Source organism: Syngnathus floridae, chromosome 15 (genome assembly GCF_059516105.1).
Source record: "Syngnathus floridae isolate MCC-2025c chromosome 15, RoL_Sflo_1.0, whole genome shotgun sequence".
NCBI lineage: Eukaryota > Metazoa > Chordata > Actinopteri > Syngnathiformes > Syngnathidae > Syngnathus > Syngnathus floridae.
In genome coordinates this window covers 2,485,126-2,557,214 of record NC_142427.1, presented here as the reverse complement: position 1 = coordinate 2,557,214, position 72,089 = coordinate 2,485,126, and positions in this window count along the sequence as shown.

Below are 72,089 nucleotides of genomic sequence, written 5' to 3'. Positions count from 1 at the left end.
GCAATAAAATTAAAAATGCACCTAAAACCTAAACCAAACGTTGCAGGTGGTTATTTCTTCATGCGCAGTGGTCAACGCGGCACTCCCTAGCTGCCAAGAGCACTTTTTACTGTGCGCACCCAACCAGAGAGACGGGAGGAGCACATTTCAGAAAACGTGCTCAGCTCGTCGAGAAAATGCGATTCAAGCAATAAAATTAAAAATGCACCTAAATCCTAAACCAAACGTTGCAGGTGCTTATTTCTTCATGCGCAGTGGTCAACGCGGCACTTTCTAGCTGCCAGGAGGACTTTTTACTACGCGCACCCAACTAGAGCGACGGGAGGAGCACTTTTCAGAAAACGCGCTCAGCTCGTCGAGAGAATGCGATTTAAGCAATAAAATTAAAAATGCACCTAAAACCTAAACCAAACGTTGCAGGTTCTTATTTCTACGTGCGCAGTGGTCAACGCGGCACTCCCTAGCTGCCAGGAGCTCTTTTTACTGTGCGCACCCAACCAGAGCGACGGGAGGAGCACATTTCAGAAAACGTGCTCAGCTCGTCGAGAAAATGCGATTTAAGCAATAAAATTAAAAATGCACCTAAAACTTAAACCAAACGTTGCAGGTGCTTATTTCTTCATGCGCAGTGGTCAACACGGCACTCTCTAGCTGCCAGGAGCACTTTTTACTACGCGCACCCAACCAGAGCGACGGGAGGAGCACATTTCAGAAAACGTGCTCAGCTCGTCGAGAGAATGCGATTTAAGCAATAAAATTAAAAATGCACCTAAAACCTAAACCAAACGTTGCAGGTGCTTATTTCTTCATGCGCAGTGGTCAACGCGGCACTCCCTAGCTGCCAGGAGCTCTTTTTACTGTGCGCACCCAACCAGAGCGACGGGAGGAGCACATTTCAGAAAACGTGCTCAGCTCGTCGAGAAAATGCGATTTAAGCAATAAAATTAAAAATGCACCTAAAACCTAAACCAAACGTTGCAGGTGCTTATTTCTTCGTGCGCAGTGCTCAACGCGGCACTCCCTAGCTGCCAGGAGCACTTTTTACTGTGCGCACCCAACCAGAGTGACGGGAGGAGCACATTTCAGAAAACGTGCTCAGCTCGTCGAGAAAATGCGATTTAAGCAATAAAATTAAAAATGCACCTAAAACCTAAACCAAACGTTGCAGGTGCTTATTTCTTCATGCGCAGTGGTCAACGTGGCACTCTTTAGCTGCCAAGAGCACTTTTTACTGTGCGCACCCAACCAGAGTGACGGGAGGAGCACATTTCAGAAAACGTGCTCAGCTCGTCGAGAAAATGCGATTGAAGCAATAAGATTAAAAATGCACCTAAAACCTAAATCAAACGTTGCAGGTGCTTATTTCTTCATGCGCAGTGGTCGACGCGGCACTCTCTAGCTGCCAGGAGCACTTTTTACTGTGCGCACCCAACCAGAGTGACGGGAGGAGCACATTTCAGAAAACGTGCTCAGCTCGTCGAGAAAATGCGATTTAAGCAATAAAATTAAAAATGCACCTAAAACCTAAACCAAACGTTGCAGGTGCTTATTTCTTCATGCGCAGTGGTCAACACGGCACTCTCTAGCTGCCAGGAGCACTTTGTACTATGCGCACCCAACCAGAATGACGGGAGGAGCACATTTCAGAAAACGTGCTCAGCTCGTCGAGAAAATGCGATTTAAGCAATAAAATAAAAAATGCACCTAAAACCTAAACCAAACGTTGCAGGTGCTTATTTCTTCGTGCGCAGTGGTCAACGCGGCACTCCCTAGCTGCCAGGAGCTCTTTTTACTGTGCGCACCCAACCAGAGCGACGGGAGGAGCACATTTCAGAAAACGTGCTCAGCTCGTCGAGAAAATGCGATTTAAGCAATAAAATTAAAAATGCACCTAAAACCTAAACAAAACGTTGCAGGTGCTTATTTCTTCATGCGCAGTGGTCAACGCGGCACTCCCTAGCTGCCAAGAGCACTTTTTACTGTGCGCACCCAACCAGAGAGACGGGAGGAGCACATTTCAGAAAACGTGCTCAGCTCGTCGAGAAAATGCGATTCAAGCAATAAAATTAAAAATGCACCTAAATCCTAAACCAAACGTTGCAGGTGCTTATTTCTTCATGCGCAGTGGTCAACGCGGCACTTTCTAGCTGCCAGGAGGACTTTTTACTACGCGCACCCAACTAGAGCGACGGGAGGAGCACTTTTCAGAAAACGCGCTCAGCTCGTCGAGAGAATGCGATTTAAGCAATAAAATTAAAAATGCACCTAAAACCTAAACCAAACGTTGCAGGTTCTTATTTCTACGTGCGCAGTGGTCAACGCGGCACTCCCTAGCTGCCAGGAGCTCTTTTTACTGTGCGCACCCAACCAGAGCGACGGGAGGAGCACATTTCAGAAAACGTGCTCAGCTCGTCGAGAAAATGCGATTTAAGCAATAAAATTAAAAATGCACCTAAAACTTAAACCAAACGTTGCAGGTGCTTATTTCTTCATGCGCAGTGGTCAACACGGCACTCTCTAGCTGCCAGGAGCACTTTTTACTACGCGCACCCAACCAGAGCGACGGGAGGAGCACATTTCAGAAAACGTGCTCAGCTCGTCGAGAGAATGCGATTTAAGCAATAAAATTAAAAATGCACCTAAAACCTAAACCAAACGTTGCAGGTGCTTATTTCTTCATGCGCAGTGGTCAACGCGGCACTCCCTAGCTGCCAGGAGCTCTTTTTACTGTGCGCACCCAACCAGAGCGACGGGAGGAGCACATTTCAGAAAACGTGCTCAGCTCGTCGAGAAAATGCGATTTAAGCAATAAAATTAAAAATGCACCTAAAACCTAAACCAAACGTTGCAGGTGCTTATTTCTTCGTGCGCAGTGCTCAACGCGGCACTCCCTAGCTGCCAGGAGCACTTTTTACTGTGCGCACCCAACCAGAGTGACGGGAGGAGCACATTTCAGAAAACGTGCTCAGCTCGTCGAGAAAATGCGATTTAAGCAATAAAATTAAAAATGCACCTAAAACCTAAACCAAACGTTGCAGGTGCTTATTTCTTCATGCGCAGTGGTCAACGCGGCACTCTTTAGCTGCCAAGAGCACTTTTTACTGTGCGCACCCAACCAGAGTGACGGGAGGAGCACATTTCAGAAAACGTGCTCAGCTCGTCGAGAAAATGCGATTGAAGCAATAAGATTAAAAATGCACCTAAAACCTAAATCAAACGTTGCAGGTGCTTATTTCTTCATGCGCAGTGGTCAACGCGGCACTCCCTAGCTGCCAGGAGCTCTTTTTACTGTGCGCACCCAACCAGAGCGACGGGAGGAGCACATTTCAGAAAACGTGCTCAGCTCGTCGAGAAAATGCGATTTAAGCAATAAAATTAAAAATGCACCTAAAACTTAAACCAAACGTTGCAGGTGCTTATTTCTTCATGCGCAGTGGTCAACACGGCACTCTCTAGCTGCCAGGAGCACTTTTTACTACGCGCACCCAACCAGAGCGACGGGAGGAGCACATTTCAGAAAACGTGCTCAGCTCGTCGAGAGAATGCGATTTAAGCAATAAAATTAAAAATGCACCTAAAACCTAAACCAAACGTTGCAGGTGCTTATTTCTTCATGCGCAGTGGTCAACGCGGCACTCCCTAGCTGCCAGGAGCTCTTTTTACTGTGCGCACCCAACCAGAGCGACGGGAGGAGCACATTTCAGAAAACGTGCTCAGCTCGTCGAGAAAATGCGATTTAAGCAATAAAATTAAAAATGCACCTAAAACCTAAACCAAACGTTGCAGGTGCTTATTTCTTCGTGCGCAGTGCTCAACGCGGCACTCCCTAGCTGCCAGGAGCACTTTTTACTACGCGCACCCAACCAGAGCGACGGGAGGAGCACATTTCAGAAAACGTGCTCAGCTCGTCGAGAGAATGCGATTTAAGCAATAAAATAAAAAAATGCACCTAAAACCTAAACCAAACGTTGCAGGTGCTTATTTCTTCGTGCGCAGTGGTCAACGCGGCACTCCCTAGCTGCCAGGAGCTCTTTTTACTGTGTGCACCCAACCAGAGCGACGGGAGGAGCACATTTCAGAAAACGTGCTCAGCTCGTCGAGAGAATGCGATTTAAGCAATAAAATAAAAAATGCACCTAAAACCTAAACCAAACGTTGCAGGTGCTTATTTCTTCGTGCGCAGTGGTCAACGCGGAACTCCCTAGCTGCCAGGAGCTCTTTTTACTGTGCGCACCCAACCAGAGCGACGGGAGGAGCCCATTTCAGAAAACGTGCTCAGCTCGTCGAGAAAATGCGATTTAAGCAATAAAATTAAAAATGCACCTAAAACCTAAACCAAACGTTGCAGGTGCTTATTTCTTCGTGCGCAGTGGTCAACGCGGAACTCCCTAGCTGCCAGGAGTACTTTTTACTGTGCGCACCCAACCAGAGTGACGGGAGGAGCACATTTCAGAAAACGTGCTCAGCTCGTCGAGAAAATGCGATTTAAGCAATAAGAATAAAAATGCACCTAAAACCTAAATCAAACGTTGCAGGTGCTTATTTCTTCATGCGCAGTGGTCGACGCGGCACTCTCTAGCTGCCAGGAGCACTTTTTACTGTGCGCACCCAACCAGAGCGACGGGAGGAGCACATTTCAGAAAACGTGCTCAGCTCGTCGAGAGAATGCGATTTAAGCAATAAAATAAAAAAATGCACCTAAAACCTAAACCAACCGTTGCAGGTGCTTATTTCTTCGTGCGCAGTGGTCAACGCGGCACTCCCTAGCTGCCAGGAGCTCTTTTTACTGTGCGCACCCAACCAGAGCGACGGGAGGAGCACATTTCAGAAAACGTGCTCAGCTCGTCGAGAAAATGCGATTTAAGCAATAAAATTAAAAATGCACCTAAAACCTAAACCAAACGTTGCAGGTGCTTATTTCTTCGTGCGCAGTGCTCAACGCGGCACTCCCTAGCTGCCAGGAGCACTTTTTACTATGCGCGCACAACCAGAGCGACGGGAGGAGCACATTTCAGAAAACGTGCTCAGCTCGTCGAGAAAATGTGATTTAAGCAATAAAATTTAAAATGCACCTAAAACCTAAACCAAACGTTGCAGGTGCTTATTTCTTTGTGCGCAGTGGTCAACGCGGCACTCTTTAGCTGCCAAGAGCACTTTTTACTATGCGCACCCAACCAGAGTGACGGGAGGAGCACATTTCAGAAAACGTGCTCAGCTCGTCGAGAAAATGCGATTTAAGCAATAAAATTAAAAATGCACCTAAAACCTAAACCAAACGTTGCAGGTGGTTATTTCTTCATGCGCAGTGGTCAACGCGGCACTCCCGAGCTGCCAAGAGCACTTTTTACTGTGCGCAACCAACCAGAGCGACGGGAGGAGCACATTTCAGAAAACGTGCTCAGCTCGTCGAGAGAATGCGATTTAAGCAATAAAATTAAAAATGCACCTAAAACCTAAACCAAACGTTGCAGGTGCTTATTTCTTCGTGCGCAGTGGTCAACGCGGAACTCCCTAGCTGCCAGGAGCTCTTTTTACTGTGCGCACCCAACCAGAGCGACGGGAGGAGCACATTTCAGAAAACGTGCTCAGCTCGTCGAGAAAATCCGATTTAAGCAATAAAATTAAAAATGCACCTAAAACCTAAACCAAACGTTGCAGGTGGTTATTTCTTCATGCGCAGTGGTCAACGCGGCACTCCCTAGCTGCCAAGAGCACTTTTTACTGTGCGCACCCAACCAGAGAGACGGGAGGAGCACATTTCAGAAAACGTGCTCAGCTCGTCGAGAAAATGCGATTCAAGCAATAAAATTAAAAATGCACCTAAATCCTAAACCAAACGTTGCAGGTGCTTATTTCTTCATGCGCAGTGGTCAACGCGGCACTTTCTAGCTGCCAGGAGGACTTTTTACTACGCGCACCCAACTAGAGCGACGGGAGGAGCACTTTTCAGAAAACGCGCTCAGCTCGTCGAGAGAATGCGATTTAAGCAATAAAATTAAAAATGCACCTAAAACCTAAACCAAACGTTGCAGGTTCTTATTTCTACGTGCGCAGTGGTCAACGCGGCACTCCCTAGCTGCCAGGAGCTCTTTTTACTGTGCGCACCCAACCAGAGCGACGGGAGGAGCACATTTCAGAAAACGTGCTCAGCTCGTCGAGAAAATGCGATTTAAGCAATAAAATTAAAAATGCACCTAAAACTTAAACCAAACGTTGCAGGTGCTTATTTCTTCATGCGCAGTGGTCAACACGGCACTCTCTAGCTGCCAGGAGCACTTTTTACTACGCGCACCCAACCAGAGCGACGGGAGGAGCACATTTCAGAAAACGTGCTCAGCTCGTCGAGAGAATGCGATTTAAGCAATAAAATTAAAAATGCACCTAAAACCTAAACCAAACGTTGCAGGTGCTTATTTCTTCATGCGCAGTGGTCAACGCGGCACTCCCTAGCTGCCAGGAGCTCTTTTTACTGTGCGCACCCAACCAGAGCGACGGGAGGAGCACATTTCAGAAAACGTGCTCAGCTCGTCGAGAAAATGCGATTTAAGCAATAAAATTAAAAATGCACCTAAAACCTAAACCAAACGTTGCAGGTGCTTATTTCTTCGTGCGCAGTGCTCAACGCGGCACTCCCTAGCTGCCAGGAGCACTTTTTACTGTGCGCACCCAACCAGAGTGACGGGAGGAGCACATTTCAGAAAACGTGCTCAGCTCGTCGAGAAAATGCGATTTAAGCAATAAAATTAAAAATGCACCTAAAACCTAAACCAAACGTTGCAGGTGCTTATTTCTTCATGCGCAGTGGTCAACGCGGCACTCCCTAGCTGCCAGGAGCTCTTTTTACTGTGCGCACCCAACCAGAGCGACGGGAGGAGCACATTTCAGAAAACGTGCTCAGCTCGTCGAGAAAATGCGATTTAAGCAATAAAATTAAAAATGCACCTAAAACCTAAACCAAACGTTGCAGGTGCTTATTTCTTCGTGCGCAGTGCTCAACGCGGCACTCTCTAGCTGCCAGGAGCACTTTTTACTGTGCGCACCCAACCAGAGTGACGGGAGGAGCACATTTCAGAAAACGTGCTCAGCTCGTCGAGAAAATGCGATTTAAGCAATAAAATTAAAAATGCACCTAAAACCTAAACCAAACGTTGCAGGTGCTTATTTCTTCATGCGCAGTGGTCAACACGGCACTCTCTAGCTGCCAGGAGCACTTTTTACTACGCGCACCCAACCAGAGCGACGGGAGGAGCACATTTCAGAAAACGTGCTCAGCTCGTCGAGAGAATGCGATTTAAGCAATAAAATAAAAAATGCACCTAAAACCTAAACCAAACGTTGCAGGTGCTTATTTCTTCGTGCGCAGTGGTCAACGCGGCACTCCCTAGCTGCCAGGAGCTCTTTTTACTGTGCGCACCCAACCAGAGCGACGGGAGGAGCACATTTCAGAAAACGTGCTCAGCTCGTCGAGAAAATGCGATTTAAGCAATAAAATTAAAAATGCACCTAAAACCTAAACAAAACGTTGCAGGTGCTTATTTCTTCATGCGCAGTGGTCAACGCGGCACTCTCTAGCTGCCAGGAGCACTTTTTACTACGCGCACCCAACAAGAGCGACGGGAGGAGCACATTTCAGAAAACGTGCTCAGCTCGTCGAGAAAATGCGATTTAAGCAATAAAATAAAAAATGCACCTGAAACCTAAACCAAACGTTGCAGGTGCTTATTTCTTCGTGCGCAGTGGTCAACGCGGCACTCCCTAGCTGCCAGGAGCTCTTTTTACTGTGTGCACCCAACCAGAGCGACGGGAGGAGCACATTTCAGAAAACGTGCTCAGCTCGTCGAGAAAATGCGATTTAAGCAATAAAATTAAAAATGCACCTAAAACCTAAACCAAACGTTGCAGGTGCTTATTTCTTCATGCGCAGTGGTCAACACGGCACTCTCTAGCTGCCAGGAGCACTTTTTACTACGCGCACCCAACCAGAGCGACGGGAGGAGCACATTTCAGAAAACGTGCTCAGCTCGTCGAGAGAATGCGATTTAAGCAATAAAATAAAAAATGCACCTAAAACCTAAACCAAACGTTGCAGGTGCTTATTTCTTTGTGCGCAGTGGTCAACGCGGCACTCTTTAGCTGCCAAGAGCACTTTGTACTATGCGCACCCAACCAGAATGACGGGAGGAGCACATTTCAGAAAACGTGCTCAGCTCGTCGAGAAAATGCGATTTAAGCAATAAAATTAAAAATGCACCTAAAACCTAAACCAAACGTTGCAGGTGCTTATTTCTTCGTGCGCAGTGGTCAACGCGGATCTCCCTAGCTGCCAGGAGCTCTTTTTACTGTGCGCACCCAACCAGAGCGACGGGAGGAGCACATTTCAGAAAACGTGCTCAGCTCGTCGAGAAAATCCGATTTAAGCAATAAAATTAAAAATGCACCTAAAACCTAAACCAAACGTTGCAGGTGGTTATTTCTTCATGCGCAGTGGTCAACGCGGCACTCCCTAGCTGCCAAGAGCACTTTTTACTGTGCGCACCCAACCAGAGAGACGGGAGGAGCACATTTCAGAAAACGTGCTCAGCTCGTCGAGAAAATGCGATTCAAGCAATAAAATTAAAAATGCACCTAAATCCTAAACCAAACGTTGCAGGTGCTTATTTCTTCATGCGCAGTGGTCAACGCGGCACTTTCTAGCTGCCAGGAGGACTTTTTACTACGCGCACCCAACTAGAGCGACGGGAGGAGCACTTTTCAGAAAACGCGCTCAGCTCGTCGAGAGAATGCGATTTAAGCAATAAAATTAAAAATGCACCTAAAACCTAAACCAAACGTTGCAGGTTCTTATTTCTACGTGCGCAGTGGTCAACGCGGCACTCCCTAGCTGCCAGGAGCTCTTTTTACTGTGCGCACCCAACCAGAGCGACGGGAGGAGCACATTTCAGAAAACGTGCTCAGCTCGTCGAGAAAATGCGATTTAAGCAATAAAATTAAAAATGCACCTAAAACTTAAACCAAACGTTGCAGGTGCTTATTTCTTCATGCGCAGTGGTCAACACGGCACTCTCTAGCTGCCAGGAGCACTTTTTACTACGCGCACCCAACCAGAGCGACGGGAGGAGCACATTTCAGAAAACGTGCTCAGCTCGTCGAGAGAATGCGATTTAAGCAATAAAATTAAAAATGCACCTAAAACCTAAACCAAACGTTGCAGGTGCTTATTTCTTCATGCGCAGTGGTCAACGCGGCACTCCCTAGCTGCCAGGAGCTCTTTTTACTGTGCGCACCCAACCAGAGCGACGGGAGGAGCACATTTCAGAAAACGTGCTCAGCTCGTCGAGAAAATGCGATTTAAGCAATAAAATTAAAAATGCACCTAAAACCTAAACCAAACGTTGCAGGTGCTTATTTCTTCGTGCGCAGTGCTCAACGCGGCACTCCCTAGCTGCCAGGAGCACTTTTTACTGTGCGCACCCAACCAGAGTGACGGGAGGAGCACATTTCAGAAAACGTGCTCAGCTCGTCGAGAAAATGCGATTTAAGCAATAAAATTAAAAATGCACCTAAAACCTAAACCAAACGTTGCAGGTGCTTATTTCTTCATGCGCAGTGGTCAACGCGGCACTCTTTAGCTGCCAAGAGCACTTTTTACTGTGCGCACCCAACCAGAGTGACGGGAGGAGCACATTTCAGAAAACGTGCTCAGCTCGTCGAGAAAATGCGATTGAAGCAATAAGATTAAAAATGCACCTAAAACCTAAATCAAACGTTGCAGGTGCTTATTTCTTCATGCGCAGTGGTCGACGCGGCACTCTCTAGCTGCCAGGAGCACTTTTTACTGTGCGCACCCAACCAGAGTGACGGGAGGAGCACATTTCAGAAAACGTGCTCAGCTCGTCGAGAAAATGCGATTTAAGCAATAAAATTAAAAATGCACCTAAAACCTAAACCAAACGTTGCAGGTGCTTATTTCTTCATGCGCAGTGGTCAACACGGCACTCTCTAGCTGCCAGGAGCACTTTTTACTACGCGCACCCAACCAGAGCGACGGGAGGAGCACATTTCAGAAAACGTGCTCAGCTCGTCGAGAGAATGCGATTTAAGCAATAAAATAAAAAATGCACCTAAAACCTAAACCAAACGTTGCAGGTGCTTATTTCTTCGTGCGCAGTGGTCAACGCGGCACTCCCTAGCTGCCAGGAGCTCTTTTTACTGTGCGCACCCAACCAGAGCGACGGGAGGAGCACATTTCAGAAAACGTGCTCAGCTCGTCGAGAAAATGCGATTTAAGCAATAAAATTAAAAATGCACCTAAAACCTAAACAAAACGTTGCAGGTGCTTATTTCTTCATGCGCAGTGGTCAACGCGGCACTCTCTAGCTGCCAGGAGCACTTTTTACTACGCGCACCCAACAAGAGCGACGGGAGGAGCACATTTCAGAAAACGTGCTCAGCTCGTCGAGAAAATGCGATTTAAGCAATAAAATAAAAAATGCACCTGAAACCTAAACCAAACGTTGCAGGTGCTTATTTCTTCGTGCGCAGTGGTCAACGCGGCACTCCCTAGCTGCCAGGAGCTCTTTTTACTGTGTGCACCCAACCAGAGCGACGGGAGGAGCACATTTCAGAAAACGTGCTCAGCTCGTCGAGAGAATGCGATTTAAGCAATAAAATAAAAAATGCACCCAAAACCTAAACCAAACGTTGCAGGTGCTTATTTCTTCGTGCGCAGTGGTCAACGCGGCACTCCTTAGCTGCCAGGAGCTCTTTTTACTGTGTGCACCCAACCAGAGCGACGGGAGGAGCACATTTCAGAAAACGTGCTCAGCTGGTCGAGAGAATGCGATTCAAGCAATAAAATAAAAAATGCACCTAAAACCTAAACCAAACGTTGCAGGTGCTTATTTCCTCGTGCGCAGTGGTCAACGCGGATCTCCCTAGCTGCCAGGAGCTCTTTTTACTGTGCGCACCCAACCAGAGCGACGGGAGGAGCACATTTCAGAAAACGTGCTCAGCTCGTCGAGAAAATGCGATTTAAACAATAAAATTAAAAATGCACCTAAAACCTAAACCAAACGTTGCAGGTGCTTATTTCTTCGTGCGCAGTGGTCAACGCGGCACTCTCTAGCTGCCAGGAGCACTTTTTACTGTGCGCACCCAACCAGAGTGACGGAAGGAGCACATTTCAGAAAACGTACTCAGCTCGTCGAGAAAATGCGATTTAAGTAATAAAATTAAAAATGCACCTAAACCCTAAACCAAACGTTGCAGGTGGTTATTTCTTCATGCGCAGTGGTCAACGCGGCACTCTCTAGCTGCCAAGAGCACTTTTTACTGTGCGCACCCAACCAGAGTGACGGGAGGAGCACATTTCAGAAAACGTGCTCAGCTCGTCGAGAAAATGCGATTTAAGCAATAAGAATAAAAATGCACCTAAAACCTAAACCAAACGTTGCAGGTGCTTATTTCTTCATGCGCAGTGGTCAACGCGGCACTCTCTAGCTGCCAGGAGCACTTTTTACTACGCGCACCCAACCAGAGCGACGGGAGGAGCACATTTCAGAAAACGTGCTCAGCTCGTCGAGAGAATGCGATTTAAGCAATAAAATAAAAAATGCACCTAAAACCTAAACCAACCGTTGCAGGTGCTTATTTCTTCGTGCGCAGTGGTCAACGCGGCACTCCCTAGCTGCCAGGAGCTCTTTTTACTGTGCGCACCCAACCAGAGCGACGGGAGGAGCACATTTCAGAAAACGTGCTCAGCTCGTCGAGAAAATGCGATTTAAGCAATAAAACTAAAAATGCACCTAAAACCTAAACCAAACGTTGCAGGTGCTTATTTCTTCATGCGCAGTGGTCAACGCGGCACTCTCTAGCTGCCAGGAGCACTTTTTACTACGCGCACCCAACCAGAGCGACGGGAGGAGCACATTTCAGAAAACGTGCTCAGCTCGTCGAGAGAATGCGATTTAAGCAATAAAATAAAAAAATGCACCTAAAACCTAAACCAAACGTTGCAGGTGCTTATTTCTTCGTGCGCAGTGGTCAACGCGGCACTCCCTAGCTGCCAGGAGCTCTTTTTACTGTGTGCACCCAACCAGAGCGACGGGAGGAGCACATTTCAGAAAACGTGCTCAGCTCGTCGAGAGAATGCGATTTAAGCAATAAAATAAAAAATGCACCTAAAACCTAAACCAAACGTTGCAGGTGCTTATTTCTTCGTGCGCAGTGGTCAACGCGGAACTCCCTAGCTGCCAGGAGCTCTTTTTACTGTGCGCACCCAACCAGAGCGACGGGAGGAGCCCATTTCAGAAAACGTGCTCAGCTCGTCGAGAAAATGCGATTTAAGCAATAAAATTAAAAATGCACCTAAAACCTAAACCAAACGTTGCAGGTGCTTATTTCTTCGTGCGCAGTGGTCAACGCGGAACTCCCTAGCTGCCAGGAGTACTTTTTACTGTGCGCACCCAACCAGAGTGACGGGAGGAGCACATTTCAGAAAACGTGCTCAGCTTGTCGAGAAAATGCGATTTAAGCAATAAGATTAAAAATGCACCTAAAACCTAAATCAAACGTTGCAGGTGCTTATTTCTTCATGCGCAGTGGTCGACGCGGCACTCTCTAGCTGCCAGGAGCACTTTTTACTGTGCGCACCCAACCAGAGTGACGGGAGGAGCACATTTCAGAAAACGTGCTCAGCTCGTCGAGAAAATGCGATTTAAGCAATAAAATTAAAAATGCACCTAAAACCTAAACCAAACGTTGCAGGTGCTTATTTCTTCATGCGCAGTGGTCAACGCGGCACTCTCTAGCTGCCAAGAGCACTTTTTACTGTGCGCACCCAACCAGAGTGACGGGAGGAGCACATTTCAGAAAACGTGCTCAGCTCGTCGAGAAAATGCGATTTAAGCAATAAAATAAAAAATGCACCTAAAACCTAAACCAAACGTTGCAGGTGCTTATTTCTTCATGCGCAGTGGTCAACGCGGCACTCTCTAGCTGCCAAGAGCACTTTTTACTGTGCGCACCCAACCAGAGTGACGGGAGGAGCACATTTCAGAAAACGTGCTCAGCTCGTCGAGAAAATGCGATTTAAGCAATAAAATTAAAAATGCACCTAAAACCTAAACCAAACGTTGCAGGTGCTTATTTCTTCGTGCGCAGTGCTCAACGCGGCACTCCCTAGCTGCCAGGAGCACTTTTTACTATGCGCGCACAACCAGAGCGACGGGAGGAGCACATTTCAGAAAACGTGCTCAGCTCGTCGAGAAAATGTGATTTAAGCAATAAAATTTAAAATGCACCTAAAACCTAAACCAAACGTTGCAGGTGCTTATTTCTTCGTGCGCAGTGCTCAACGCGGCACTCCCTAGCTGCCAGGAGCACTTTTTACTGTGCGCACCCAACCAGAGTGACGGGAGGAGCACATTTCAGAAAACGTGCTCAGCTCGTCGAGAAAATGCGATTTAAGCAATAAAATTAAAAATGCACCTAAAACCTAAACCAAACGTTGCAGGTGCTTATTTCTTCATGCGCAGTGGTCAACGCGGCACTCTTTAGCTGCCAAGAGCACTTTTTACTGTGCGCACCCAACCAGAGTGACGGGAGGAGCACATTTCAGAAAACGTGCTCAGCTCGTCGAGAAAATGCGATTGAAGCAATAAGATTAAAAATGCACCTAAAACCTAAATCAAACGTTGCAGGTGCTTATTTCTTCATGCGCAGTGGTCGACGCGGCACTCTCTAGCTGCCAGGAGCACTTTTTACTGTGCGCACCCAACCAGAGTGACGGGAGGAGCACATTTCAGAAAACGTGCTCAGCTCGTCGAGAAAATGCGATTTAAGCAATAAAATTAAAAATGCACCTAAAACCTAAACCAAACGTTGCAGGTGCTTATTTCTTCATGCGCAGTGGTCAACACGGCACTCTCTAGCTGCCAGGAGCACTTTTTACTACGCGCACCCAACCAGAGCGACGGGAGGAGCACATTTCAGAAAACGTGCTCAGCTCGTCGAGAGAATGCGATTTAAGCAATAAAATAAAAAATGCACCTAAAACCTAAACCAAACGTTGCAGGTGCTTATTTCTTCGTGCGCAGTGGTCAACGCGGCACTCCCTAGCTGCCAGGAGCTCTTTTTACTGTGCGCACCCAACCAGAGCGACGGGAGGAGCACATTTCAGAAAACGTGCTCAGCTCGTCGAGAAAATGCGATTTAAGCAATAAAATTAAAAATGCACCTAAAACCTAAACAAAACGTTGCAGGTGCTTATTTCTTCATGCGCAGTGGTCAACGCGGCACTCTCTAGCTGCCAGGAGCACTTTTTACTACGCGCACCCAACAAGAGCGACGGGAGGAGCACATTTCAGAAAACGTGCTCAGCTCGTCGAGAAAATGCGATTTAAGCAATAAAATAAAAAATGCACCTGAAACCTAAACCAAACGTTGCAGGTGCTTATTTCTTCGTGCGCAGTGGTCAACGCGGCACTCCCTAGCTGCCAGGAGCTCTTTTTACTGTGTGCACCCAACCAGAGCGACGGGAGGAGCACATTTCAGAAAACGTGCTCAGCTCGTCGAGAGAATGCGATTTAAGCAATAAAATAAAAAATGCACCCAAAACCTAAACCAAACGTTGCAGGTGCTTATTTCTTCGTGCGCAGTGGTCAACGCGGCACTCCTTAGCTGCCAGGAGCTCTTTTTACTGTGTGCACCCAACCAGAGCGACGGGAGGAGCACATTTCAGAAAACGTGCTCAGCTGGTCGAGAGAATGCGATTCAAGCAATAAAATAAAAAATGCACCTAAAACCTAAACCAAACGTTGCAGGTGCTTATTTCTTCATGCGCAGTGGTCAACGCTGCACTCTCTAGCTGCCAGGAGCTCTTTTTACTATGCGCGCCGAACCAGAGCGACGGGAGGAGCACATTTCAGAAAACGTGCTCAGCTCGTCGAGAAAATGCGATTTAAGCAATAAAATTAAAAATGCACCTAAAACCTAAACCAAACGTTGCAGGTGCTTATTTCTTCATGCGCAGTGGTCAACGCAGCACTCCCTAGCTGCCAGGAGCTCTTTTTACTGTGCACACCCAACCAGAGCGACGGGAGGAGCACATTTCATAAAACGTGCTCAGCTTGTCGAGAAAATGCGATTCAAGCAATAAGATTAAAAATGCACCTAAAACCTAAACCAAACGTTGCAGGTGCTTATTTCTTCATGCGCAGTGGTCAACGCGGCACTCTCTAGCTGCCAGGAGCACTTTTTACTGTGCGCACCCAACCAGAGTGACGGGAGGAGCACATTTCAGAAAACGTGCTCAGCTCGTCGAGAAAATGCGATTTAAGCAATTAAATTAAAAATGCACCTAAAACCTAAACCAAACGTTGCAGGTGCTTATTTCTTCATGCGCAGTGGTCAACGCGGCACTCCCGAGCTGCCAAGAGCACTTTTTACTGTGCGCACCCAACCATTGCGACGGGAGGAGCACATTTCAGAAAACGTGCTCAGCTCGTCGAGAGAATGCGATTTAAGCAATAAAATTAAAAATGCACCTAAAACCTAAACCAAACGTTGCAGGTGCTTATTTCTTCGTGCGCAGTGGTCAACGCGGAACTCCCTAGCTGCCAGGAGCTCTTTTTACTGTGCGCACCCAACCAGAGCGACGGGAGGAGCACATTTCAGAAAACGTGCTCAGCTCGTCGAGACAATGCGATTTAAGCAATAAAATTAAAAATGCACCTAAAACCTAAACCAAACGTTGCAGGTGCTTATTTCTTCGTGCGCAGTGCTCAACGCGGCACTCCCTAGCTGCCAGGAGCACTTTTTACTGTGCGCACCCAACCAGAGTGACGGGAGGAGCACATTTCAGAAAACGTGCTCAGCTCGTCGAGAAAATGCGATTTAAGCAATAAAATTAAAAATGCACCTAAAACCTAAACCAAACGTTGCAGGTGCTTATTTCTTCATGCGCAGTGGTCAACGCGGCACTCTCTAGCTGCCAAGAGCACTTTTTACTGTGCACACCCAACCAGAGTGACGGGAGGAGCACATTTCAGAAAACGTGCTCAGCTCGTCGAGAAAATGTGATTTAAGCAATAAAATTAAAAATGCACCTAAAACCTAACCCAAACATTGCAGGTGCTTATTTCTTCATGCGCAGTGGTCAACGCGGCACTCCCTAGCTGCCAAGAGCACTTTTTACTGTGCACACCCAACCAGAGAGACGGGAGGAGCACATTTCAGAAAACGTGCTCAGCTCGTCAAGAAAATGCGATTTAAGCAATAAAATTAAAATTGCACCTAAAACCTAAACCAAACGTTACAGGTGCTTATTTCTTCATGCGCAGTGGTCAACGCGGCACTCCCTAGCTGCCAAGAGCACCTTTTACTATGCGCACCCAACCAGAGTGACGGGAGGAGCACATTTCAGGAGACGTGCTCAGCTCGTCGAGAAAATGCGATTTAAGCAATAAAATTAAAAATGCACCCAAAACCTAAACCAAACGTTGCAGGTGGTTATTTCTTCAAGCGCAGTGGTCAACGCGGCACTCTCTAGCTGCCAAGAGCACTCTTTACTATGCGCATCCAACCAGAGTGACGGGAGGAGCATATTTCAGAAAACGTGCTCAGCTCGTCGAGAAAATGCGATTTAAGCAATAAAATTAAAAATGCACCTAAAACCTAAACCAAACGTTGCAGGTGCTTATATCTTCAAGCGCAGTGGTCAACGCTGCACTCTCTAGCTGCCAGGAGCACTTTTTACTATGCGCGCCGAACCAGAGCGACGGGAGGAGCACATTTCAGAAAACGTGCTCAGCTCGTCGAGAAAATGCGATTTAAGCAATAAAATTAAAAATGCACCTAAAACCTAAACCAAACGTTGCAGGTGCTTATTTCTTCATGCGCAGTGGTCAACGCGGCACTCTCTAGCTGCCAGGAGCACTTTTTACTACGCGCACCCAACCGGAGCGACGGGAGGAGCACATTTCAGAAAACGTGCTCAGCTCGTCGAGAGAATGCGATTTAAGCAATAAAATAAAAAATGCACCTAAAACCTAAACCAAACGTTGCAGGTGCTTATTTCTTCGTCGCAGTGGTCAACGCGGCACTCCCGAGCTGCCAAGAGCACTTTTTACTGTGCGCAACCAACCAGAGCGACGGGAGGAGCACATTTCAGAAAACGTGCTCAGCTCGTCGAGAGAATGCGATTTAAGCAATAAAATTAAAAATGCACCTAAAACCTAAACCAAACGTTGCAGGTGCTTATTTCTTCGTGCGCAGTGGTCAACGCGGAACTCCCTAGCTTCCAGGAGCTCTTTTTACTGTGCGCACCCAACCAGAGCGACGGGAGGAGCACATTTCAGAAAACGTGCTCAGCTCGTCGAGAAAATGCGATTTAAGCAATAAAATTAAAAATGCACCTAAAACCTAAACCAAACGTTGCAGGTGCTTATTTCTTCGTGCGCAGTGCTCAACGCGGCACTCCCTAGATGCCAGGAGCACCTTTTACTGTGCGCACCCAACCAGAGTGACGGGAGGAGCACATTTCAGAAAACGTGCTCAGCTCGTCGAGAAAATGCGATTTAAGCAATAAAATTAAAAATGCACCTAAAACCTAAACCAAACGTTGCAGGTGCTTATTTCTTCATGCGCAGTGGTCAACGCGGCACTCTCTAGCTGCCAAGAGCACTTTTTACTGTGCGCACCCAACCAGAGTGACGGGAGGAGCACATTTCAGAAAACGTGCTCAGCTCGTCGAGAAAATGCGATTTAAGCAATAGGATTAAAAATGCACCTAAAACCTAAACCAAACGTTGCAGGTGCTTATTTCTTCATGCGCAGTGGTCAACGCGGCACTCTCTAGCTGCCAGGAGCACTTTTTACTACGCGCACCAAACCAGAGCAACGGGAGGAGCACATTTCAGAAAACGCGCTCAGCTCGTCGAGAGAATGCGATTTAAGCAATAAAATTAAAAATGCACCTAAAACCTAAACCAAACGTTGCAGGTGCTTATTTCTTCGTGCGCAGTGGTCAACGCGGCACTCCCTAGCTGCCAGGAGCTCTTTTTACTGTGCGCACCCAACCAGAGCGACGGGAGGAGCACATTTCAGAAAACGTGCTCAGCTTGTCGAAAAAATGCGATTTAAGCAATAAAATTAAAAATGCACCTAAAACCTAAACCAAACGTTGCAGGTGCTTATTTCTTCATGCGCAGTGGTCAACGCGGCACTCTCTAGCTGCCAGGAGTAGTTTTTACTATGCGCGCCCAACCAGAGCGACGGGAGGAGCACATTTCAGAAAACGTGCTCAGCTCGTCGAGAAAATGCGATTAAGCAATAAAATTAAAAATGCACCTAAAACCTAAACCAAACTTTGCAGGTGCTTATTTCTTCATGCGCAGTGGTCAACGCGGCACTCCCGAGCTGCCAAGAGCACTTTTTACTGTGCACACCCAACCAGAGCGACGGGAGGAGCACATTTCAGAAAACGTGCTCAGCTCGTCGAGAGAATGCGATTTAAGCAATAAAATTAAAAATGCACCTAAAACCTAAACCAAACGTTGCAGGTGCTTATTTCTTCGTGCGCAGTGGTCAACGCGGAACTCCCTAGCTGCCAGGAGCTCTTTTTACTGTGCGCACCCAACCAGAGCGACGGGAGGAGCACATTTCAGAAAACGTGCTCAGCTCGTCGAGACAATGCGATTTAAGCAATAAAATTAAAAATGCACCTAAAACCTAAACCAAACGTTGCAGGTGCTTATTTCTTCGTGCGCAGTGCTCAACGCGGCACTCCCTAGCTGCCAGGAGCACTTTTTACTATGCGCGCACAACCAGAGCGACGGGAGGAGCATATTTCAGAAAACGTGCTCAGCTCGTCGAGAAAATGCGATTTAAGCAATAAAATTAAAAATGCACCTAAAACCTAAACCAAACGTTGCAGGTGCTTATTTCTTCGTGCGCAGTGCTCAACGCGGCACTCCCTAGCTGCCAGGAGCACTTTTTACTGTGCGCACCCAACCAGAGTGACGGGAGGAGCACATTTCAGAAAACGTGCTCAGCTCGTCGAGAGAATGCGATTTAAGCAATAAAATTAAAAATGCACCTAAAACCTAAACCAAACGTTGCAGGTGCTTATTTCTTCGTGCGCAGTGGTCAACGCGGAACTCCCTAGCTGCCAGGAGCTCTTTTTACTGTGCGCACCCAACCAGAGCGACGGGAGGAGCCCATTTCAGAAAACGTGCTCAGCTCGTCGAGAAAATGCGATTTAAGCAATAAAATTAAAAATGCACCTAAAACCTAAACCAAACGTTGCAGGTGCTTATTTCTTCGTGCGCAGTGCTCAACGCGGGACTCCCTAGCTGCCAGGAGCACTTTTTACTGTGCGCACCCAACCAGAGTGACGGGAGGAGCACATTTCAGAAAACGTGCTCAGCTCGTCGAGAAAATGCGATTTAAGCAATAAAATTAAAAATGCACCTAAAACCTAAACCAAACGTTGCAGGTGCTTATTTCTTCATGCGCAGTGGTCAACGCGGCACTCTCTAGCTGCCAAGAGCACTTTTTACTGTGCGCACCCAACCAGAGTGACGGGAGGAGCACATTTCAGAAAACGTGCTCAGCTCGTCGAGAAAATGCGATTTAAGCAATAAGATTAAAAAAGCACCTAAAACCTAAACCAAACGTTGCAGGTGCTTATTTCTTCATGCGCAGTGGTCAACGCGGCACTCTCTAGCTGCCAGGAGCACTTTTTACTACGCGCACCCAACCAGAGCGACGGGAGGAGCACATTTCAGAAAACGTGCTCAGCTCGTCGAGAGAATGCGATTTAAGCAATAAAATAAAAAATGCACCTAAAACCTAAACCAAACGTTGCAGGTGCTTATTTCTTCGTGCGCAGTGGTCAACGCGGCACTCCCTAGCTGCCAGGAGCTCTTTTTACTGTGTGCACCCAACCAGAGCGACGGGAGGAGCACATTTCAGAAAACGTGCTCAGCTCGTCGAGAGAATGCGATTTAAGCAATAAAATTAAAAATGCACCTAAAACCTAAACCAAACGTTGCAGGTGCTTATTTCTTCGTGCGCAGTGGTCAACGCGGAACTCCCTAGCTGCCAGGAGCTCTTTTTACTGTGCGCACCCAACCAGAGCGACGGGAGGAGCCCATTTCAGAAAACGTGCTCAGCTCGTCGAGAAAATGCGATTTAAGCAATAAAATTAAAAATGCACCTAAAACCTAAACCAAACGTTGCAGGTGCTTATTTCTTCGTGCGCAGTGCTCAACGCGGCACTCCCTAGCTGCCAGGAGCACTTTTTACTGTGCGCACCCAACCAGAGTGACGGGAGGAGCACATTTCAGAAAACGTGCTCAGCTCGTCGAGAAAATGCGATTTAAGCAATAAAATTAAAAATGCACCTAAAACCTAAACCAAACGTTGCAGGTGCTTATTTCTTCATGCGCAGTGGTCAACGCGGCACTCTCTAGCTGCCAAGAGCACTTTTTACTGTGCGCACCCAACCAGAGTGACGGGAGGAGCACATTTCAGAAAACGTGCTCAGCTCGTCGAGAAAATGCGATTTAAGCAATAAAATTAAAAATGCACCTAAAACCTAAACCAAACGTTGCAGGTGCTTATTTCTTCATGCGCAGTGGTCAACGCGGCACTCTCTAGCTGCCAGGAGCACTTTTTACTATGCGCGCACAACCAGAGCGACGGGAGGAGCATATTTCAGAAAACGTGCTCAGCTCGTCGAGAAAATGCGATTTAAGCAATAAAATTAAAAATGCACCTAAAACCTAAACCAAACGTTGCAGGTGCTTATTTCTTCGTGCGCAGTGCTCAACGCGGCACTCCCTAGCTGCCAGGAGCACTTTTTACTGTGCGCACCCAACCAGAGTGACGGGAGGAGCACATTTCAGAAAACGTGCTCAGCTCGTCGAGAAAATGCGATTTAAGCAATAAAATTAAAAATGCACCTAAAACCTAAACCAAACGTTGCAGGTGCTTATTTCTTCATGCGCAGTGGTCAACGCGGCACTCTCTAGCTGCCAAGAGCACTTTTTACAGTGCGCACCCAACCAGAGTGACGGGAGGAGCACATTTCAGAAAACGTGCTCAGCTCGTCGAGAAAATGCGATTTAAGCAATAAGATTAAAAATGCACCTAAAACCTAAATCAAACGTTGCAGGTGCTTATTTCTTCATGCGCAGTGGTCGACGCGGCACTCTCTAGCTGCCAGGAGCACTTTTTACTGTGCGCACCCAACCAGAGTGACGGGAGGAGCACATTTCAGAAAACGTGCTCAGCTCGTCGAGAAAATGCGATTTAAGCAATAAAATTAAAAATGCACCTAAAACCTAAACCAAACGTTGCAGGTGCTTATTTCTTCATGCGCAGTGGTCAACGCGGCACTCTCTAGCTGCCAAGAGCACTTTTTACTGTGCGCACCCAACCAGAGTGACGGGAGGAGCACATTTCAGAAAACGTGCTCAGCTCGTCGAGAAAATGCGATTCAAGCAATAAAATTTAAAATGCACCTAAAACCTAAACCAAACGTTGCAGGTGCTTATTTCTTTGTGCGCAGTGGTCAACGCGGCACTCTTTAGCTGCCAAGAGCACTTTTTACTATGCGCACCCAACCAGAGTGACGGGAGGAGCACATTTCAGAAAACGTGCTCAGCTCGTCGAGAAAATGCGATTTAAGCAATAAAATTAAAAATGCACCTAAAACCTAAACCAAACGTTGCAGGTGGTTATTTCTTCATGCGCAGTGGTCAACGCGGCACTCCCGAGCTGCCAAGAGCACTTTTTACTGTGCGCAACCAACCAGAGCGACGGGAGGAGCACATTTCAGAAAACGTGCTCAGCTCGTCGAGAGAATGCGATTTAAGCAATAAAATTAAAAATGCACCTAAAACCTAAACCAACCGTTGCAGGTGCTTATTTCTTCGTGCGCAGTGGTCAACGCGGAACTCCCTAGCTGCCAGGAGCTCTTTTTACTGTGCGCACCCAACCAGAGCGACGGGAGGAGCACATTTCAGAAAACGTGCTCAGCTCGTCGAGAGAATGCGATTTAAGCAATAAAATAAAAAATGCACCTAAAACCTAAACCAAACGTTGCAGGTGCTTATTTCTTCGTGCGCAGTGGTCAACGCGGCACTCCCTAGCTGCCAGGAGCTCTTTTTACTGTGCGCACCCAACCAGAGCGACGGGAGGAGCACATTTCAGAAAACGTGCTCAGCTCTTCGAGAAAATGCGATTTAAGCAATAAAATTAAAAATGCACCTAAAACCTAAACAAAACGTTGCAGGTGCTTATTTCTTCATGCGCAGTGGTCAACGCGGCACTCTCTAGCTGCCAGGAGCACTTTTTACTACGCGCACCCAACCAGAGCGACGGGAGGAGCACATTTCAGAAAACGTGCTCAGCTCGTCGAGAGAATGCAATTTAAGCAATAAAATAAAAAATGCACCTAAAACCTAAACCAAACGTTGCAGGTGCTTATTTCTCCATGTGCAGTGGTCAACGCGGCACTCTCTAGCTGCCAGGAGCACTTTTTACTATGCGCGCACAACCAGAGCGACGGGAGGAGCACATTTCAGAAAACGTGCTCAGCTCGTCGAGAAAATGCGATTTAAGCAATGAAATTAAAAATGCACCTAAAACCTAAACCAAACGTTGCAGGTGCTTATTTCTTCATGCGCAGTGGTCAACGCGGCACTCTCTAGCTGCCAAGAGCACTTTTTACTGTGCGCACCCAACCAGAGTGACGGGAGGAGCACATTTCAGAAAACGTGCTCAGCTCGTCGAGAAAATGCGATTCAAGCAATAAGATTAAAAATGCACCTAAAACCTTAACCAAACGTTGCAGGTGCTTATTTCTTCATGCGCAGTGGTCAACGCGGCACTCTCTAGCTGCCAGGAGCACTTTTTACTGTGCGCAGCCAACCAGAGTGACGGGAGGAGCACATTTCAGAAAACGTGCTCAGCTCGTCGAGAAAGTGCGATTTAAGCAATAAAATTAAAAATGCACCTAAAACCTAAACCAAACGTTGCAGGTGCTTATTTCTTCATGCGCAGTGGTCAACGCGGCACTCTCTAGCTGCCAAGAGCACTTTTTACTGTGCACACCCAACCAGAGTGACGGGAGGAGCACATTTCAGAAAACGTGCTCAGCTCGTCGAGAAAATGTGATTTAAGCAATAAGATTAAAAATGCACCTAAAACCTAAACCAAACGTTGCAGGTGCTTATTTCTTCGTGCGCAGTGGTCAACGCGGCACTCCCTAGCTGCCAGGAGCTCTTTTTACTGTGTGCACCCAACCAGAGCGACGGGAGGAGCACATTTCAGAAAACGTGCTCAGCTCGTCGAGAGAATGCGATTTAAGCAACAAAATAAAAAATGCACCTAAAACCTAAACCAAACGTGGCAGGTGCTTATTTATTCGTGCGCAGTGGTCAACGCGGAACTCCCTAGCTGCCAGGAGCTCTTTTTACTGTGCGCACCCAACCAGAGCGACGGGAGGAGCCCATTTCAGAAAACGTGCTCAGCTCGTCGAGAAATGCGATTTAAGCAATAAAATTAAAAATGCACCTAAAACCTAAACCAAACGTTGCAGGTGCTTATTTCTTCGTGCGCAGTGCTCAACGCGGCACTCCCTAGCTGCCAGGAGCACTTTTTACTGTGCGCACCCAACCAGAGCGACGGGAGGAGCACATTTCAGAAAACGTGCTCAGCTCTTCGAGAAAATGCGATTTAAGCAATAAAATTAAAAATGCACCTAAAACCTAAACCAAACGTTGCAGGTGCTTATTTCTTCATGCGCAGTGGTCAACGCGGCACTCTCTAGCTGCCAGGAGCACTTTTTACTACGCGCACCCAACCAGAGCGACGGGAGGAGCACATTTCAGAAAACGTGCTCAGCTCGTCGAGAAAATGCGATTTAAGCAATAAAATTAAAAATGCACCTAAAACCTAAACGAAACGTTGCAGGTGCTTATTTCTTCGTCGCAGTGGTCAACGCGGCACTCCCTAGCTGCCAAGAGCACTCTTTACTGTGCGCACCCAACCAGAGTGACGGGAGGAGCACATTTCAGAAAACGTGCTCAGCTCGTCGAGAGAATGCGATTTAAGCAATAAAATAAAAAATGCACCTAAAACCTAAACCAAACGTTGCAGGTGCTTATTTCTTCGTGCGCAGTGGTCAACGCGGCACTCCCTAGCTGCCAGGAGCTCTTTTTACTGTGTGCACCCAACCAGAGCGACGGGAGGAGCACATTTCAGAAAACGTGCTCAGCTCGTCGAGAGAATGCGATTTAAGCAATAAAATAAAAAATGCACCTAAAACATAAACCAAACGTTGCAGGTGCTTATTTCTTCGTGCGCAGTGGTCAACGCGGCACTCTCTAGCTGCCAAGAGCACTTTTTACTGTGCGCACCCAACCAGAGTGACGGGAGGAGCACATTTCAGAAAACGTGCTCAGCTCGTCGAGAAAATGCGATTTAAGCAATAAAATTAAAAATGCACCTAAAACCTAAACCAAACGTTGCAGGTGCTTATTTCTTCGTGCGCAGTGCTCAACGCGGCACTCCCTAGCTGCCAGGAGCACTTTTTACTATGCGCGCACAACCAGAGCGACGGGAGGAGCACATTTCAGAAAACGTGCTCAGCTCGTCGAGAAAATGTGATTTAAGCAATAAAATTTAAAATGCACCTAAAACCTAAACCAAACGTTGCAGGTGCTTATTTCTTTGTGCGCAGTGGTCAACGCGGCACTCTTTAGCTGCCAAGAGCACTTTTTACTATGCGCACCCAACCAGAGTGACGGGAGGAGCACATTTCAGAAAACGTGCTCAGCTCTCGAGAAAATGCGATTTAAGCAATAAAATTAAAAATGCACCTAAAACCTAAACCAAACGTTGCAGGTGGTTATTTCTTCATGCGCAGTGGTCAACGCGGCACTCCCGAGCTGCCAAGAGCACTTTTTACTGTGCGCAACCAACCAGAGCGACGGGAGGAGCACATTTCAGAAAACGTGCTCAGCTCGTCGAGAGAATGCGATTTAAGCAATAAAATTAAAAATGCACCTAAAACCTAAACCAAACGTTGCAGGTGCTTATTTCTTCGTGCGCAGTGGTCAACGCGGAACTCCCTAGCTGCCAGGAGCTCTTTTTACTGTGCGCACCCAACCAGAGCGACGGGAGGAGCACATTTCAGAAAACGTGCTCAGCTCGTTGAGAAAATGCGATTTAAGCAATAAAATAAAAAATGCACCTAAAACCTAAACCAAACGTTGCAGGTGCTTATTTCTTCATGCGCAGTGGTCAACGCGGCACTCTCTAGCTGCCAAGAGCACTTTTTACTGTGCGCACCCAACCAGAGTGACGGGAGGAGCACATTTCAGAAAACGTGCTCAGCTCGTCGAGAAAATGCGATTTAAGCAATAAAATTAAAAATGCACCTAAAACCTAAACCAAACGTTGCAGGTGCTTATTTCTTCGTGCGCAGTGCTCAACGCGGCACTCCCTAGCTGCCAGGAGCACTTTTTACTATGCGCGCACAACCAGAGCGACGGGAGGAGCACATGTCAGAAAACGTGCTCAGCTCGTCGAGAAAATGTGATTTAAGCAATAAAATTTAAAATGCACCTAAAACCTAAACCAAACGTTGCAGGTGCTTATTTCTTTGTGCGCAGTGGTCAACGCGGCACTCTTTAGCTGCCAAGAGCACTTTTTACTATGCGCACCCAACCAGAGTGACGGGAGGAGCACATTTCAGAAAACGTGCTCAGCTCGTCGAGAAAATGCGATTTAAGCAATAAAATTAAAAATGCACCTAAAACCTAAACCAAACGTTGCAGGTGGTTATTTCTTCATGCGCAGTGGTCAACGCGGCACTCCCGAGCTGCCAAGAGCACTTTTTACTGTGCGCAACCAACCAGAGCGACGGGAGGAGCAAATTTCAGAAAACGTGCTCAGCTCGTCGAGAGAATGCGATTTAAGCAATAAAATTAAAAATGCACCTAAAACCTAAACCAAACGTTGCAGGTGCTTATTTCTTCGTGCGCAGTGGTCAACGCGGAACTCCCTAGCTGCCAGGAGCTCTTTTTACTGTGCGCACCCAACCAGAGCGACGGGAGGAGCACATTTCAGAAAACGTGCTCAGCTCGTCGAGAAAATGCGATTTAAGCAATAAAATTAAAAATGCACCTAAAACCTAAACCAAACGTTGCAGGTGGTTATTTCTTCATGCGCAGTGGTCAACGCGGCACTCCCTAGCTGCCAAGAGCACTTTTTACTGTGCGCACCCAACCAGAGAGACGGGAGGAGCACATTTCAGAAAACGTGCTCAGCTCGTCGAGAAAATGCGATTCAAGCAATAAAATTAAAAATGCACCTAAAACCTAAACCAAACGTTGCAGGTGCTTATTTCTTCGTGCGCAGTGCTCAATGCGGCACTCCCTAGCTGCCAGGAGCACTTTTTACTGTGCACACCCAACCAGAGTGACGGGAGGAGCACATTTCAGAAAACGTGCTCAGCTCGTCGAGAAAATGTGATTTAAGCAATAAGATTAAAAATGCACCTAAAACCTAAACCAAACGTTGCAGGTGCTTATTTCTTCGTGCGCAGTGGTCAACGCGGCACTCCCTAGCTGCCAGGAGCTCTTTTTACTGTGTGCACCCAACCAGAGCGACGGGAGGAGCACATTTCAGAAAACGTGCTCAGCTCGTCGAGAGAATGCGATTTAAGCAATAAAATAAAAAATGCACCTAAAACCTAAACCAAACGTCGCAGGTGCTTATTTATTCGTGCGCAGTGGTCAACGCGGAACTCCCTAGCTGCCAGGAGCTCTTTTTACTGTGCGCACCCAACCAGAGCGACGGGAGGAGCCCATTTCAGAAAACGTGCTCAGCTCGTCGAGAAAATGCGATTTAAGCAATAAAATTAAAAATGCACCTAAAACCTAAACCAAACGTTGCAGGTGCTTATTTCTTCATGCGCAGTGGTCAACGCGGCACTCTCTAGCTGCCAAGAGCACTTTTTACAGTGCGCACCCAACCAGAGTGACGGGAGGAGCACATTTCAGAAAACGTGCTCAGCTCGTCGAGAAAATGCGATTTAAGCAATAAGATTAAAAATGCACCTAAAACCTAAATCAAACGTTGCAGGTGCTTATTTCTTCATGCGCAGTGGTCGACGCGGCACTCTCTAGCTGCCAGGAGCACTTTTTACTGTGCGCACCCAACCAGAGTGACGGGAGGAGCACATTTCAGAAAACGTGCTCAGCTCGTCGAGAAAATGCGATTTAAGCAATAAAATTAAAAATGCACCTAAAACCTAAACCAAACGTTGCAGGTGCTTATTTCTTCATGCGCAGTGGTCAACGCGGCACTCTCTAGCTGCCAAGAGCACTTTTTACTGTGCGCACCCAACCAGAGTGACGGGAGGAGCACATTTCAGAAAACGTGCTCAGCTCGTCGAGAAAAATCGATTCAAGCAATAAAATTTAAAATGCACCTAAAACCTAAACCAAACGTTGCAGGTGCTTATTTCTTTGTGCGCAGTGGTCAACGCGGCACTCTTTAGCTGCCAAGAGCACTTTTTACTATGCGCACCCAACCAGAGTGACGGGAGGAGCACATTTCAGAAAACGTGCTCAGCTCGTCGAGAAAATGCGATTTAAGCAATAAGATTAAAAATGCACCTAAAACCTAAACCAAACGTTGCAGGTGGTTATTTCTTCATGCGCAGTGGTCAACGCGGCACTCCCGAGCTGCCAAGAGCACTTTTTACTGGGCGCAACCAACCAGAGCGACGGGAGGAGCACATTTCAGAAAACGTGCTCAGCTCGTCGAGAGAATGCGATTTAAGCAATAAAATTAAAAATGCACCTAAAACCTAAACCAAACGTTGCAGGTGCTTATTTCTTCATGCGCAGTGGTCAACGCGGCACTCCCGAGCTGCCAGGAGCTCTTTTTACTGTGCGCACCCAACCAGAGCGACGGGAGGAGCACATTTCAGAAAACGTGCTCAGCTCGTCGAGAGAATGCGATTTAAGCAATAAAATTAAAAATGCACCTAAAACCTAAACCAAACGTTGCAGGTGCTTATTTCTTCGTGCGCAGTGGTCAACGCGGCACTCCCTAGCTGCCAGGAGCTCTTTTTACTGTGCGCACCCAACCAGAGCGACGGGAGGAGCACATTTCAGAAAACGTGCTCAGCTCTTCGAGAAAATGCGATTTAAGCAATAAAATTAAAAATGCACCTAAAACCTAAACAAAACGTTGCAGGTGCTTATTTCTTCATGCGCAGTGGTCAACGCGGCACACTCTAGCTGCCAGGAGCACTTTTTACTACGCGCACCCAACCAGAGCGACGGGAGGAGCACATTTCAGAAAACGTGCTCAGCTCGTCGAGAGAATGCAATTTAAGCAATAAAATAAAAAATGCACCTAAAACCTAAACCAAACGTTGCAGGTGCTTATTTCTCCATGTGCAGTGGTCAACGCGGCACTCTCTAGCTGCCAGGAGCACTTTTTACTATGCGCGCACAACCAGAGCGACGGGAGGAGCACATTTCAGAAAACGTGCTCAGCTCGTCGAGAAAATGCGATTTAAGCAATGAAATTAAAAATGCACCTAAAACCTAAACCAAACGTTGCAGGTGCTTATTTCTTCATGCGCAGTGGTCAACGCGGCACTCTCTAGCTGCCAAGAGCACTTTTTACTGTGCGCACCCAACCAGAGTGACGGGAGGAGCACATTTCAGAAAACGTGCTCAGCTCGTCGAGAAAATGCGATTCAAGCAATAAGATTAAAAATGCATCTAAAACCTAAACCAAACGTTGCAGGTGCTTATTTCTTCATGCGCAGTGGTCAACGCGGCACTCTCTAGCTGCCAGGAGCACTTTTTACTGTGCGCAGCCAACCAGAGTGACGGGAGGAGCACATTTCAGAAAACGTGCTCAGCTCGTCGAGAAAGTGCGATTTAAGCAATAAAATTAAAAATGCACCTAAAACCTAAACCAAACGTTGCAGGTGCTTATTTCTTCATGCGCAGTGGTCAACGCGGCACTCTCTAGCTGCCAAGAGCACTTTTTACTGTGCACACCCAACCAGAGTGACGGGAGGAGCACATTTCAGAAAACGTGCTCAGCTCGTCGAGAAAATGTGATTTAAGCAATAAGATTAAAAATGCACCTAAAACCTAAACCAAACGTTGCAGGTGCTTATTTCTTCGTGCGCAGTGGTCAACGCGGCACTCCCTAGCTGCCAGGAGCTCTTTTTACTGTGTGCACCCAACCAGAGCGACGGGAGGAGCACATTTCAGAAAACGTGCTCAGCTCGTCGAGAGAATGCGATTTAAGCAATAAAATAAAAAATGCACCTAAAACCTAAACCAAACGTTGCAGGTGCTTATTTATTCGTGCGCAGTGGTCAACGCGGAACTCCCTAGCTGCCAGGAGCTCTTTTTACTGTGCGCACCCAACCAGAGCGACGGGAGGAGCCCATTTCAGAAAACGTGCTCAGCTCGTCGAGAAATGCGATTTAAGCAATAAAATTAAAAATGCACCTAAAACCTAAACCAAACGTTGCAGGTGCTTATTTCTTCGTGCGCAGTGCTCAACGCGGCACTCCCTAGCTGCCAGGAGCACTTTTTACTGTGCGCACCCAACCAGAGTGACGGGAGGAGCACATTTCAGAAAACGTGCTCAGCTCGTCGAGAAAATGCGATTAAAGCAATAAAATTAAAAATGCACCTAAAACCTAAACCAAACGTTGCAGGTGCTTATTTCTTCATGCGCAGTGGTCAACGCGGCACTCTCTAGCTGCCAAGAGCACTTTTTACTGTGCGCACCCAACCAGAGTGACGGGAGGAGCACATTTCAGAAAACGTGCTCAGCTCGTCGAGAAAATGCGATTTAAGCAATAAAATTAAAAATGCACCTAAAACCTAAACCAAACGTTGCAGGTGCTTATTTCTTCGTGCGCAGTGCTCAACGCGGCACTCCCTAGCTGCCAGGAGCACTTTTTACTGTGCACACCCAACCAGAGTGACGGGAGGAGCACATTTCAGAAAACGTGCTCAGCTCGTCGAGAAAATGTGATTTAAGCAATAAGATTAAAAATGCACCTAAAACCTAAACCAAACGTTGCAAGTGCTTATTTATTCGTGCGCAGTGGTCAACGCGGCACTCCCTAGCTGCCAGGAGCTCTTTTTACTGTGTGCACCCAACCAGAGCGACGGGAGGAGCACATTTCAGAAAACGTGCTCAGCTCGTCGAGAGAATGCGATTTAAGCAATAAAATAAAAAATGCACCTAAAACCTAAACCAAACGTTGCAGGTGCTTATTTCTTCGTGCGCAGTGGTCAACGCGGCACTCTCTAGCTGCCAAGAGCACTTTTTACTGTGCGCACCCAACCAGAGTGACGGGAGGAGCACATTTCAGAAAACGTGCTCAGCTCGTCGAGAAAATGCGATTTAAGCAATAAAATTAAAAATGCACCTAAAACCTAAACCAAACGTTGCAGGTGCTTATTTCTTCGTGCGCAGTGCTCAACGCGGCACTCCCTAGCTGCCAGGAGCACTTTTTACTATGCGCGCACAACCAGAGCGACGGGAGGAGCACATTTCAGAAAACGTGCTCAGCTCGTCGAGAAAATGTGATTTAAGCAATACAATTTAAAATGCACCTAAAACCTAAACCAAACGTTGCAGGTGCTTATTTCTTTGTGCGCAGTGGTCAACGCGGCACTCTTTAGCTGCCAAGAGCACTTTTTACTATGCGCACCCAACCAGAGTGACGGGAGGAGCACATTTCAGAAAACGTGCTCAGCTCTCGAGAAAATGCAATTTAAGCAATAAAATTAAAAATGCACCTAAAACCTAAACCAAACGTTGCAGGTGGTTATTTCTTCATGCGCAGTGGTCAACGCGGCACTCCCGAGCTGCCAAGAGCACTTTTTACTGTGCGCAACCAACCAGAGCGACGGGAGGAGCACATTTCAGAAAACGTGCTCAGCTCGTCGAGAGAATGCGATTTAAGCAATAAAATTAAAAATGCACCTAAAACCTAAACCAAACGTTGCAGGTGCTTATTTCTTCGTGCGCAGTGGTCAACGCGGAACTCCCTAGCTGCCAGGAGCTCTTTTTACTGTGCGCACCCAACCAGAGCGACGGGAGGAGCACATTTCAGAAAACGTGCTCAGCTCGTCGAGAAAATGCGATTTAAGCAATAAAATAAAAAATGCACCTAAAACCTAAACCAAACGTTGCAGGTGCTTATTTCTTCATGCGCAGTGGTCAACGCGGCACTCTCTAGCTGCCAAGAGCACTTTTTACTGTGCGCACCCAACCAGAGTGACGGGAGGAGCACATTTCAGAAAACGTGCTCAGCTCGTCGAGAAAATGCGATTTAAGCAATAAAATTAAAAATGCACCTAAAACCTAAACCAAACGTTGCAGGTGCTTATTTCTTCGTGCGCAGTGCTCAACGCGGCACTCCCTAGCTGCCAGGAGCACTTTTTACTATGCGCGCACAACCAGAGCGACGGGAGGAGCACATGTCAGAAAACGTGCTCAGCTCGTCGAGAAAATGTGATTTAAGCAATAAAATTTAAAATGCACCTAAAACCTAAACCAAACGTTGCAGGTGCTTATTTCTTTGTGCGCAGTGGTCAACGCGGCACTCTTTAGCTGCCAAGAGCACTTTTTACTATGCGCACCCAACCAGAGTGACGGGAGGAGCACATTTCAGAAAACGTGCTCAGCTCGTCGAGAAAATGCGATTTAAGCAATAAAATTAAAAATGCACCTAAAACCTAAACCAAACGTTGCAGGTGGTTATTTCTTCATGCGCAGTGGTCAACGCGGCACTCCCGAGCTGCCAAGAGCACTTTTTACTGTGCGCAACCAACCAGAGCGACGGGAGGAGCACATTTCAGAAAACGTGCTCAGCTCGTCGAGAGAATGCGATTTAAGCAATAAAATTAAAAATGCACCTAAAACCTAAACCAAACGTTGCAGGTGCTTATTTCTTCGTGCGCAGTGGTCAACGCGGAACTCCCTAGCTGCCAGGAGCTCTTTTTACTGTGCGCACCCAACCAGAGCGACGGGAGGAGCACATTTCAGAAAACGTGCTCAGCTCGTCGAGAAAATGCGATTTAAGCAATAAAATTAAAAATGCACCTAAAACCTAAACCAAACGTTGCAGGTGGTTATTTCTTCATGCGCAGTGGTCAACGCGGCACTCCCTAGCTGCCAAGAGCACTTTTTACTGTGCGCACCCAACCAGAGAGACGGGAGGAGCACATTTCAGAAAACGTGCTCAGCTCGTCGAGAAAATGCGATTCAAGCAATAAAATTAAAAATGCACCTAAAACCTAAACCAAACGTTGCAGGTGCTTATTTCTTCGTGCGCAGTGCTCAACGCGGCACTCCCTAGCTGCCAGGAGCACTTTTTACTGTGCACACCCAACCAGAGTGACGGGAGGAGCACATTTCAGAAAACGTGCTCAGCTCGTCGAGAAAATGTGATTTAAGCAATAAGATTAAAAATGCACCTAAAACCTAAACCAAACGTTGCAGGTGCTTATTTCTTCGTGCGCAGTGGTCAACGCGGCACTCCCTAGCTGCCAGGAGCTCTTTTTACTGTGTGCACCCAACCAGAGCGACGGGAGGAGCACATTTCAGAAAACGTGCTCAGCTCGTCGAGAGAATGCGATTTAAGCAATAAAATAAAAAATGCACCTAAAACCTAAACCAAACGTTGCAGGTGCTTATTTATTCGTGCGCAGTGGTCAACGCGGAACTCCCTAGCTGCCAGGAGCTCTTTTTACTGTGCGCACCCAACCAGAGCGACGGGAGGAGCCCATTTCAGAAAACGTGCTCAGCTCGTCGAGAAAATGCGATTTAAGCAATAAAATTAAAAATGCACCTAAAACCTAAACCAAACGTTGCAGGTGCTTATTTCTTCGTGCGCAGTGCTCAACGCGGCACTCCCTAGCTGCCAGGAGCACTTTTTACTGTGCGCACCCAACCAGAGTGACGGGAGGAGCACATTTCAGAAAACGTGCTCAGCTCGTCGAGAAAATGCGATTAAAGCAATAAAATTAAAAATGCACCTAAAACCTAAACCAAACGTTGCAGGTGCTTATTTCTTCATGCGCAGTGGTCAACGCGGCACTCTCTAGCTGCCAAGAGCACTTTTTACTACGCGCACCCAACCAGAGCGACGGGAGGAGCATATTTCAGAAAACGTGCTCAGCTCGTCGAGAAAATGCGATTTAAGCAATAAGATTAAAAATGCACCTAAAACCTAAACCAAACGTTGCAGGTGCTTATTTCTTCATGCGCAGTGGTCAACGCGGCACTCTCTAGCTGCCAGGAGCACTTTTTACTACGCGCACCCAACCAGAGTGACGGGAGGAGCACATTTCAGAAAACGTGCTCAGCTCGTCGAGAGAATGCGATTTAAGCAATAAAATAAAAAATGCACCTAAAACCTAAACCAAACGTTGCAGGTGCTTATTTCTTCGTGCGCAGTGGTCAACGCGGCACTCCCTAGCTGCCAGGAGCTCTTTTTACTGTGCGCACCCAACCAGAGCGACGGGAGGAGCACATTTCAGAAAACGTGCTCAGCTTGTCGAAAAAATGCGATTTAAGCAATTAAATTAAAAATGCACCTAAAACCTAAACCAAACGTTGCAGGTGGTTATTTCTTCATGCGCAGTGGTCAACGCGGCACTCTCTAGCTGCCAGGAGCACTTTTTACTATGCGCGCCCAACCAGAGCGACGGGAGGAGCACATTTCAGAAAACGTGCTCAGCTCGTCGAGAAAATGCGATTTAGCAATAAAATTAAAAATGCACCTAAAACCTAAACCAAACTTTGCAGGTGCTTATTTCTTCATGCGCAGTGGTCAACGCGGCACTCCCGAGCTGCCAAGAGCACTTTTTACTGTGCGCACCCAACCAGAGCGACGGGAGGAGCACATTTCAGAAAACGTGCTCAGCTCGTCGAGAGAATGCGATTTAAGCAATAAAATTAAAAATGCACCTAAAACCTAAACCAAACGTTGCAGGTGCTTATTTCTTCGTGCGCAGTGGTCAACGCGGAACTCCCTAGCTGCCAGGAGCTCTTTTTACTGTGCGCACCCAACCAGAGCGACGGGAGGAGCACATTTCAGAAAACGTGCTCAGCTCGTCGAGACAATGCGGTTTAAGCAATAAAATTAAAAATGCACCTAAAACCTAAACCAAACGTTGCAGGTGCTTATTTCTTCGTGCGCAGTGGTCAACGCGGCACTCCCTAGCTGCCAGGAGCACTTTTTACTGTGCGCACCCAACCAGAGTGACGGGAGGAGCACATTTCAGAAAACGTGCTCAGCTCGTCGAGAAAATGCGATTTAAGCAATAAAATTAAAAATGCATCTAAAACCTAAACCAAACGTTGCAGGTGCTTATTTCTTCATGCGCAGTGGTCAACGCGGCACTCTCTAGCTGCCAAGAGCACTTTTTACTGTGCGCACCCAACCAGAGTGACGGGAGGAGCACATTTCAGAAAACGTGCTCAGCTCGTCGAGAAAATGCGATTAAAGCAATAAAATTAAAAATGCACCTAAAACCTAACCCAAACATTGCAGATGCTTATTTCTTCATGCGCAGTGGTCAACGCGGCACTCCCTAGCTGCCAAGAGCACTTTTTACTGTGCACACCCAACCAGAGAGACGGGAGGAGCACATTTCAGAAAACGTGCTCAGCTCGTCAAGAAAATGCGATTTAAGCAATAAAATTAAAATTGCACCTAAAACCTAAACCAAACGTTGCAGGTGCTTATTTCTTCATGCGCAGTGGTCAACGCGGCACTCCCTAGCTGCCAAGAGCACTTTTTACTATGCGCACCCAACCAGAGTGACGGGAGGAGCACATTTCAGGAGACGTGCTCAGCTCGTCGAGAAAATACGATTTAAACAATAAAATTAAAAATGCACCCAAAACCTAAACCAAACGTTGCAGGTGGTTATTTCTTCATGCGCAGTGGTCAACGCGGCACTCTCTAGCTGCCAAGAGAACTTTTTACTGTGCGCACCCAACCAGAGTGACGGGAGGAGCACATTTCAGAAAACGTGCTCAGCTCGTCGAGAAAATGCGATTTAAGCAATAAGATTAAAAATGCACCTAAAACCTAAACCAAACGTTGCAGGTGCTTATTTCTTCATGCGCAGTGGTCAACGCGGCACTCTCTAGCTGCCAGGAGCACTTTTTACTACGCGCACCCAACCAGAGCAACGGGAGGAGCACATTTCAGAAAACGTGCTCAGCTCGTCGAGAGAATGCGATTTAAGCAATAAAATTAAAAATGCACCTAAAACCTAAACCAAACGTTGCAGGTGCTTATTTCTTCGTGCGCAGTGGTCAACGCGGCACTCCCTAGCTGCCAGGAGCTCTTTTTACTGTGCGCACCCAACCAGAGCGACGGGAGGAGCACATTTCAGAAAACGTGCTCAGCTCGTCGAGAATTTGCGATTAAGCAATAAAATTAAAAATGCACCTAAAACCTAAACCAAACTTTGCAGGTGCTTATTTCTTCATGCGCGGTGGTCAACGCGGCACTCCCGAGCTGCCAAGAGCACTTTTTACTGTGCGCACCCAACCAGAGCGACGGGAGGAGCACATTTCAGAAAACGTGCTCAGCTCGTCGAGAGAATGCGATTTAAGCAATAAAATTAAAAATGCACCTAAAACCTAAACCAAACGTTGCAGGTGCTTATTTCTTCGTGCGCAGTGGTCAACGCGGAACTCCCTAGCTGCCAGGAGCTCTTTTTACTGTGCGCACCCAACCAGAGCGACGGGAGGAGCACATTTCAGAAAACGTGCTCAGCTCGTCGAGACAATGCGATTTAAGCAATAAAATTAAAAATGCACCTAAAACCTAAACCAAACGTTGCAGGTGCTTATTTCTTCGTGCGCAGTGCTCAACGCGGCACTCCCTAGCTGCCAGGAGCACTTTTTACTGTGCGCACCCAACCAGAGTGACGGGAGGAGCACATTTCAGAAAACGTGCTCAGCTCGTCGAGAAAATGCGATTTAAGCAATAAAATTAAAAATGCACCTAAAACCTAAACCAAACGTTGCAGGTGCTTATTTCTTCATGCGCAGTGGTCAACGCGGCACTCTCTAGCTGCCAAGAGCACTTTTTACTGTGCGCACCCAACCAGAGTGACGGGAGGATCACATTTCAGAAAACGTGCTCAGCTCGTCGAGAAAATGCGATTTAAGCAATAAGATTAAAAATGCACCTAAAACCTAAACCAAACGTTGCAGGTGCTTATTTCTTCCTGCGCAGTGGTCAACGCGGCACTCTCTAGCTGCCAAGAGCACTTTTTACTACGCGCACCCAACCAGAGCGACGGGAGGAGCATATTTCAGAAAACGTGCTCAGCTCGTCGAGAGGATGCGATTTAAGCAATAAAATTAAAAATGCACCTAAAACCTAACCCAAACATTGCAGGTGCTTATTTCTTCATGCGCAGTGGTCAACGCGGCACTCCCTAGCTGCCAAGAGCACTTTTTACTGTGCACACCCAACCAGAGCGACGGGAGGAGCATATTTCAGAAAACGTGCTCAGCTCGTCGAGAGGATGCGATTTAAGCAATAAAATTAAAAATGCACCTAAAACCTAAACCAAACGTTGCAGGTGCTTATTTCTTCGTGCGCAGTGCTCAACGCGGCACTCCCTGGCTGCCAGGAGCACTTTTTACTGTGCGCACCCAACCAGAGTGACGGGAGGAGCACATTTCAGAAAACGTCCTCAGCTCGTCGAGAAAATGCGATTTAAGCAATAAAATTAAAAATGCACCTAAAACCTAAACCAAACGTTGCAGGTGCTTATTTCTTCATGCGCAGTGGTCAACGCGGCACTCTCTAGCTGCCAAGAGCACTTTTTACTGTGCGCACCCAACCAGAGTGACGGGAGGAGCACATTTCAGAAAACGTGCTCAGCTCGTCGAGAAAATGCGATTTAAGCAATAAGATTAAAAATGCAGCTAAAACCTAAACCAAACGTTGCAGGTGCTTATTTCTTCATGCGCAGTGGTCAACGCGGCACTCTCTAGCTGCCAGGAGCACGTTTTACTACGCGCACCCAACCAGAGCGACGGGAGGAGCACATTTCAGAAAACGTGCTCAGCTCGTCGAGAGAATGCAATTTAAGCAATAAAATAAAAAATGCACCTAAAACCTAAACCAAACGTTGCAGGTGCTTATTTCTCCATGTGCAGTGGTCAACGCGGCACTCTCTCGCTGCCAGGAGCACTTTTTACTATGCGCGCACAACCAGAGCGACGGGAGGAGCACATTGCAGAAAACGTGCTCAGCTCGTCGAGAAAATGCGATTTAAGCAATAAAATTTAAAATGCACCTAAAACCTAAACCAAACGTTGCAGGTGCTTATTTCTTTGTGCGCAGTGGTCAACGCGGCACTCTCTAGCTGCCAAGAGCACTTTTCACTATGCGCACCCAACCAGAGTGACGGGATGAGCACATTTCAGAAAACGTGCTCAGCTCGTCGAGAAAATGCGATTTAAGCAATAAAATTAAAAATGCACCTAAAACCTAAACCAAACGTTGCAGGTGGTTATTTCTTCATGCGCAGTGGTCAACGCGGCACTCTCTAGCTGCCAAGAGCACTTTTTACTACGCGCACCCAACCAGAGCGACGGGAGGAGCATATTTCAGAAAACGTGCTCAGCTCGTCGAGAGGATGCGATTTAAGCAATAAAATTAAAAATGCACCTAAAACCTAACCCAAACATTGCAGGTGCTTATTTCTTCATGCGCAGTGGTCAACGCGGCACTCCCTAGCTGCCAAGAGCACTTTTTACTGTGCACACCCAACCAGAGAGACGGGAGGAGCACATTTCAGAAAACGTGCTCAGCTCGTCAAGAAAATGCGATTTAAGCAATAAAATTAAAATTGCACCTAAAACCTAAACCAAACGTTGCAGGTGCTTATTTCTTCATGCGCAGTGGTCAACGCGGCACTCCCTAGCTGCCAAGAGCACTTTTTACTATGCGCAACCAACCAGAGTGACGGGAGGAGCACATTTCAGGAAACGTGCTCAGCTCGTCATGAAAATGCGATTTAAGCAATAAAATTAAAAATGCACCCAAAACCTAAACCAAACGTTGCAGGTGGTTATTTCTTCAAGCGCAGTTGTCAACGCGGCACTCTCTAGCTGCCAAGAGCACTCTTTACTATGCGCACCCAACCAGAGTGACGGGAGGAGCATATTTCAGAAAACGTGCTCAGCTCGTCGAGAAAATGCGATTTAAGCAATAAAATTAAAAATGCACCTAAAACCTAAACCAAACGTTGCAGGTGCTTATTTCTTCATGCGCAGTGGTCAACGCGGCACTCTCTAGCTGCCAGGAGCACTTTTTACTATGCGCGACCAACCAGAGCGACGGGAGGAGCACATTTCAGAAAACGTGCTCAGCTCGTCGAGAAAATGCGATTTAAGCAATAAAATTAAAAATGCACCTAAAACCTAAACCAAACGTTGCAGGTGCTTATTTCTTCATGCGCAGTGGTCAACGCGGCACTCTCTAGCTGCCAGGAGCACTTTTTACTACGCGCACCCAACCAGAGCGACGGGAGGAGCACATTTCAGAAAACGTGCTCAGCTCGTCGAGAGAATGCGATTTAAGCAATAAAATAAAAAATGCACCTAAAACCTAAACCAAACGTTGCAGGTGCTTATTTCTTCGTCGCAGTGGTCAACGCGGCACTCCCTAGCTGCCAGGAGCACTTTTTACTGTGCGCACCCAACCAGAGTGACGGGAGGAGCACATTTCAGAAAACGTGCTCAGCTCTTAGAGAAAATGCGATTTAAGCAATAAAATTAAAAATGCACCTAAAACCTAAACCAAACGTTGCAGGTGCTTATTTCTTCATGCGCAGTGGTCAACGCGGCACTCTCTAGCTGCCAGGAGCACTTTTTACTACGCGCACCCAACCAGAGCGACGGGAGGAGCACATTTCAGAAAACGTGCTCAGCTCGTCGAGAAAATGCGATTTAAGCAATAAAATTAAAAATGCACCTAAAACCTAAACCAAACGTTGCAGGTGCTTATTTCTTCATGCGCAGTGGTCAACGCGGCACTCTCTACCTGCCAAGAGCACTTTTTACTGTGCACACCCAACCAGAGTGACGGGAGGAGCACATTTCAGAAAACGTGCTCAGCTCGTCGAGAAAATGTGATTCAAGCAATAAGATTAAAAATGCACCTAAAACCTAAACCAAACGTTGCAGGTGCTTATTTCTTCGTGCGCAGTGGTCAACGCGGCACTCCCTAGCTGCCAGGAGCTCTTTTTACTGTGTGCACCCAACCAGAGCGACGGGAGGAGCACATTTCAGAAAACGTGCTCAGCTCGTCGAGAGAATGCGATTTAAGCAATAAAATAAAAAATGCACCTAAAACCTAAACCAAACGTTGCAGGTGCTTATTTATTCGTGCGCAGTGGTCAACGCGGAACTCCCTAGCTGCCAGGAGCTCTTTTTACTGTGCGCACCCAACCAGAGCGACGGGAGGAGCCCATTTCAGAAAACGTGCTCAGCTCGTCGAGAAATGCGATTTAAGCAATAAAATTAAAAATGCACCTAAAACCTAAACCAAACGTTGCAGGTGCTTATTTCTTCGTGCGCAGTGCTCAACGCGGCACTCCCTAGCTGCCAGGAGCACTTTTTACTGTGCGCACCCAACCAGAGTGACGGGAGGAGCACATTTCAGAAAACGTGCTCAGTTCGTCGAGAAAATGCGATTAAAGCAATAAAATTAAAAATGCACCTAAAACCTAAACCAAACGTTGCAGGTGCTTATTTCTTCATGCGCAGTGGTCAACGCGGCACTCTCTAGCTGCCAAGAGCACTTTTTACTGTGCGCACCCAACCAGAGTGACGGGAGGAGCACATTTCAGAAAACGTGCTCAGCTCGTCGAGACAATGCGATTTAAGCAATAAAATTAAAAATGCACCTAAAACCTAAACCAAACGTTGCAGGTGCTTATTTCTTCGTGCGCAGTGCTCAACGCGGCACTCCCTAGCTGCCAGGAGCACTTTTTACTGTGCACACCCAACCAGAGCGACGGGAGGAGCACATTTCAGAAAACGTGCTCAGCTCGTCGAGAAAATGCGATTTAAGCAATAAAATTAAAAATGCACCTAAAACCTAAACCAAACGTTGCAGGTGCTTATTTCTTCGTGCGCAGTGGTCAACGCGGAACTCCCTAGCTTCCAGGAGCTCTTTTTACTGTGCGCACCCAACCAGAGCGACGGGAGGAGCACATTTCAGAAAACGTGCTCAGCTCGTCGAGAAAATGCGATTTAAGCAATAAAATTAAAAATGCACCTAAAACCTAAACCAAACGTTGCAGGTGCTTATTTATTCGTGCGCAGTGCTCAACGCGGCACTCCCTAGATGCCAGGAGCACCTTTTACTGTGCGCACCCAACCAGAGTGACGGGAGGAGCACATTTCAGAAAACGTGCTCAGCTCGTCGAGAAAATGCGATTTAAGCAATAAAATTAAAAATGCACCTAAAACCTAAACCAAACGTTGCAGGTGCTTATTTCTTCATGCGCAGTGGTCAACGCGGCACTCTCTAGCTGCCAAGAGCACTTTTTACTGTGCGCACCCAACCAGAGTGACGGGAGGAGCACATTTCAGAAAACGTGCTCAGCTCGTCGAGAAAATGCGATTTAAGCAATAAAATTAAAAATGCACCTAAAACCTAAACCAAACGTTGCAGGTGCTTATTTCTTCGTGCGCAGTGCTCAACGCGGCACTCCCTAGCTGCCAGGAGCACTTTTTACTATGCACGCACAACCAGAGCGACGGGAGGAGCACATTTCAGAAAACGTGCTCAGCTCGTCGAGAAAATGTGATTTAAGCAATAAAATTTAAAATGCACCTAAAACCTAAACCAAACGTTGCAGGTGCTTATTTCTTTGTGCGCAGTGGTCAACGCGGCACTCTTTAGCTGCCAAGAGCACTTTTTACTATGCGCACCCAACCAGAGTGACGGGAGGAGCACATTTCAGAAAACGTGCTCAGCTCGTCGAGAAAATGCGATTTAAGCAATAAAATTAAAAATGCACCTAAAACCTAAACCAAACGTTGCAGGTGGTTATTTCTTCATGCGCAGTGGTCAACGCGGCACTCCCGAGCTGCCAAGAGCACTTTTTACTGTGCGCAACCAACCAGAGCGACGGGAGGAGCACATTTCAGAAAACGTGCTCAGCTCGTCGAGAAAATGCGATTTAAGCAATAAAATTAAAAATGCACCTAAAACCTAAACCAAACGTTGCAGGTGCTTATTTCTCCATGTGCAGTGGTCAACGCGGCACTCTCTAGCTGCCAGGAGCACTTTTTACTATGCGCGCAGAACCAGAGCGACGGGAGGAGCACATTTCAGAAAACGTGCTCAGCTCGTCGAGAAAATGCGATTAAAGCAATAAAATTAAAAATGCACCTAAAACCTAAACCAAACGTTGCAGGTGCTTATTTCTTCATGCGCAGTGGTCAACGCGGCACTCTCTAGCTGCCAAGAGCACTTTTTACTGTGCGCACCCAACCAGAGTGACGGGAGGAGCACATTTCAGAAAACGTGCTCAGCTCGTCGAGAAAATGCGATTTAAGCAATAAAATTAAAAATGCACCTAAAACCTAAACCAAACGTTGCAGGTGCTTATTTCTTCGTGCGCAGTGCTCAACGCGGCACTCCCTAGTTGCCAGGAGCACTTTTTACTGTGCACACCCAACCAGAGTGACGGGAGGAGCACATTTCAGAAAACGTGCTCAGCTCGTCGAGAAAATGTGATTTAAGTAATAAGATTAAAAATGCACCTAAAACCTAAACCAAACGTTGCAGGTGCTTATTTCTGCGTGCGCAGTGGTCAACGCGGCACTCCCTAGCTGCCAGGAGCTCTTTCTACTGTGTGCACCCAACCAGAGCGACGGGAGGAGCACATTTCAGAAAACGTGCTCAGCTCGTCGAGAGAATGCGATTTAAGCAATAAAATAAAAAATGCACCTAAAACCTAAACCAAACGTTGCAGGTGCTTATTTATTCGTGCGCAGTGGTCAACGCGGAACTCCCTAGCTGCAAGGAGCTCTTTTTACTGTGCGCACCCAACCAGAGCGACGGGAGGAGCCCATTTCAGAAAACGTGCTCAGCTCGTCGAGAGAATGCGATTTAAGCAATAAAATTAAAAATGCACCTAAAACCTAAACCAAACGTTGCAGGTGCTTATTTCTTCGTGCGCAGTGGTCAACGCGGCACTCCCTAGCTGCCAGGAGCTCTTTTTACTGTGTGCACCCAACCAGAGCGACGGGAGGAGCACATTTCAGAAAACGTGCTCAGCTCGTCGAGAGAATGCGATTTAAGCAATAAAATTAAAAATGCACCTAAAACCTAAACCAAACGTTGCAGGTGCTTATTTCTTCGTGCGCAGTGGTCAACGCGGAACTCCCTAGCTGCCAGGAGCTCTTTTTACTGTGCGCACCCAACCAGAGCGACGGGAGGAGCCCATTTCAGAAAACGTGCTCAGCTCGTCGAGAAAATGCGATTTAAGCAATAAAATTAAAAATGCACCTAAAACCTAAACCAAACGTTGCAGGTGCTTATTTCTTCGTGCGCAGTGCTCAACGCGGCACTCCCTAGCTGCCAGGAGCACTTTTTACTGTGCGCACCCAACCAGAGTGACGGGAGGAGCACATTTCAGAAAACGTGCTCAGCTCGTCGAGAAAATGCGATTTAAGCAATAAAATTAAAAATGCACCTAAAACCTAAACCAAACGTTGCAGGTGCTTATTTCTTCATGCGCAGTGGTCAACGCGGCACTCTCTAGCTGCCAAGAGCACTTTTTACTGTGCGCACCCAACCAGAGTGACGGGAGGAGCACATTTCAGAAAACGTGCTCAGCTCGTCGAGAAAATGCGATTTAAGCAATTAGTTTAAAAATGCACCTAAAACCTAAATCAAACGTTGCAGGTGCTTATTTCTTCGTGCGCAGTGCTCAACGCGGCACTCCCTAGCTGCCAGCAGCACTTTTTACTGTGCGCACCCAACCAGAGTGACGGGAGGAGCACATTTCAGAAAACGTGCTCAGCTCGTCGAGAAAATGCGATTTAAGCAATAAAATTAAAAATGCACCTAAAACCTAAACCAAACGTTGCAGGTGCTTATTTCTTCATGCGCAGTGGTCAACGCGGCACTCTCTAGCTGCCAGGAGCACTTTTTACTGTGTGCACCCAACCAGAGTGACGGGAGGAGCACATTTCAGAAAACGTGCTCAGCTCGTCGAGAAAATGCGATTTAAGCAATAAAATTAAAAATGCACCTAAAACCTAAACCAAACGTTGCAGGTGCTTATTTCTTCATGCGCAGTGGTCAACGCGGCACTCTCTAGCTGCCAAGAGCACTTTTTACTGTGCGCACCCAACCAGAGTGACGGGAGGAGCACATTTCAGAAAACGTGCTCAGCTCGTCGAGAAAATGCGATTTAAGCAATAAAATTAAAAATGCACCTAAAACCTAAACCAAACGTTGCAGGTGCTTATTTCTTCATGCACAGTGGTCAACGCGGCACTCTCTAGCTGCCAGGAGCACTTTTTACTATGCGCGCACAACCAGAGCGACGGGAGGAGCACATTTCAGAAAACGTGCTCAGCTCGTCGAGAAAATGCGATTTAAGCAATAAAATTAAAAATGCACCTAAAACCTAAACCAAACGTTGCAGGTGCTTATTTCTTCATGCGCAGTGGTCAACGCGGCACTCTCTAGCTGCCAAGAGCACTTTTTACTGTGCGCACCCAACCAGAGTGACGGGAGGATCACATTTCAGAAAACGTGCTCAGCTCGTCGAGAAAATGCGATTTAAGCAATAAGATTAAAAATGCACCTAAAACCTAAACCAAACGTTGCAGGTGCTTATTTCTTCCTGCGCAGTGGTCAACGCGGCACTCTCTAGCTGCCAGGAGCACTTTTTACTGTGCGCACCCAACCAGAGTGACGGGAGGAGCACATTTCAGAAAACGTGCTCAGCTCGTCGAGAAAATGCGATTTAAGCAATAAAATTAAAAATGCACCTAAAACCTAAACCAAACGTTGCAGGTGCTTATTTCTTCATGCGCAGTGGTCAACGCGGCACTCTCTAGCTGCCAAGAGCACTTTTTACTGTGCGCACCCAACCAGAGTGACGGGAGGAGCACATTTCAGAAAACGTGCTCAGCTCGTCGAGAAAATGTGATTTAAGCAATAAGATTAAAAATGCACCTAAAACCTAAACCAAATGTTGCAGGTGCTTATTTCTTCATGCGCAGTGGTCAACGCGGCACTCTCTAGCTGCCAGGAGCACTTTTTACTACGCGCACCCAACCAGAGCGACGGGAGGAGCACATTTCAGAAAACGTGCTCAGCTCGTCGAGAGAATGCGATTTAAGCAATAAAATAAAAAATGCACCTAAAACCTAAACCAAACGTTGCAGGTGCTTATTTCTTCGTGCGCAGTGGTCAACGCGGCACTCCCTAGCTGCCAGGAGCTCTTTTTACTGTGCGCACCCAACCAGAGCGACGGGAGGAGCACATTTCAGAAAACGTGCTCAGCTCGTCGAGAAAATGCGATTTAAGCAATACAATTAAAAATGCACCTAAAACCTAAACCAAACGTTGCAGGTGCTTATTTCTTCATGCGCAGTGGTCAACGCGGCACTCTCTAGCTGCCAGGAGCACTTTTTACTACGCGCACCCAACCAGAGCGACGGGAGGAGCACATTTCAGAAAACGTGCTCAGCTCGTCGAGAGAATGCGATTTAAGCAATAAAATAAAAAATGCACCTAAAACCTAAACCAAACGTTGCAGGTGCTTATTTCTTCGTGCGCAGTGCTCAACGCGGCACTCCCTAGCTGCCAGGAGCACTTTTTACTGTGCGCACCCAACCAGAGTGACGGGAGGAGCACATTTCAGAAAACGTGCTCAGCTCGTCGAGAGAATGCGATTTAAGCAATAAAATTAAAAATGCACCTAAAACCTAAACCAAACGTTGCAGGTGCTTATTTCTTCGTGCGCAGTGGTCAACGCGGAACTCCCTAGCTTCCAGGAGCTCTTTTTACTGTGCGCACCCAACCAGAGCGACGGGAGGAGCACATTTCAGAAAACGTGCTCAGCTCGTCGAGAAAATGCGATTTAAGCAATAAAATTAAAAATGCACCTAAAACCTAAACCAAACGTTGCAGGTGCTTATTTCTTCGTGCGCAGTGCTCAACGCGGCACTCCCTAGATGCCAGGAGTACCTTTTACTGTGCGCACCCAACCAGAGTGACGGGAGGAGCACATTTCAGAAAACGTGCTCAGCTCGTCGAGAAAATGCGATTTAAGCAATAAAATTAAAAATGCACCTAAAACCTAAACCAAACGTTGCAGGTGCTTATTTCTTCATGCGCAGTGGTCAACGCGGCACTCTCTAGCTGCCAGGAGCACTTTTTACTACGCGCACCCAACCAGAGCAACGGGAGGAGCACATTTCAGAAAACGTGCTCAGCTCGTCGAGAGAATGCGATTTAAGCAATAAAATTAAAAATGCACCTAAAACCTAAACCAAACGTTGCAGGTGCTTATTTCTTCGTGCGCAGTGGTCAACGCGGCACTCCCTAGCTGCCAGGAGCTCTTTTTACTGTGCGCACCCAACCAGAGCGACGGGAGGAGCACATTTCAGAAAACGTGCTCAGCTTGTCGAGAAAATGCGATTTAAGCAATAAAATTAAAAATGCACCTAAAACCTAAACCAAACGTTGCAGGTGCTTATTTCTTCATGCGCAGTGGTCAACGCGGCACTCTCTAGCTGCCAGGAGCACTTTTTACTATGCGCGCCCAACCAGAGCGACGGGAGGAGCACATTTCAGAAAACGTGCTCAGCTCGTCGAGAAAATGCGATTAAGCAATAAAATTAAAAATGCACCTAAAACCTAAACCAAACTTTGCAGGTGCTTATTTCTTCATGCGCAGTGGTCAACGCGGCACTCCCGAGCTGCCAAGAGCACTTTTTACTGTGCGCACCCAACCAGAGTGACGGGAGGAGCACATTTCAGAAAACGTGCTCAGCTCGTCGAGAAAATGCGATTTAAGCAATAAAATTAAAAATGCACCTAAAACCTAAACCAAACGTTGCAGGTGCTTATTTCTTCATGCGCAGTGGTCAACGCGGCACTCTCTAGCTGCCAAGAGCACTTTTTACTGTGCGCACCCAACCAGAGTGACGGGAGGAGCACATTTCAGAAAACGTGCTCAGCTCGTCGAGAAAATGCGATTTAAGCAATAAGATTAAAAATGCACCTAAAACCTAAACCAAACGTTGCAGGTGCTTATTTCTTCATGCGCAGTGGTCAACGCGGCACTCTCTAGCTGCCAGGAGCACTTTTTACTACGCGCACCCAACCAGAGCAACGGGAGGAGCACATTTCAGAAAACGTGCTCAGCTCGTCGAGAGAATGCGATTTAAGCAATAAAATTAAAAATGCACCTAAAACCTAAACCAAACGTTGCAGGTGCTTATTTCTTCGTGCGCAGTGGTCAACGCGGCACTCCCTAGCTGCCAGGAGCACTTTTTACTGTGCGCACCCAACCAGAGTGACGGGAGGAGCACATTTCAGAAAACGTGCTCAGCTCGTCGAGAAAATGCGATTTAAGCAATAAAATTAAAAATGCACCTAAAACCTAAACCAAACGTTGCAGGTGCTTATTTCTTCATGCGCAGTGGTCAACGCGGCACTCTCTAGCTGCCAAGAGCACTTTTTACCGTGCGCACCCAACCAGAGTGACGGGAGGATCACATTTCAGAAAACGTGCTCAGCTCGTCGAGAAAATGCGATTTAAGCAATAAGATTAAAAATGCACCTAAAACCTAAACCAAACGTTGCAGGTGCTTATTTCTTCCTGCGCAGTGGTCAACGCGGCACTCTCTAGCTGCCAGGAGCACTTTTTACTGTGCGCACCCAACCAGACTGACGGGAGGAGCACATTTCAGAAAACGTGCTCAGCTCGTCGAGAAAATGCGATTTAAGCAATAAAATTAAAAATGCACCTAAAACCTAAACCAAACGTTGCAGGTGCTTATTTCTTCATGCGCAGTGGTCAACGCGGCACTCTCTAGCTGCCAAGAGCACTTTTTACTGTGCGCACCCAACCAGAGTGACGGGAGGAGCACATTTCAGAAAACGTGCTCAGCTCGTCGAGAAAATGCGATTTAAGCAATAAAATTAAAAATGCACCTAAAACCTAAACCAAACGTTGCAGGTGCTTATTTCTTCGTGCGCAGTGCTCAACGCGGCACTCCCTAGTTGCCAGGAGCACTTTTTACTGTGCACACCCAACCAGAGTGACGGGAGGAGCACATTTCAGAAAACGTGCTCAGCTCGTCGAGAAAATGTGATTTAAGTAATAAGATTAAAAATGCACCTAAAACCTAAACCAAACGTTGCAGGTGCTTATTTCTGCGTGCGCAGTGGTCAACGCGGCACTCCCTAGCTGCCAGGAGCTCTTTCTACTGTGTGCACCCAACCAGAGCGACGGGAGGAGCACATTTCAGAAAACGTGCTCAGCTCGTCGAGAGAATGCGATTTAAGCAATAAAATAAAAAATGCACCTAAAACCTAAACCAAACGTTGCAGGTGCTTATTTATTCGTGCGCAGTGGTCAACGCGGAACTCCCTAGCTGCAAGGAGCTCTTTTTACTGTGCGCACCCAACCAGAGCGACGGGAGGAGCCCATTTCAGAAAACGTGCTCAGCTCGTCGAGAGAATGCGATTTAAGCAATAAAATTAAAAATGCACCTAAAACCTAAACCAAACGTTGCAGGTGCTTATTTCTTCGTGCGCAGTGGTCAACGCGGCACTCCCTAGCTGCCAGGAGCTCTTTTTACTGTGTGCACCCAACCAGAGCGACGGGAGGAGCACATTTCAGAAAACGTGCTCAGCTCGTCGAGAGAATGCGATTTAAGCAATAAAATTAAAAATGCACCTAAAACCTAAACCAAACGTTGCAGGTGCTTATTTCTTCGTGCGCAGTGGTCAACGCGGAACTCCCTAGCTGCCAGGAGCTCTTTTTACTGTGCGCACCCAACCAGAGCGACGGGAGGAGCCCATTTCAGAAAACGTGCTCAGCTCGTCGAGAAAATGCGATTTAAGCAATAAAATTAAAAATGCACCTAAAACCTAAACCAAACGTTGCAGGTGCTTATTTCTTCGTGCGCAGTGCTCAACGCGGCACTCCCTAGCTGCCAGGAGCACTTTTTACTGTGCGCACCCAACCAGAGTGACGGGAGGAGCACATTTCAGAAAACGTGCTCAGCTCGTCGAGAAAATGCGATTTAAGCAATAAAATTAAAAATGCACCTAAAACCTAAACCAAACGTTGCAGGTGCTTATTTCTTCATGCGCAGTGGTCAACGCGGCACTCTCTAGCTGCCAAGAGCACTTTTTACTGTGCGCACCCAACCAGAGTGACGGGAGGAGCACATTTCAGAAAACGTGCTCAGCTCGTCGAGAAAATGCGATTTAAGCAATTAGTTTAAAAATGCACCTAAAACCTAAATCAAACGTTGCAGGTGCTTATTTCTTCATGCGCAGTGGTCAACGCGGCACTCTCTAGCTGCCAGGAGCACTTTTTACTGTGCGCACCCAACCAGAGTGACGGGAGGAGCACATTTCAGAAAACGTGCTCAGCTCGTCGAGAAAATGCGATTTAAGCAATAAAATTAAAAATGCACCTAAAACCTAAACCAAACGTTGCAGGTGCTTATTTCTTCATGCGCAGTGGTCAACGCGGCACTCTCTAGCTGCCAAGAGCACTTTTTACTGTGCGCACCCAACCAGAGTGACGGGAGGAGCACATTTCAGAAAACGTGCTCAGCTCGTCGAGAAAATGCGATTTAAGCAATAAAATTAAAAATGCACCTAAAACCTAAACCAAACGTTGCAGGTGCTTATTTCTTCATGCGCAGTGGTCAACGCGGCACTCTCTAGCTGCCAGGAGCACTTTTTACTATGCGCGCACAACCAGAGCGACGGGAGGAGCACATTTCAGAAAACGTGCTCAGCTCGTCGAGAAAATGCGATTTAAGCAATAAAATTAAAAATGCACCTAAAACCTAAACCAAACGTTGCAGGTGCTTATTTCTTCATGCGCAGTGGTCAACGCGGCACTCTCTAGCTGCCAAGAGCACTTTTTACTGTGCGCACCCAACCAGAGTGACGGGAGGATCACATTTCAGAAAACGTGCTCAGCTCGTCGAGAAAATGCGATTTAAGCGATAAGATTAAAAATGCACCTAAAACCTAAACCAAACGTTGCAGGTGCTTATTTCTTCCTGCGCAGTGGTCAACGCGGCACTCTCTAGCTGCCAGGAGCACTTTTTACTGTGCGCACCCAACCAGAGTGACGGGAGGAGCACATTTCAGAAAACGTGCTCAGCTCGTCGAGAAAATGTGATTTAAGTAATAAGATTAAAAATGCACCTAAAACCTAAACCAAACGTTGCAGGTGCTTATTTCTGCGTGCGCAGTGGTCAACGCGGCACTCCCTAGCTGCCAGGAGCTCTTTCTACTGTGTGCACCCAACCAGAGCGACGGGAGGAGCACATTTCAGAAAACGTGCTCAGCTCGTCGAGAGAATGCGATTTAAGCAATAAAATAAAAAATGCACCTAAAACCTAAACCAAACGTTGCAGGTGCTTATTTATTCGTGCGCAGTGGTCAACGCGGAACTCCCTAGCTGCAAGGAGCTCTTTTTACTGTGCGCACCCAACCAGAGCGACGGGAGGAGCCCATTTCAGAAAACGTGCTCAGCTCGTCGAGAGAATGCGATTTAAGCAATAAAATTAAAAATGCACCTAAAACCTAAACCAAACGTTGCAGGTGCTTATTTCTTCGTGCGCAGTGGTCAACGCGGCACTCCCTAGCTGCCAGGAGCTCTTTTTACTGTGTGCACCCAACCAGAGCGACGGGAGGAGCACATTTCAGAAAACGTGCTCAGCTCGTCGAGAGAATGCGATTTAAGCAATAAAATTAAAAATGCACCTAAAACCTAAACCAAACGTTGCAGGTGCTTATTTCTTCGTGCGCAGTGGTCAACGCGGAACTCCCTAGCTGCCAGGAGCTCTTTTTACTGTGCGCACCCAACCAGAGCGACGGGAGGAGCCCATTTCAGAAAACGTGCTCAGCTCGTCGAGAAAATGCGATTTAAGCAATAAAATTAAAAATGCACCTAAAACCTAAACCAAACGTTGCAGGTGCTTATTTCTTCGTGCGCAGTGCTCAACGCGGCACTCCCTAGCTGCCAGGAGCACTTTTTACTGTGCGCACCCAACCAGAGTGACGGGAGGAGCACATTTCAGAAAACGTGCTCAGCTCGTCGAGAAAATGCGATTTAAGCAATAAAATTAAAAATGCACCTAAAACCTAAACCAAACGTTGCAGGTGCTTATTTCTTCATGCGCAGTGGTCAACGCGGCACTCTCTAGCTGCCAAGAGCACTTTTTACTGTGCGCACCCAACCAGAGTGACGGGAGGAGCACATTTCAGAAAACGTGCTCAGCTCGTCGAGAAAATGCGATTTAAGCAATTAGTTTAAAAATGCACCTAAAACCTAAATCAAACGTTGCAGGTGCTTATTTCTTCATGCGCAGTGGTCAACGCGGCACTCTCTAGCTGCCAGGAGCACTTTTTACTGTGCGCACCCAACCAGAGTGACGGGAGGAGCACATTTCAGAAAACGTGCTCAGCTCGTCGAGAAAATGCGATTTAAGCAATAAAATTAAAAATGCACCTAAAACCTAAACCAAACGTTGCAGGTGCTTATTTCTTCATGCGCAGTGGTCAACGCGGCACTCTCTAGCTGCCAAGAGAACTTTTTACTGTGCGCACCCAACCAGAGTGACGGGAGGAGCACATTTCAGAAAACGTGCTCAGCTCGTCGAGAAAATGCGATTTAAGCAATAAGATTAAAAATGCACCTAAAACCTAAACCAAACGTTGCAGGTGCTTATTTCTTCGTGCGCAGTGCTCAACGCGGAACTCCCTAGCTGCCAGGAGCTCTTTTTACTGTGCGCACCCAACCAGAGCGACGGGAGGAGCACATTTCAGAAAACGTGCTCAGCTCGTCGAGACAATGCGATTTAAGCAATAAAATTAAAAATGCACCTAAAACCTAAACCAAACTTTGCAGGTGCTTATTTCTTCGTGCGCAGTGCTCAACGCGGCACTCCCTAGCTGCCAGGAGCACTTTTTACTGTGCGCACCCAACCAGAGTGACGGGAGGAGCACATTTCAGAAAACGTGCTCAGCTCGTCGAGAAAATGCGATTTAAGCAATAAAATTAAAAATGCACCTAAAACCTAAACCAAACGATGCAGGTGCTTATTTCTTCATGCGCAGTGGTCAACGCGGCACTCTCTAGCTGCCAAGAGCACTTTTTACTGTGCGCACCCAACCAGAGTGACGGGAGGAGCACATTTCAGAAAACGTGCTCAGCTCGTCGAGAAAATGCGATTTAAGCAATAAAATTAAAAATGCACCTAAAACCTAAACCAAACGTTGCAGGTGCTTATTTCTTCGTGCGCAGTGCTCAACGCGGCACTCCCTAGCTGCCAGCAGCACTTTTTACTGTGCGCACCCAACCAGAGTGACGGGAGGAGCACATTTCAGAAAACGTGCTCAGCTCGTCGAGAAAATGCGATTTAAGCAATAAAATTAAAAATGCACCTAAAACCTAAACCAAACGATGCAGGTGCTTATTTCTTCATGCGCAGTGGTCAACGCGGCACTCTCTAGCTGCCAAGAGCACTTTTTACTGTGCGCACCCAACCAGAGTGACGGGAGGAGCACATTTCAGAAAACGTGCTCAGCTCGTCGAGAAAATGCGATTTAAGCAATAAAATTAAAAATGCACCTAAAACCTAAACCAAACGTTGCAGGTGCTTATTTCTTCGTGCGCAGTGCTCAACGCGGCACTCCCTAGCTGCCAGCAGCACTTTTTACTGTGCGCACCCAACCAGAGTGACGGGAGGAGCACATTTCAGAAAACGTGCTCAGCTCGTCGAGAAAATGCGATTTAAGCAATAAAATTAAAAATGCACCTAAAACCTAAACCAAACGTTGCAGGTGCTTATTTCTTCATGCGCAGTGGTCAACGCGGCACTCTCTAGCTGCCAGGAGCACTTTTTACTGTGTGCACCCAACCAGAGTGACGGGAGGAGCACATTTCAGAAAACGTGCTCAGCTCGTCGAGAAAATGCAATTTAAGCAATAAAATTAAAAATGCACCTAAAACCTAAACCAAACGTTGCAGGTGCTTATTTCTTCATGCGCAGTGGTCAACGCGGCACTCTCTAGCTGCCAAGAGCACTTTTTACTGTGCGCACCCAACCAGAGTGACGGGAGGAGCACATTTCAGAAAACGTGCTCAGCTCGTCGAGAAAATGCGATTTAAGCAATAAAATTAAAAATGCACCTAAAACCTAAACCAAACGTTGCAGGTGCTTATTTCTTCATGCGCAGTGGTCAACGCGGCACTCTCTAGCTGCCAGGAGCACTTTTTACTATGCGCGCACAACCAGAGCGACGGGAGGAGCACATTTCAGAAAACGTGCTCAGCTCGTCGAGAAAATGCGATTTAAGCAATAAAATTAAAAATGCACCTAAAACCTAAACCAAACGTTGCAGGTGCTTATTTCTTCATGCGCAGTGGTCAACGCGGCACTCTCTAGCTGCCAAGAGCACTTTTTACTGTGCGCACCCAACCAGAGTGACGGGAGGATCACATTTCAGAAAACGTGCTCAGCTCGTCGAGAAAATGCGATTTAAGCAATAAGATTAAAAATGCACCTAAAACCTAAACCAAACGTTGCAGGTGCTTATTTCTTCCTGCGCAGTGGTCAACGCGGCACTCTCTAGCTGCCAGGAGCACTTTTTACTGTGCGCACCCAACCAGAGTGACGGGAGGAGCACATTTCAGAAAACGTGCTCAGCTCGTCGAGAAAATGCGATTTAAGCAATAAAATTAAAAATGCACCTAAAACCTAAACCAAACGTTGCAGGTGCTTATTTCTTCATGCGCAGTGGTCAACGCGGCACTCTCTAGCTGCCAAGACCACTTTTTACTGTGCGCACCCAACCAGAGTGACGGGAGGAGCACATTTCAGAAAACGTGCTCAGCTCGTCGAGAAAATGTGATTTAAGCAATAAGATTAAAAATGCACCTAAAACCTAAACCAAACGTTGCAGGTGCTTATTTCTTCATGCGCAGTGGTCAACGCGGCACTCTCTAGCTGCCAGGAGCACTTTTTACTACGCGCACCCAACCAGAGCGACGGGAGGAGCACATTTCAGAAAACGTGCTCAGCTCGTCGAGAGAATGTGATTTAAGCAATAAAATAAAAAATGCACCTAAAACCTAAACCAAACGTTGCAGGTGCTTATTTCTTCGTGCGCAGTGGTCAACGCGGCACTCCCTAGCTGCCAGGAGCTCTTTTTACTGTGCGCACCCAACCAGAGCGACGGGAGGAGCACATTTCAGAAAACGTGCTCAGCTCGTCGAGAAAATGCGATTTAAGCAATACAATTAAAAATGCACCTAAAACCTAAACCAAACGTTGCAGGTGCTTATTTCTTCATGCGCAGTGGTCAACGCGGCACTCTCTAGCTGCCAGGAGCACTTTTTACTACGCGCACCCAACCAGAGCGACGGGAGGAGCACATTTCAGAAAACGTGCTCAGCTCGTCGAGAGAATGCGATTTAAGCAATAAAATAAAAAATGCACCTAAAACCTAAACCAAACGTTGCAGGTGCTTATTTCTTCGTGCGCAGTGCTCAACGCGGCACTCCCTAGCTGCCAGGAGCACTTTTTACTGTGCGCACCCAACCAGAGTGACGGGAGGAGCACATTTCAGAAAACGTGCTCAGCTCGTCGAGAGAATGCGATTTAAGCAATAAAATTAAAAATGCACCTAAAACCTAAACCAAACGTTGCAGGTGCTTATTTCTTCGTGCGCAGTGGTCAACGCGGAACTCCCTAGCTTCCAGGAGCTCTTTTTACTGTGCGCACCCAACCAGAGCGACGGGAGGAGCACATTTCAGAAAACGTGCTCAGCTCGTCGAGAAAATGCGATTTAAGCAATAAAATTAAAAATGCACCTAAAACCTAAACCAAACGTTGCAGGTGCTTATTTCTTCGTGCGCAGTGCTCAACGCGGCACTCCCTAGATGCCAGGAGTACCTTTTACTGTGCGCACCCAACCAGAGTGACGGGAGGAGCACATTTCAGAAAACGTGCTCAGCTCGTCGAGAAAATGCGATTTAAGCAATAAAATTAAAAATGCACCTAAAACCTAAACCAAACGTTGCAGGTGCTTATTTCTTCATGCGCAGTGGTCAACGCGGCACTCTCTAGCTGCCAGGAGCACTTTTTACTACGCGCACCCAACCAGGGCAACGGGAGGAGCACATTTCAGAAAACGTGCTCAGCTCGTCGAGAGAATGCGATTTAAGCAATAAAATTAAAAATGCACCTAAAACCTAAACCAAACGTTGCAGGTGCTTATTTCTTCGTGCGCAGTGGTCAACGCCGCACTCCCTAGCTGCCAGGAGCTCTTTTTACTGTGCGCACCCAACCAGAGCGACGGGAGGAGCACATTTCAGAAAACGTGCTCAGCTTGTCGAGAAAATGCGATTTAAGCAATAAAATTAAAAATGCACCTAAAACCTAAACCAAACGTTGCAGGTGCTTATTTCTTCATGCGCAGTGGTCAACGCGGCACTCTCTAGCTGCCAGGAGCACTTTTTACTATGCGCGCCCAACCAGAGCGACGGAAGGAGCACATTTCAGAAAACGTGCTCAGCTCGTCGAGAAAATGCGATTAAGCAATAAAATTAAAAATGCACCTAAAACCTAAACCAAACTTTGCAGGTGCTTATTTCTTCATGCGCAGTGGTCAACGCGGCACTCCCGAGCTGCCAAGAGCACTTTTTACTGTGCGCACCCAACCAGAGTGACGGGAGGAGCACATTTCAGAAAACGTGCTCAGCTCGTCGAGAAAATGCGATTTAAGCAATAAAATTAAAAATGCACCTAAAACCTAAACCAAACGTTGCAGGTGCTTATTTCTTCATGCGCAGTGGTCAACGCGGCACTCTCTAGCTGCCAAGAGCACTTTTTACTGTGCGCACCCAACCAGAGTGACGGGAGGAGCACATTTCAGAAAACGTGCTCAGCTCGTCGAGAAAATGCTATTTAAGCAATAAAATTAAAAATGCACCTAAAACCTAAACCAAACGTTGCAGGTGCTTATTTCTTCGTGCGCAGTGCTCAACGCGGCACTCCCTAGCTGCCAGGAGCACTTTTTACTGTGCGCACCCAACCAGAGTGACGGGAGGAGCACATTTCAGAAAACGTGCTCAGCTCGTCGAGAAAATGCGATTTAAGCAATAAAATTAAAAATGCACCTAAAACCTAAACCAAACGTTGCAGGTGCTTATTTCTTCATGCGCAGTGGTCAACGCGGCACTCTCTAGCTGCCAGGAGCACTTTTTACTGTGCGCACCCAACCAGAGTGACGGGAGGAGCACATTTCAGAAAACGTGCTCAGCTCATCGAGAAAATGCGATTTAAGCAATAAAATTAAAAATGCACCTAAAACCTAAACCAAACGTTGCAGGTGCTTATTTCTTCATGCGCAGTGGTCAACGCCGCACTCTCTAGCTGCCAAGAGCACTTTTTACTGTGCGCACCCAACCAGAGTGACGGGAGGAGCACATTTCAGAAAACGTGCTCAGCTCGTCGAGAAAATGCGATTTAAGCAATAAGATTAAAAATGCACCTAAAACCTAAACCAAACGTTGCAGGTGCTTATTTCTTCATGCGCAGTGGTCAACGCGGCACTCTCTAGCTGCCAGGAGCACTTTTTACTACGCGCACCCAACCAGAGCGACGGGAGGAGCACATTTCAGAAAACGTGCTCAGCTCGTCGAGAGAATGCGATTTAAGCAATAAAATAAAAAATGCACCTAAAACCTAAACCAAACGTTGCAGGTGCTTATTTCTTCGTGCGCAGTGGTCAACGCGGCACTCCCTAGCTGCCAGGAGCTCTTTTTATTGTGCGCACCCAACCAGAGCGACGGGAGGAGCACATTTCAGAAAACGTGCTCAGCTCGTCGAGAAAATGCGATTTAAGCAATACAATTAAAAATGCACCTAAAACCTAAACCAAACGTTGCAGGTGCTTATTTCTTCATGCGCAGTGGTCAACGCGGCACTCTCTAGCTGCCAGGAGCACTTTTTACTACGCGCACCCAACCAGAGCGACGGGAGGAGCACATTTCAGAAAACGTGCTCAGCTCGTCGAGAGAATGCGATTTAAGCAATAAAATAAAAAATGCACCTAAAACCTAAACCAAACGTTGCAGGTGCTTATTTCTTCGTGCGCAGTGCTCAACGCGGCACTCCCTAGCTGCCAGGAGCACTTTTTACTGTGCGCACCCAACCAGAGTGACGGGAGGAGCACATTTCAGAAAACGTGCTCAGCTCGTCGAGAGAATGCGATTTAAGCAATAAAATTAAAAATGCACCTAAAACCTAAACCAAACGTTGCAGGTGCTTATTTCTTCGTGCGCAGTGGTCAACGCGGAACTCCCTAGCTTCCAGGAGCTCTTTTTACTGTGCGCACCCAACCAGAGCGACGGGAGGAGCACATTTCAGAAAACGTGCTCAGCTCGTCGAGAAAATGCGATTTAAGCAATAAAATTAAAAATGCACCTAAAACCTAAACCAAACGTTGCAGGTGCTTATTTCTTCGTGCGCAGTGCTCAACGCGGCACTCCCTAGATGCCAGGAGTACCTTTTACTGTGCGCACCCAACCAGAGTGACGGGAGGAGCACATTTCAGAAAACGTGCTCAGCTCGTCGAGAAAATGCGATTTAAGCAATAAAATTAAAAATGCACCTAAAACCTAAACCAAACGTTGCAGGTGCTTATTTCTTCATGCGCAGTGGTCAACGCGGCACTCTCTAGCTGCCAGGAGCACTTTTTACTACGCGCACCCAACCAGGGCAACGGGAGGAGCACATTTCAGAAAACGTGCTCAGCTCGTCGAGAGAATGCGATTTAAGCAATAAAATTAAAAATGCACCTAAAACCTAAACCAAACGTTGCAGGTGCTTATTTCTTCGTGCGCAGTGGTCAACGCGGCACTCCCTAGCTGCCAGGAGCTCTTTTTACTGTGCGCACCCAACCAGAGCGACGGGAGGAGCACATTTCAGAAAACGTGCTCAGCTTGTCGAGAAAATGCGATTTAAGCAATAAAATTAAAAATGCACCTAAAACCTAAACCAAACGTTGCAGGTGCTTATTTCTTCATGCGCAGTGGTCAACGCGGCACTCTCTAGCTGCCAGGAGCACTTTTTACTATGCGCGCCCAACCAGAGCGACGGAAGGAGCACATTTCAGAAAACGTGCTCAGCTCGTCGAGAAAATGCGATTAAGCAATAAAATTAAAAATGCACCTAAAACCTAAACCAAACTTTGCAGGTGCTTATTTCTTCATGCGCAGTGGTCAACGCGGCACTCCCGAGCTGCCAAGAGCACTTTTTACTGTGCGCACCCAACCAGAGTGACGGGAGGAGCACATTTCAGAAAACGTGCTCAGCTCGTCGAGAAAATGCGATTTAAGCAATAAAATTAAAAATGCACCTAAAACCTAAACCAAACGTTGCAGGTGCTTATTTCTTCATGCGCAGTGGTCAACGCGGCACTCTCTAGCTGCCAAGAGCACTTTTTACTGTGCGCACCCAACCAGAGTGACGGGAGGAGCACATTTCAGAAAACGTGCTCAGCTCGTCGAGAAAATGCTATTTAAGCAATAAAATTAAAAATGCACCTAAAACCTAAACCAAACGTTGCAGGTGCTTATTTCTTCGTGCGCAGTGCTCAACGCGGCACTCCCTAGCTGCCAGGAGCACTTTTTACTGTGCGCACCCAACCAGAGTGACGGGAGGAGCACATTTCAGAAAACGTGCTCAGCTCGTCGAGAAAATGCGATTTAAGCAATAAAATTAAAAATGCACCTTAAACCTAAACCAAACGTTGCAGGTGCTTATTTCTTCATGCGCAGTGGTCAACGCGGCACTCTCTAGCTGCCAGGAGCACTTTTTACTGTGCGCACCCAACCAGAGTGACGGGAGGAGCACATTTCAGAAAACGTGCTCAGCTCATCGAGAAAATGCGATTTAAGCAATAAAATTAAAAATGCACCTAAAACCTAAACCAAACGTTGCAGGTGCTTATTTCTTCATGCGCAGTGGTCAACGCCGCACTCTCTAGCTGCCAAGAGCACTTTTTACTGTGCGCACCCAACCAGAGTGACGGGAGGAGCACATTTCAGAAAACGTGCTCAGCTCGTCGAGAAAATGCGATTTAAGCAATAAGATTAAAAATGCACCTAAAACCTAAACCAAACGTTGCAGGTGCTTATTTCTTCATGCGCAGTGGTCAACGCGGCACTCTCTAGCTGCCAGGAGCACTTTTTACTACGCGCACCCAACCAGAGCGACGGGAGGAGCACATTTCAGAAAACGTGCTCAGCTCGTCGAGAGAATGCGATTTAAGCAATAAAATAAAAAATGCACCTAAAACCTAAACCAAACGTTGCAGGTGCTTATTTCTTCGTGCGCAGTGCTCAACGCGGGACTCCCTAGCTGCCAGGAGCTCTTTTTACTGTGTGCACCCAACCAGAGCGACGGGAGGAGCACATTTCAGAAAACGTGCTCAGCTCGTCGAGAGAATGCGATTTAAGCAATAAAATTAAAAATGCACCTAAAACCTAAACCAAACGTTGCAGGTGCTTATTTCTTCATGCGCAGTGGTCAACGCGGCACTCTCTAGCTGCCAGGAGCACTTTTTACTGTGTGCACCCGACCAGAGTGACGGGAGGAGCACATTTCAGAAAACGTGCTCAGCTCGTCGAGAAAATGCGATTTAAGCAATAAAATTAAAAATGCACCTAAAACCTAAACCAAACGTTGCAGGTGCTTATTTCTTCGTGCGCAGTGGTCAACGCGGAACTCCCTAGCTACCAGGAGCTCTTTTTACTGTGCGCACCCAACCAGAGCGACGGGAGGAGCCCATTTCAGAAAACGTGCTCAGCTCGTCGAGACAATGCGATTTAAGCAATAAAATTAAAAATGCACCTAAAACCTAAACCAAACGTTGCAGGTGCTTATTTCTTCGTGCGCAGTGCTCAACGCGGCACTCCCTGGCTGCCAGGAGCACTTTTTACTGTGCGCACCCAACCAGAGTGACGGGAGGAGCACATTTCAGAAAACGTCCTCAGCTCGTCGAGAAAATGCGATTTAAGCAATAAAATTAAAAATGCACCTAAAACCTAAACCAAACGTTGCAGGTGCTTATTTCTTCATGCGCAGTGGTCAACGCGGCACTCTCTAGCTGCCAAGAGCACTTTTTACTGTGCGCACCCAACCAGAGTGACGGGAGGAGCACATTTCAGAAAACGTGCTCAGCTCGTCGAGAAAATGCGATTTAAGCAATAAGATTAAAAATGCAGCTAAAACCTAAACCAAACGTTGCAGGTGCTTATTTCTTCATGCGCAGTGGTCAACGCGGCACTCTCTAGCTGCCAGGAGCACGTTATACTACGCGCACCCAACCAGAGCGACGGGAGGAGCACATTTCAGAAAACGTGCTCAGCTCGTCGAGAGAATGCAATTTAAGCAATAAAATAAAAAATGCACCTAAAACCTAAACCAAACGTTGCAGGTGCTTATTTCTCCATGTGCAGTGGTCAACGCGGCACTCTCTCGCTGCCAGGAGCACTTTTTACTATGCGCACACAACCAGAGCGACGGGAGGAGCACATTGCAGAAAACGTGCTCAGCTCGTCGAGAAAATGCGATTTAAGCAATAAAATTTAAAATGCACCTAAAACCTAAACCAAACGTTGCAGGTGCTTATTTCTTTGTGCGCAGTGGTCAACGCGGCACTCTTTAGCTGCCAAGAGCACTTTTTACTATGCGCACGCAACCAGAGTGACGGGAGGAGCACATTTCAGAAAACGTGCTCAGCTCGTCGAGAAAATGCGATTTAAGCAATAAAATTAAAAATGCACCTAAAACCTAAACCAAACGTTGCAGGTGGTTATTTCTTCATGCGCAGTGGTCAACGCGGCACTCCCGAGCTGCCAAGAGCACTTTTTACTGTGCGCAACCAACCAGAGTGACGGGAGGAGCACATTTCAGAAAACGTGCTCAGCTCGTCGAGAGAATGCGATTAAAGCAATAAAATTAAAAATGCACCTAAAACCTAAACCAAACGTTGCAGGTGCTTATTTCTTCGTGCGCAGGGGTCAACGCGGAACTCCCTAGCTGCCAGGAGCACTTTTTACTGTGCGCACCCAACCAGAGTGACGGAAGGAGCACATTTCAGAAAACGTACTCAGCTCGTCGAGAAAATGCGATTTAAGCAATAAAATTAAAAATGCACCTAAAACCTAAACCAAACGTTGCAGGTGCTTATTTCTTTGTGCGCAGTGGTCAACGCGGCACTCTCTAGCTGCCAAGAGCACTTTTCACTATGCGCACCCAACCAGAGTGACGGGATGAGCACATTTCAGAAAACGTGCTCAGCTCGTCGAGAAAATGCGATTTAAGCAATAAAATTAAAAATGCACCTAAAACCTAAACCAAACGTTGCAGGTGGTTATTTCTTCATGCGCAGTGGTCAACGCGGCACTCTCTAGCTGCCAAGAGCACTTTTTACTACGCGCACCCAACCAGAGCGACGGGAGGAGCATATTTCAGAAAACGTGCTCAGCTCGTCGAGAGGATGCGATTTAAGCAATAAAATTAAAAATGCACCTAAAACCTAACCCAAACATTGCAGGTGCTTATTTCTTCATGCGCAGTGGTCAACGCGGCACTCCCTAGCTGCCAAGAGCACTTTTTACTGTGCACACCCAACCAGAGAGACGGGAGGAGCACATTTCAGAAAACGTGCTCAGCTCGTCAAGAAAATGCGATTTAAGCAATAAAATTAAAATTGCACCTAAAACCTAAACCAAACGTTGCAGGTGCTTATTTCTTCATGCGCAGTGGTCAACGCGGCACTCCCTAGCTGCCAAGAGCACTTTTTACTATGCGCAACCAACCAGAGTGACGGGAGGAGCACATTTCAGGAAACGTGCTCAGCTCGTCGAGAAAATGCGATTTAAGCAATAAAATTAAAAATGCACCCAAAACCTAAACCAAACGTTGCAGGTGGTTATTTCTTCAAGCGCAGTTGTCAACGCGGCACTCTCTAGCTGCCAAGAGCACTCTTTACTATGCGCACCCAACCAGAGTGACGGGAGGAGCATATTTCAGAAAACGTGCTCAGCTCGTCGAGAAAATGCGATTTAAGCAATAAAATTAAAAATGCACCTACAACCTAAACCAAACGTTGCAGGTGCTTATTTCTCCATGCGCAGTGGTCAACGCGGCACTCTCTAGCTGCCAGGAGCACTTTTTACTATGCGCGCCCAACCAGAGCGACGGGAGGAGCACATTTCAGAAAACGTGCTCAGCTCGTCGAGAAAATGCGATTTAAGCAATAAAATTAAAAATGCACCTAAAACCTAAACCAAACGTTGCAGGTGCTTATTTCTTCATGCGCAGTGGTCAACGCGGCACTCTCTAGCTGCCAGGAGCACTTTTTACTACGCGCACCCAACCAGAGCGACGGGAGGAGCACATTTCAGAAAACGTGCTCAGCTCGTCGAGAGAATGCGATTTAAGCAATAAAATAAAAAATGCACCTAAAACCTAAACCAAACGTTGCAGGTGCTTATTTCTTCGTCGCAGTGGTCAACGCGGCACTCCCTAGCTGCCAGGAGCACTTTTTACTGTGCGCACCCAACCAGAGTGACGGGAGGAGCACATTTCAGAAAACGTGCTCAGCTCTTAGAGAAAATGCGATTTAAGCAATAAAATTAAAAATGCACCTAAAACCTAAACCAAACGTTGCAGGTGCTTATTTCTTCATGCGCAGTGGTCAACGCGGCACTCTCTAGCTGCCAGGAGCACTTTTTACTACGCGCACCCAACCAGAGCGACGGGAGGAGCACATTTCAGAAAACGTGCTCAGCTCGTCGAGAAAATGCGATTTAAGCAATAAAATTAAAAATGCACCTAAAACCTAAACCAAACGTTGCAGGTGCTTATTTCTTCGTCGCAGTGGTCAACGCGGCACTCCCTAGCTGCCAAGAGCACTCTTTACTGTGCGCACCCAACCAGAGTGACGGGAGGAGCACATTTCAGAAAACGTGCTCAGCTCTTCGAGAAAATGCGATTTAAGCAATAAAATTAAAAATGCACCTAAAACCTAAACCAAACGTTGCAGGTGCTTATTTCTTCATGCGCAGTGGTCAACGCGGCACTCTCTAGCTGCCAGGAGCACTTTTTACTACGCGCACCCAACCAGAGCGACGGGAGGAGCACATTTCAGAAAACGTGCTCAGCTCGTCGAGAGAATGCGATTTAAGCAATAAAATAAAAAAATGCACCTAAAACCTAAACCAAACGTTGCAGGTGCTTATTTCTTCGTGCGCAGTGGTCAACGCGGCACTCCCTAGCTGCCAGGAGCTCTTTTTACTGTGTGCACCCAACCAGAGCGACGGGAGGAGCACATTTCAGAAAACGTGCTCAGCTCGTCGAGAGAATGCAATTTAAGCAATAAAATAAAAAATGCACCTAAAACCTAAACCAAACGTTGCAGGTGCTTATTTCTTCGTGCGCAGTGGTCAACGCGGAACTCCCTAGCTGCCAGGGGCTCTTTTTACTGTGCGCACCCAACCAGAGCGACGGGAGGAGCCCATTTCAGAAAACGTGCTCAGCTCGTCGAGAAAATGCGATTTAAGCAATAAAATTAAAAATGCACCTAAAACCTAAACCAAACGTTGCAGGTGCTTATTTCTTCGTGCGCAGTGGTCAACGCGGGACTCCCTAGCTGCCAGGAGCTCTTTTTACTGTGCGCACCCAACCAGAGCGACGGGAGGAGCACATTTCAGAAAACGTGCTCAGCTCGTCGAGAAAATGCGATTTAAGCAATAAAATTAAAAATGCAGCTAAAACCTAAACCAAACGTTGCAGGTGCTTATTTCTTCGTGCGCAGTGCTCAACGCGGCACTCCCTAGCTGCCAGGAGCACTTTTTACTGTGCGCACCCAACCAGAGTGACGGGAGGAGCACATTTCAGAAAACGTGCTAAGCTCGTCGAGAAAATGCGATTTAAGCAATAAAATTAAAAATGCACCCAAAACCTAAACCAAACGTTGCAGGTGCTTATTTCTTCATGCGCAGTGGTCAACGCGGCACTCTCTAGCTGCCAGGAGCACTTTTTACTACGCGCACCCAACCAGAGCGACGGGAGGAGCACATTTCAGAAAACGTGCTCAGCTCGTCGAGAGAATGCGATTTAAGCAATAAAATAAAAAATGCACATAAAACCTAAACCAAACGTTGCAGGTGCTTATTTCTTCGTGCGCAGTGGTCAACGCGGCACTCCCTAGCTGCCAGGAGCTCTTATTACTGTGCGCACCCAACCAGAGCGACGGGAGGAGCACATTTCAGAAAACGTGCTCAGCTCGTCGAGAAAATGCGATTTAAGCAATAAAATTAAAAATGCACCTAAAACCTAACCCAAACGTTGCAGGTGCTTATTTCTTCATGCGCAGTGGTCAACGCGGCACTCCCGAGCTGCCAAGAGCACTTTTTACTGTGCGCACCCAACCAGAGCGACGGGAGGAGCACATTTCAGAAAACGTGCTCAGCTCGTCGAGAGAATGCGATTTAAGCAATAAAATTAAAAATGCACCTAAAACCTAAACCAAACGTTGCAGGTGCTTATTTCTTCGTGCGCAGTGGTCAACGCGGAACTCCCTAGCTGCCAGGAGCTCTTTTTACTGTGCGCACCCAACCAGAGCGACGGGAGGAGCACATTTCAGAAAACGTGCTCAGCTCGTCGAGACAATGCGATTTAAGCAATAAAATTAAAAATGCACCTAAAACCTAAACCAAACGTTGCAGGTGCTTATTTCTTCGTGCGCAGTGCTCAACGCGGCACTCCCTAGCTGCCAGTAGCACTTTTTACTGTGCGCACCCAACCAGAGTGACGGGAGGAGCACATTTCAGAAAACGTGCTCAGCTCGTCGAGAAAATGCGATTTAAGCAATAAAATTAAAAATGCACCTAAAACCTAAACCAAACGTTGCAGGTGCTTATTTCTTCGTGCGCAGTGCTCAACGCGGCACTCCCTAGATGCCAGGAGCACCTTTTACTGTGCGCACCCAACCAGAGTGACGGGAGGAGCACATTTCAGAAAACGTGCTCAGCTCGTCGAGAAAATGCGATTTAAGCAATAAAATTAAAAATGCACCTAAAACCTAAACCAAACGTTGCAGGTGCTTATTTCTTCATGCGCAGTGGTCAACGCGGCACTCTCTAGCTGCCAAGAGCACTTTTTACTGTGCGCACCCAACCAGAGTGACGGGAGGAGCACATTTCAGAAAACGTGCTCAGCTCGTCGAGAAAATGCGATTTAAGCAATAAGATTAAAAATGCACCTAAAACCTAAACCAAACGTTGCAGGTGCTTATTTCTTCATGCGCAGTGGTCAACGCGGCACTCTCTAGCTGCCAGGAGAACTTTTTACTACGCGCACCCAACCAGAGCGACGGGAGGAGCACATTTCAGAAAACGTGCTCAGCTCGTCGAGAGATTGCGATTTAAGCAATAAAATAAAAAATGCACCTAAAACCTAAACCAAACGTTGCAGGTGCTTATTTCTTCGTGCGCAGTGGTCAACGCGGCACTCCCTAGCTGCCAGGAGCACTTTTTACTGTGCGCACCCAACCAGAGTGACGGGAGGAGCACATTTCAGAAAACGTGCTCAGCTCGTCGAGAAAATGCGATTTAAGCAATAAAATTAAAAATGCACCTAAAACCTAAACCAAACGTTGCAGGTGCTTATTTCTTCATGCGCAGTGGTCAACGCGGCACTCTCTAGCTGCCAGGAGCACTTTTTACTATGCGCGCCCAACCAGAGCGACGGGAGGAGCACATTTCAGAAAACGTGCTCAGCTCGTCGAGAGAATGCGATTTAAGCAATAAAATTAAAAATGCACCTAAAACCTAAACCAAACGTTGCAGGTGCTTATTTCTTCGTGCGCAGTGGTCAACGCGCAACTCCCTAGCTGCCAGGAGCTCTTTTTACTGTGCGCACCCAACCAGAGCGACGGGAGGAGCACATTTCAGAAAACGTGCTCAGCTCGTCGAGAAAATGCGATTTAAGCAATAAAATTAAAAATGCAGCTAAAACCTAAACCAAACGTTGCAGGTGCTTATTTCTTCGTGCGCAGTGCTCAACGCGGCACTCCCTAGCTGCCAGGAGCACTTTTTACTGTGCGCACCCAACCAGAGTGACGGGAGGAGCACATTTCAGAAAACGTGCTCAGCTCGTCGAGAGAATGCGATTTAAGCAATAAAATTAAAAATGCACCTAAAACCTAAACCAAACGTTGCAGGTGCTTATTTCTTCGTGCGCAGTGGTCAACGCGGAACTCCCTAGCTGCCAGGAGCTCTTTTTACTGTGCGCACCCAACCAGAGCGACGGGAGGAGCCCATTTCAGAAAACGTGCTCAGCTCGTCGAGAAAATGCGATTTAAGCAATAAAATTAAAAATGCACCTAAAACCTAAACCAAACGTTGCAGGTGCTTATTTCTTCGTGCGCAGTGCTCAACGCGGCACTCCCTAGCTGCCAGGAGCACTTTTTACTGTGCGCACCGAACCAGAGTGACGGGAGGAGCACATTTCAGAAAACGTGCTCAGCTCGTCGAGAAAATGCGATTTAAGCAATAAAATTAAAAATGCACCTAAAACCTAAACCAAACGTTGCAGGTGCTTATTTCTTCATGCGCAGTGGTCAACGCGGCACTCTCTAGCTGCCAAGAGCACTTTTTACTGTGCGCACCCAACCAGAGTGACGGGAGGAGCACATTTCAGAAAACGTGCTCAGCTCGTCGAGAAAATGCGATTTAAGCAATAAAATTAAAAATGCATCTAAAACCTAAACCAAACGTTGCAGGTGGTTATTTCTTGAAGCGCAGTGGTCAACGCGGCACTCCCGAGCTGCCAAGAGCACTTTTTACTGTGCGCAACCAACCAGAGCGACGGGAGGAGCACATTTCAGAAAACGTGCTCAGCTCGTCCAGAGAATGCGATTTAAGCAATAAAATTAAAAATGCACCTAAAACCTAAACCAAACGTTGCAGGTGCTTATTTCTTCGTGCGCAGTGGTCAACGCGGAACTCCCTAGCTTCCAGGAGCTCTTTTTACTGTGCGCACCCAACCAGAGCGACGGGAGGAGCACATTTCAGAAAACGTGCTCAGCTCGTCGAGAAAATGCGATTTAAGCAATAAAATTAAAAATGCACCTAAAACCTAAACCAAACGTTGCAGGTGCTTATTTCTTCGTGCGCAGTGCTCAACGCGGCACTCCCTAGATGCCAGGAGCACTTTTTACTGTGCGCACCCAACCAGAGTGACGGGAGGAGCACATTTCAGAAAACGTGCTCAGCTCGTCGAGAAAATGCGATTTAAGCAATAAAATTAAAAATGCACCTAAAACCTAACCCAAACGTTGCAGGTGCTTATTTCTTCATGCGCAGTGGTCAACGCGGCACTCTCTAGCTGCCAAGAGCACTTTTTACTGTGCGCACCCAACCAGAGTGACGGGAGGAGCACATTTCAGAAAACGTGCTCAGCTCGTCGAGAAAATGCGATTTAAGCAATTAGTTTAAAAATGCACCTAAAACCTAAATCAAAAGTTGCAGGTGCTTATTTCTTCATGCGCTGTGGTCAACGCGGCACTCTCTAGCTGCCAGGAGCACTTTTTACTACGCGCACCCAACCAGAGCGACGGGAGGAGCACATTTCAGAAAACGTGCTCAGCTCGTCGAGAGAATGCGATTTAAGCCATAAAATAAAAAATGCACCTAAAACCTAAACCAAACGTTGCAGGTGCTTATTTCTCCATGTGCAGTGGTCAACGCGGCACTCTCTAGCTGCCAGGAGCACTTTTTACTATGCGCGCACAACCAGAGCGACGGGAGGAGCACATTTCAGAAAACGTGCTCAGCTCGTCGAGAAAATGCGATTTAAGCAATGAAATTAAAAATGCACCTAAAACCTAAACCAAACGTTGCAGGTGCTTATTTCTTCATGCGCAGTGGTCAACGCGGCACTCTCTAGCTGCCAAGAGCACTTTTTACTGTGCGCACCCAACCAGAGTGACGGGAGGAGCACATTTCAGAAAACGTGCTCAGCTCGTCGAGAAAATGCGATTTAAGCAATAAGATTAAAAATGCACCTAAAACCTAAACCAAACGTTGCAGGTGCTTATTTCTTCATGCGCAGTGGTCAACGCGGCACTCTCTAGCTGCAAGGAGCACTTTTTACTGTGCGCACCCAACCAGAGTGACGGGAGGAGCACATTTCAGAAAACGTGCTCAGCTCGTCGAGAAAATGCGATTTAAGCAATGAAATTAAAAATGCACCTAAAACCTAAACCAAACGTTGCAGGTGCTTATTTCTTCATGCGCAGTGGTCAACGCGGCACTCTCTAGCTGCCAAGAGCACTTTTTACTGTGCACACCCAACCAGAGTGACGGGAGGAGCACATTTCAGAAAACGTGCTCAGCTCGTCGAGAAAATGTGATTTAAGCAATAAGATTAAAAATGCACCTAAAACCTAAACCAAACGTTGCAGGTGCTTATTTCTTCGTGCGCAGTGGTCAACGCGGCACTCCCTAGCTGCCAGGAGCTCTTTTTACTGTGTGCACCCAACCAGAGCGACGGGAGGAGCACATTTCAGAAAACGTGCTCAGCTCGTCGAGAAAATGCGATTTAAGCAATAAAATTAAAAATGCACCTAAAACCTAAACCAAACGTTGCAGGTGCTTATTTCTTCGTGCGCAGTGCTCAACGCGGGACTCCCTAGCTGCGAGGAGCACTTTTTACTGTGCGCACCCAACCAGAGTGACGGGAGGAGCACATTTCAGAAAACGTGCTCAGCTCGTCGAGAAAATGCGATTTAAGCAATAAAATTAAAAATGCACCTAAAACCTAAACCAAACGTTGCAGGTGCTTATTTCTTCATGCGCAGTGGTCAACGCGGCACTCTCTAGCTGCCAAGAGCACTTTTTCCTCTGCGCACCCAACCAGAGCGACGGGAGGAGCACATTTCAGAAAACGTGCTCAGCTTGTCGAGAAAATGCGATTTAAGCAATAAAATTAAAAATGCACCTAAAACCTAAACCAAACGTTGCAGGTGCTTATTTCTTCATGCGCAGTGGTCAACGCGGCACTCTCTAGCTGCCAGGAGCACTTTTTACTATGCGCGCCCAACCAGAGCGACGGGAGGAGCACATTTCAGAAAACGTGCTCAGCTCGTCGAGAGAATGCGATTTAAGCAATAAAATAAAAAATGCACCTAAAACCTAAACCAAACGTTGCAGGTGCTTATTTCTTCGTGCGCAGTGGTCAACGCGGCACTCCCTAGCTGCCAGGAGCTCTTTTTACTGTGTGCACCCAACCAGAGCGACGGGAGGAGCACATTTCAGAAAACGTGCTCAGCTCGTCGAGAGAATGCGATTTAAGCAATAAAATTAAAAATGCACCTAAAACCTAAACCAAACGTTGCAGGTGCTTATTTCTTCGTGCGCAGTGGTCAACGCGGAACTCCCTAGCTGCCAGGAGCTCTTTTTACTGTGCGCACCCAACCAGAGCGACGGGAGGAGCCCATTTCAGAAAACGTGCTCAGCTCGTCGAGAAAATGCGATTTAAGCAATAAAATTAAAAATGCACCTAAAACCTAAACCAAACGTTGCAGGTGCTTATTTCTTCGTGCGCAGTGCTCAAGCGGCACTCCCTAGCTGCCAGGAGCACTTTTTACTGTGCGCACCGAACCAGAGTGACGGGAGGAGCACATTTCAGAAAACGTGCTCAGCTCGTCGAGAAAATGCGATTTAAGCAATAAAATTAAAAATGCACCTAAAACCTAAACCAAACGTTGCAGGTGCTTATTTCTTCATGCGCAGTGGTCAACGCGGCACTCTCTAGCTGCCAGGAGCACTTTTTACTATGCGCGCCAAACCAGAGCGACGGGAGGAGCACATTTCAGAAAACGTGCTCAGCTCGTCGAGAAAATGCGATTTAAGCAATAAAATTAAAAATGCACCTAAAACCTAAACCAAACGTTGCAGGTGCTTATTTCTTCATGCGCAGTGGTCAACGCGGCACTCCCGAGCTGCCAATAGCACTTTTTACTGTGCACACCCAACCAGAGCGACGGGAGGAGCACATTTCAGAAAACGTGCTCAGCTCGTCGAGAGAATGCGATTTAAGCAATACAATTAAAACTGCACCTAAAACCTAAACCAAACGTTGCAGGTGCATATTTCTTCGTGCGCAGTGGTCAACGCGGAACTCCCTAGCTGCCAGGAGCTCTTTTTACTGTGCGCACCCAACCAGAGCGACGGGAGGAGCACATTTCAGAAAACGTGCTCAGCTCGTCGAGAAAATGCGATTTAAGCAATAAAATTAAAAATGCAGCTAAAACCTAAACCAAACGTTGCAGGTGCTTATTTCTTCGTGCGCAGTGCTCAACGCGGCACTCCCTAGCTGCCAGGAGCACTTTTTACTGTGCGCACCCAACCAGAGTGACGGGAGGAGCACATTTCAGAAAACGTGCTCAGCTCGTCGAGAAAATGCGATTTAAGCAATAAAATTAAAAATGCACCCAAAACCTAAACCAAACGTTGCAGGTGGTTATTTCTTCAAGCGCAGTGGTCAACGCGGCACTCTCTAGCTGCCAAGAGCACTTTTTACTATGCGCATCCAACCAGAGTGACGGGAGGAGCACATTTCAGAAAACGTGCTCAGCTCGTCGAGAAAATGCGATTTAAGCAATAAAATTAAAAATGCTCCTAAAACCTAAACCAAACGTTGCAGGTGCTTATTTCTTCATGCGCAGTGGTCAACGCGGCACTCTCTAGCTGCCAGGAGCACTTTTTACTACGCGCACCCAACCAGAGCGACGGGAGGAGCACATTTCAGAAAACGTGCTCAGCTCGTCGAGAGAATGCGATTTAAGCAATAAAATTAAAAATGCACCTAAAACCTAAACCAAACGTTGCAGGTGCTTATTTCTTTATGCGCAGTGGTCAACGCGGCACTCTCTAGCTGCCAGGAGCACTTTTTACTACGCGCGCCCAACCAGAGCGACGGGAGGAGCACATTTCAGAAAACGTGCTCAGCTCGTCGAGAAAATGCGATTTAAGCAATAAAATTAAAAATGCTCCTAAAACCTAAACCAAACGTTGCAGGTGCTTATTTCTTCGTGCGCAGTGGTCAACGCGGAACTCCCTAGCTGCCAGGAGCTCTTTTTACTGTGCGCACCCAACCAGAGCGACGGGAGGAGCACATTTCAGAAAACGTGCTCAGCTCGTCGAGAAAATGCGATTTAAGCAATAAAATTAAAAATGCAGCTAAAACCTAAACCAAACGTTGCAGGTGCTTATTTCTTCGTGCGTAGTGCTCAACGCGGCACTCCCTAGCTGCCAGGAGCACGTTTTACTGTGCGCACCCAACCAGAGTGACGGGAGGAGCACATTTCAGAAAACGTGCTCAGCTCGTCGAGAAAATGCGATTTAAGCAATAAAATTAAAAATGCACCTAAAACCTAAACCAAACGTTGCAGGTGCTTATTTCTTCATGCGCAGTGGTCAACGCGGCACTCCCTAGCTGCCAAGAGCTCTTTTTACTGTGCGCACCCAACCAGAGTGACGGGAGGAGCACATTTCAGAAAACGTGCTCAGCTCGTCGAGAAAATGCGATTTAAGCAATAAAATTAAAAATTCACCTAAAACCTAAACCAAACGTTGCAGGTGATTATTTCTTCGTGCGCAGTGGTCAACGCGGCACTCCCTAGCTGCCAGGAGCTCTTTTTACTGTGTGCACCCAACCAGAGCGACGGGAGGAGCACATTTCAGAAAACGTGCTCAGCTCGTCGAGAGAATGCGATTTAAGCAATAAAATTAAAAATGCACCTAAAACCTAAACCAAACGTTGCAGGTGCTTATTTCTTCGTGCGCAGTGGTCAACGCGGAACTCCCTAGCTGCCAGGAGCTCTTTTTACTGTGCGCACCCAACCAGAGCGACGGGAGGAGCCCATTTCAGAAAACGTGCTCAGCTCGTCGAGAAAATGCGATTTAAGCAATAAAATTAAAAATGCACCTAAAACCTAAACCAAACGTTGCAGGTGCTTATTTCTTCGTGCGCAGTGCTCAAGCGGCACTCCCTAGCTGCCAGGAGCACTTTTTACTGTGCGCACCGAACCAGAGTGACGGGAGGAGCACATTTCAGAAAACGTGCTCAGCTCGTCGAGAAAATGCGATTTAAGCAATAAAATTAAAAATGCACCTAAAACCTAAACCAAACGTTGCAGGTGCTTATTTCTTCATGCGCAGTGGTCAACGCGGCACTCTCTAGCTGCCAGGAGCACTTTTTACTATGCGCGCCAAACCAGAGCGACGGGAGGAGCACATTTCAGAAAACGTGCTCAGCTCGTCGAGAAAATGCGATTTAAGCAATAAAATTAAAAATGCACCTAAAACCTAAACCAAACGTTGCAGGTGCTTATTTCTTCATGCGCAGTGGTCAACGCGGCACTCCCGAGCTGCCAATAGCACTTTTTACTGTGCACACCCAACCAGAGCGACGGGAGGAGCACATTTCAGAAAACGTGCTCAGCTCGTCGAGAGAATGCGATTTAAGCAATACAATTAAAACTGCACCTAAAACCTAAACCAAACGTTGCAGGTGCATATTTCTTCGTGCGCAGTGGTCAACGCGGAACTCCCTAGCTGCCAGGAGCTCTTTTT